The sequence below is a fragment of the Prinia subflava genome, chromosome 6 (genome assembly GCF_021018805.1).
Source record: "Prinia subflava isolate CZ2003 ecotype Zambia chromosome 6, Cam_Psub_1.2, whole genome shotgun sequence".
Lineage (NCBI taxonomy): Eukaryota > Metazoa > Chordata > Aves > Passeriformes > Cisticolidae > Prinia > Prinia subflava.
The window spans coordinates 30,839,357-30,910,310 of NC_086252.1; the positions used below are offsets into that span (position 1 = coordinate 30,839,357).

Below are 70,954 nucleotides of genomic sequence, written 5' to 3' on the forward strand. Positions count from 1 at the left end.
AAACCATTAATGACATTACATAGATATTCCTAACATCTTGTCATCCCCTTTTCACTTTAGGCAAGGAACTTAGAAGTTGCAATCAAATATCTGTACTGACAGCTCCATCATTTGCCTTATGGAAACTGGAAAACAAATAGCCCCCTCTCCCATCCTGCCACCAGCAGTGAGATTAATTTAAAGTGTAAGGCAAGACTAAAAGTTTACTCTCAATCTCTGTTCTTGTGGCCTTTCAAACATGTTTTTGGCAGCAAAAAATAATTGGCAATCTTAAAGTTTTAAAGCAACCCATGGTGCTGTACCTTCACTCTCTCAGAGGAAGCATAAGACAAAAAATAAAGAGTTAAAGTTTACTCACTTGAAACTGAGCTTCATCCTCATCTGTTCAGCTACGCATAGATTTTAATTGCATGAGAGAGGGATGTAAGAAAGAAATAATAACAGAGTCTATCTCTTCTACTGTTTCTGTCACCAAAGACATCAAAAACAAAATAAACGTGACTTGGACTACAAACAACTATGGATGAATTAATATTTTGTGCCTCCTGAATGTGCTACAGGAGATCTCTGCATTGGAAATGAACCTTGCACTCTCTGAATATGCCCGGAGCTCTCTGAGCTATCTGCAGCAACACCAGCAACCAAGCAAAGCATATTTTCTCGATTTATTTCCACTCATTTGTTTAACTTCACTGCCATCTGCTGTTAAGGAAGGGAACCTTGGCCTGCAGGCCTGGGAAACAGCTGTGATGTGCCCAGGTATGTCTTGCCAAAGCACTTCCAACCCTTACACAATTTTACTGTGTTGTAAATAACAGGAAGGAAATAACTGTTCAGAAGATGTGTCCCGTGCATCCTTACCTTATCCAAGGAAGGGTTTTATCTCTGTCACACCTTGTGAAGACTCCAGCAACACTAACCAAAGTAATGCCACCATTGTCTCTGTTTGTTTTTAATTACTAAAAGGGCTGATAATCAGTAAAGCTATAGATCAGGCAAGATATAGTCTACGTCCTCTAAAGTCCAAACAATAAAATTGCATTTTGGTCTGATCTCAATATACGTGTCACTATCAAAGCTAAGTTATAAACAATATGGCTGAAAAAATATAGCTCAGTTTTCAGATACTTAAGTAAAATGTAGACCTGGCAGTTAGAAAAATTTTATTCTGCTTTATAGATGGGGTGAATTTGATATGGAGTTCAGTGAAGAAGCATCAGAATGGAACAGCATCATGCCAGTTCCTTAGCAGAACAGCATCCCTCAGGGCAGCAAGATGTGTGTGAAATATTCTTGTCCAGCATTTGGTAACCTGTTAGCACAGGAGTGTGTTCTGGTGGGCAGAATGTAGTGACCATCAAACTCATGTCCAGATCTCCTGAAAAAAAAAAACTCAGTATGAGACAAGGAATAAAAGACTCTGAAAATGAAAGAGTTGCATAAAACACTTTGCAAAATAGTTGGGCTAGGATTCATCGTGGTCTAAGGCCAGAAATGTTGCTCTTTTTTTTTTGCTTTATGCTGTATTTCTCCATAAAATATTTTAAATACTTGTTCTGACTCTAACCCTTTCCCATGCATTTCTTTGTTTCCTCAGTTTCTCCTATGAAACAAATGGATGCCCTCCTGAGAACATCCACTTTTCTGCACAACCACCCAACATATGTGGAGGCAGATTGCATGAACTAAAATCTCCTCAGAACTGGCTCAACATTTGAAATTCTGTGTGTTGGCAAGTTCATGGAAAATTAGTGGTACTTGGTAGTTCTGACTTACTGCATGGCACAAGAGCCACTGCTGTCCTTCTCACTTTGGAACTCCCAGTTTCCTTTGTCTTCCTGAAAGCAGGCTTGGCTGTTCTGTCTCTCACAAACCAGCACAGATCTGTTTGCTCTGAGCCACTGTGAAACATGCTGCTTCACTTCATACACACTTCCAGAAATAAAGGCAGGCAAATCCTGATGTGATGTTCTGATAGAGCATATGCACTCAATTCATTCCACTTTCTATATCAAAAAATGGCAGGATTCTTTTTGGCTTTACAAAGGGAAGAGTATAGTCAATGGATTGACTAGACGACAGCCAGTTCGGGCAGCAAAGACTGACAAAAAAGAAAATGCACTGTCAGATTTTTCTTTAAATCTGCAGTAGAAAGGGAACTGGGAGACAGTTTCAGCAGAAGAGATGAAGACAGAGAAATGGCTTTAAGCTCAGTAGAACAGTAGGCAAGGTAAGAGGTTAATTATTCCTTTGGTGAAAGTTATAGTCCCTGAATTAATGGGAGCAACTTCACCTCCCCCCTAGAAGCAGTTCCTGGATTCAGTCATTTCTGCTCCCCGTGGCTCCAGTTAAGGCACTGCTCCATGCTCACTGCTCAGCTTCCCACCAGCCCCAGGCTTCCCAAAGTGGAAGGAAGTCATTTCTGCTGAGTCCATCTGTAGGAAATGAAGAGTTTGGCATGGCTTTTTAGTTTACAAAAAGTCTGAAACAGAGAAGCAACAAATCTGTACAACCGCAGAACATCACAGCCTGGAGTATGGTGAGTTGTCAGAGCAAGGCCAAGAGATGGGAAGCTGGAAGAGGTTACATTTCCTCATAGAGACAGATTTAGGAAACAGGATGTAGCTGCATGTCTGTTTCTTACAATGAATAAAACTAACACGGATTCCAAGAAGGAAGGGAGCATCAATGGGCAGCAGAACTTGCTGGAGTTTTTCACCCTTGCTTTGTGAACGAGCTGTGGCTTTAACAGCCTTTCCAAACAAACCACGCTGGACAGCGTGTGGCATACCCCAGGTGTTTGTGTACCTGTAGGAACTCTCCTAATAATTTCAAAAGTCATGGAAGTTACAAGGCATCCTTTTCCACCTTGTTTCTAGAAGGCATAGTTCCTGATAAGAGGGCACACTTTGGGGATAAGCAGTGTAACTCCAAACATTACTTCCAGCCTTTCAAAATCACAAGGATAGGAACTACTGGAGACGGTGGAGAAATTGCTAGGAGAATTCTGCAACAAAAGACTTCATTAGCCTTGTACTGTAAAAAAAATTCAACACACAGGAGTCAGCCATGCTGCTGCTTTTGAGGTGACTGATAAGAAAAATGCTGACAATCTTAAAGGTAAATCTTTCTCCTGAGTGGCCCTGCATAAAGGATGTGAAGTTGCATAATAAGGCATTGACAATTCCTACTTTTATTATGAGCCTTGCAGTATTTGATGTTTGTTTAGAGCCCAGCTCCCAGAATCAAGGGATTAGGTGAAAGTCTCTGTTTCAATTAAGAAACAATGGGTTTTCTTCATAAGATTTTTCACCCCACTGTTGTGAGATGCTGGGAGGAAGCACAACATATCACTCTCATGGTAATCATGAGATGCTCTGTGCTGACTTATTCAGACATGCTACTCAGTTTTATGATAGGTGATGTCCTGTTGATTATCTTTACACTTTGGAGATGTAATGCTATATTATTTTACTAAATAAAAGGTTAAAATAGTATTATGCGGACCAGATTCATATAATAAATTTTAAAAATATTTGGTAATTACATGAGCATTTTTTCATGAATTCCATACTTGAGTTAATTACAGTTAAGAACTTCCATGGTTTCAACATTTTTGACCTTTACTTAGTTTTTAGTAAGGATCCCTGGTGTTAAGGGGCTTTGCACAGGTTTTGAAGTGTGAGACAATCAGTCTGCACAAACCCCAGCATTAGAAAACTAGTTCTTTGCAGATTAAAATTCCAGAAAGTATTTTCTGAACTTATTATATTATTACTATTATATAATAAACTATAATAATTATATTATTATATTATTATAAACACTAACTGCTTTTATTAACTCCTACCAAAGCTGACATGAAATGGGTGCCATCAGCATTCAGAAGAAGACGCCATTCAGAAAACTCATGTATTTTATTTGTTAGCATGGTTCTATTTGTGCTGAAATGACATATGGTTTTCAAGTAATAGTTAAGATCCATCCTTTTTGCTTACCTCTGAATAGCTAGAACAGCAAAAGGTAATTCATTTTCCTTGAGAATTGCTTCTGTGGAAAAAAGAAAATCTTTGAAAAGACAGCTCAGCCAAGTTTCCTGAACACAGTAAAAAAAATACTTGGATCACACTCTGAAAAGCCTTGAACTGTCCAGTGCAATAAAACTTGGGACTGCATTTCATGGTGCCCATAAAACCTGCTGCAAAGCCTCCTAAAAAATGTCTCAGAACAATTCAGAAAATGTTTGATTCAAATTACAAGAACTCAGTGATTTAAGGGACAGAAATAAGGTCACTGTCATCTCTAATTTGTTTCCAGGACACTCACTCTTTTACTCCTTACGTATAGCTGAATAATGAATTAAAACATACTAACCCACGTCGGGGTGGCTTTGGAGAGCACAGGCTGTACTCAGGGAGTGCATTTCCTACAGGCAGCAGAACACAGCGGAGAGCCTGGAGTCACCAGAGGGTGCTCTTCTGCCATTTCTCTGTGTCTGCCTGAGTGCAAGCAAGATTTGATTGTTAAAAAGACTCCTACAGGCAGTTTTGGACTCCGCCAGGATCCCCTGCTTAGAAGCAGCCTGAAGATGGAGAGGGTAGTAATGAATGGCAGCAAAGTTTGCTTTTCAGTTAGGGTTAAGTTGCAGTCAGGCTAAAATTCCTAAAAAACATTGCTTGGTGGGATTGTTTCATTTCAAAATGCACACATGTATAAATTACTGAAGTTCAACTGGATGTCTGTCTAGATGGAACACAGCCATTTTTTTCCTGCAGGCTATTTTCCTTTTTGTTTAGCTCTATCCAAGGTTACACTTCCAATGCTCACCTTGAATCTCTACAGGTCTGTCTTTTTTTACCTCTACATCACTGATATTTTGTCTTGCTTCTCATACCATTTGTCTGTCTTTTCAATTCTCTTTCAAAAATCAACATGGAAAAAGAAAAGCAAAAAAAAAAAACCTCCTCCATCTTAGATCATCATTCTCTTGGGAGTGAGGTGTACCTGTGAGAAGTCTGCTACTGTTTCAGACTCTCTCACTCCACTGGGAAATTAACTGTTCATTTTTACAACTATTTAAAGCGAAGGATGTGTCATAGTATTATGGCATGTAAAAGGTAAAGTCTAAATGCATATCTTTTGCCTAAGAATGCCACAGTAAAAATATCTGCACCTCTCTGCCCCTTTGTAAGGATTTGTAAATCAGTAATCCAATGACCTGTAGTCTCTTATTCTTTGAACATCAAGTAAATCTTACTAGTGATTCTGTTTGGAGAGGTTTTACCTTTCTCAAATATTATAAGTTCCTGGGCATTTTGTTTTCCAACAATTCCATATCAGATTTGCTCAGTCTAAGTAAAAAAAAATGATGGAAATTATTTCTTCACTGTGTGAGAATCACAGAGCTGTATTCTGAAATTTAATATCCTGGCCCAAAACAAGGAGTCTGCAATGCACTTACAGTCCAGAGGTTCTCATTTTGTTTGTTCCTTCTCAGGTCAAGGCCCAGTGAATCAGATTTAATTAGTTGTTCCATGGATGATAAGTGAGTTCGAAAGATTCACTTCATTCTCCTGTAGATTAATTTCTTTTGAGCATAACAGCTACAGATGACCTGAGACTTTCAGAAGAGAAGATGTGCAAAGGCACAGTCCCAAACAAACCTCTCTGTGAGTGACTCTGTGTCAAGGTGTGCTGTGCCTGTCCTTGCCTGGACCTTGCAATTTGTACCCACGAAGAAACTGAGAAACTCCTCATCAGCCTGATTGTCAAAGAGGGCGCAGTATCACTCTCTGAAAATCCAGCCTCTCAAAAATTGAAATACCCAAAAAGTTTGGCTACTTGCATATCGTGACTACAGTCTTTGAGTCATGTGATCAAAATCATGACTTTGCAGAAAGAGAAGTCTGGCAAAAACTTCATATTCATCACATACTTAGTTATAATATTCCCATTACTCTCCAGGCAGACTTCTAGACCTGGAACAGATAAATTGTAGAGAGGGCCAGCTACCAATTCTGTCAATTTCTGTCATGTAGACCATGAGGGAGTTGTGATTTTTTTTCTTACTAGAATCTCAATATTTCCACTATCAGATTACCTTTTCCTCTACAAATTCGCCAGGCCATAAAGTCTTTCCTCTTCTAAGCAAGTGAGCTAAAGATGTTCATGTTCATATTAACAATCTTACAAAACAATATTAAAAATGACACGGACATAATTCTCAAGAAAAAATGTCTTCTTGTCTACCTGTATGTTTTAAACGATTAAGTGCTGAAAATAGGAAGTGTTCAGAGGAGAGACTGAACAGGACCTTGGCTGGACTGGACCTTCTAAATGTCACTCATTGGTACAACAGTGAGCATGTTTAAAGCTCCACTATTTCATGTTATATGTGAATGCTGAAAGGGCACAATACCTTGCAGAGAATATTGGCTGGTTTGATGGGATGCAATGGTCTGCTGCAGCCCCTAACACAGTGGCTACTGTAACAGGTCTGTGGCTTTTTCATTTCACAGTGCACAGTCTCACTTCCACTGACAATAACTGGGAATTTGCAATTGCCCACTGAATGGTTCTCTATGCCTACTACACCTCAGGAAAAAGATGAAGGGGAACTGAGTAACTGTAAGGAGATGGGATACAACAAAGACAACAAATTAAAAGAGTAAATGCATGCTGAGGAAGACACTTGTGCTTTAGCAAACAGTACAGCTGATTCCAGAATCCTGGATGGAAACCTTCATCACAGGAATCATTTCATTCGGGATCAGGATGGAAGTGATCTCTATGCTGGGACTGCCAGGCAACAAAATGGGTTGAAAAAAGAGCCCCCCCAAGATATGAGCAACAGAAAACAATGCAAAATCTGATACTGAGTTTGGAAGGCTTGGGCTTAGTTCCCTGTAAATGGCTTCAGCTTCTCCTGTAAGTAGGAATCCAGCTGGGAAGGTGCAGTCATGGCAGTACCGAGGTCCATGGCTTGATGCAACCTTGATCCTTTCCATTTACTCCAAGATCTGTGCACGACATTTTGTTTTATGGCATCCTTAAAAGAATGTTGCAACCTAACAAGAAGACGCTGTACAAAGGACCATTGCACAGGAAGTTATACGTACTTTATTTTATCTATCACGCAAAATGGAAATAAATCTCTTTCAGGCCTTCTCAGAATAGAGTGCGTTAGAAAATTACTTAAGTTACTTTATTTATCTAACTGCATCTGCTCTACAAACAATGGAGCCCTTGCTGTTGCTGTTACAACACCTATTTTATTCTTATTACAAGAAGAAAGAAATATGTGCTAAAAGATACAATGAGACCTTCTGCTACATTTTCAGTGGTGACTGAGTTTAATGTTGTCACAAGTCCAGGCTGGGCAGCAAAATGAATCATATGGCTATATACAAAATGAGGAAGCTTTTTAGCTCAGCTTTGTGGGTACAAGATGAATGAAATTGAAAAATTAACAGGATTGTTAAAAGCAGCCAGACCAAGAACCAGAGCTCACTTACCTTCACAGATCAAAATAAAGTAGGGAATGGGAAAAGTAAGCCTAAGGTGGATCTGTGAGAGATTTGCAACCACAAAATCTAAAGGAGGAAAGGAGGTTTTTCTTTTTTAGATGGTACCCCTCTTGGGACCCTTTTAAAAACTAATTGGTATTTAGAACATTGATTATCCAAATGTCATAGGGGACAATAGCTCTGTCCAGGTAGCTGAGTGAATTTGCATCACAATTAGGTGTTGGGAAGCAATGCTTTTGCAAAGTATTTTATTGAAGTTGAAGTGATCCAAACTGAGTTGTAATGAGCATGGATTTTTGTGTTTTCATGCCTTTTCCTTTTCTTTCGTAACTACATACCAGATGAAGGAAAATTCCAGCCTGTAAAGGAGAAAAGTGTTTCCAGTCCTTGTGGTGTCATAGACATAGAGAAAATTAAAAGAATCTGCTACATTTCTGTAAGTTCATGATTTCAAACCAGCTTTATGTTTTTGGGGCCCGGTGCATGAGTTTTAAAGTTCATAGGAGTTAATTAGCCCTTTCTCCCTCATTTGCCTTACCGTGCTTTAAAAAGCCAGAGAAAAAGTTCCATTTCCCAGGGCAGGTTAGTTCCCTCCATTATCTGATACTCAGTTATTACTTAAGCCCCTAGTTCATACTACCTTTGGCTTTTTATTTATCATGTTTCTTTATTGTGTTTCTTTGAAAAGGAATTTTATGACCATATCATGGCTCAGAAAGATTTTTTTTTAAGTTGATGTTTCCTCTCAGCAGTTACCTTACAACCTGCACTTGCTGCTGCATCTGAAGGTCACCTACATCCTTTCCTAACACTCTTCTGTTTCAACCCTTCTCTGTCCCTGTTTTTTGTGGGCTTCAGTCTTCCTCTGCATGGCAATGAAATTAGAGCCATACAGTTCTCTGTGAGGAAAAGGCTGACAAAACACAGAATGCCCGTATTGCTGTGGTGACTGCATTAGCCTCTGGGGCTGTGAAACAGTGTTCTGCAGCTCTAATTAAGATGTGGCCTGTGGTTGCACCAGTACATGGCCTGGGCTGGTTTGGCCTATTTTTGCTATTATTATTATTAGTACTATTATTATTGCTTTGATTGCTCTGTCAGGGCAGCAGTCAGAATGGACTGGCTCCTGTATGCTCTGCTGCCCTTCAAAGGATGGGAACTCTGTCCTCCTTCACCTCATTGAGATGTTTCCAGTCACAGCTGAGTGCAAGATTATTTTTTTTAATATTCTGTGTGTGGCAGAGTCTGGAAACAGAACACCTGTGATAGAGTTGAAAACACATCCCTGTCAGGTATTTCTGAGGCCATCACCAACAAGAATGCTACCCATGAAATGCTGCCATGGTTTGCCAGCCGGCTGTTCTACCCATCAAATCCCTGTGCATTGGTGTGATTTTATTCATGAATCCAACGTGTGTTGGCAACCGGCCTGGGCACAGCACCCACACCCAGCACAGCATCACTCTGCGGGGTCTGCCCGTGCTGCCAAACCCGGCATGGGGGCCAGGCTCCAGCACATCACCTTTGTTATAAATGCCAGTACAATATTCCAATGAAAGTAATAATTTGGTTTATTAACAAAAGATCGAATTACAGAATTTCAGTAAACCCACCAACAGCAGAGATACTTGACAATTTTTACCTGGGAAAATGCCAAGGGTGAACCTTGAGACACAGAACCTGGCCATCTGCTGTCTCCCCCTAGATTCACAAATTTGCCCGGTTCGGGGCTTGGTTTTTATACATTTTATTCTGCCCTTGGCAATATTTCCCCATATTTCCCTCTGTGTCCCAGCTAGCTATTCAAATCCAAGGGTGTCTCCGGCTAGGCTGAAAAGAGTTCTCTCTCTCAGTTCAGATGTTAATGTCCAGTTTCTATAGGTCTTCATGGCTGATGAATGGTCGAGATATTGTCGATGGTTCTTGCTACCGTTGCTGATGCTCGCGGAGGGAGGTGGCCCGCTGTGTTGATGGCCCTGCTGATTTCTTATCTCGATAGAGTTTCCTCCCAGCGCTGCCCATTCATCCTTTTTCTATTTCTGAACAAGAGGACCTAGGGTGGTGCTTGCCTTTTTGTTTCAACCTTATGTTACAAGACATGCTGAAACACACGTTCACATCTATCACATATACATATACAGTAATTTATAGTTTTCAATATATTTCACTAACTATAAGAACATGAATTAACATTCTACATTTTTCACAACCTTCCCACCAGGGGATGCTCAGACATGGCCCGTGACGTGCCTTGAGCCAGAGCCAGCACAGATCGTGGGGGTTTCTTGCCGTGGGACTGGAGCACAAATCCGATAAGCGGCAGCTGAGAGAATGTTTAGCCTGGAGGAGGCTCAGGGTGACATTTGCACTCTACAGCTCCCTGACAGGAGGGTGCAGCCGGGTGGGGGTCTCCTCTCCCAGGCAACCAGCGACAGGATGGGAGGACACAGTCTTAAGCGGTGCCAGGGGTGGTTTAGGTTGGGTATTAGCAAAAATTTCTTCACAGAAAGCGTGATTAGATATTGGAACGGACTGCTCGGGAAAGTGGTGGAGCTACCCTGGAAGTGTGTAAGAAGAGCCTGGAAATGGCCCTTGGGGCCATGGTCCAGTGGACATGGTGGTGTTCGATGTTGGATCTGATCTCAGAGGTCTTTTCCAACCTAATTGATTCAATGATTCTGTGACCTGTGTGCAGGAGAGAAAAAACAGAATTAAACTCCACTTAAGCTGTTAGGTCACCAAAGGAAACGGCTGGCAATGAGAAGTGTCAGCGCCCAGCCGGGCATGAGCGGCTGTGAGGCGCCTCGCAGTGACAACGCTCAGTGACTTGTCCTCCATGCTGGCGGGAGGCCTCAGGACCCCTTGCAAAAGGAAAAAAAAGAGAAAACAGCGGCGGCCGAAGGGCAGCGCCGCGAAGGGGAAGCGCCCGGGGCCCGCGGGGAGGAGCCGCGCTCTGAGGGGCCGCGGGCACGGGGGCACCCGGGGGCGCCCCCAAGGGCGCAGCCCGCGGGCGGGGCCGCGGCCGTAGCGCTCCGCGCAGCCCGTCAGTCACATGAGCCGCCGCCCTCCTTCGCCGGCACCCCTCGGCCGCGAATGGCACGGCCCGGATGCGCTTGTACGCAAGGAGGGTGCGGGCGAACCATTGAGCGGGGGCGGGGGAACCCGGCAGCCGCCGGCCGGGAACACCCCTTCGCCGGGGCGCTGCGGCGGCGGGGAGCGGACGTGACAGCGGCGCGGCCGGCGGCGGAGGGCGATGGGGGTCCCGCGGGGACAGGAGCGCCAGGCCCCGCAGGAGGTACCGGAGCCGCGTCTCTCCCTGCCCCCCGTTCCCCGGGCGCTGCCCAGGCGCGGCCGCTGTTCCTCCGGCCCCGCTGCACCGGCGTCCCCGGGATCCCCGCCTGCTCCTTCCCCTGGTTCCCGGCCCTCGCCGGGAGCGCGGGGCTCGGTGCCGCGCAGCGGACCGGGCGCGGGGGGCGCGGGGAGGCCTGCGGGGCTGCCGGCAGCGCTGTGCGGGTCACCTTCGGTGCTCCATCCCCTTCCCGTGTCCCCTCTGCCAGCCCGGCTCGGCGGGTTCCCGTGGGAGGGAGCGGAGAGGAGCAGGGTGCCCAAAGGATCGGAGGTGGGAAGGGTGTGCAGGTGGGTCCCTGCGGCCCCTCGGGGCAGACCTGCAGCCCTGTTCTCTCCGGCCTAGGGCCGAGGTGTTTGGAGCTCTGTGGCTCTAGGAAATCACGTGTATGCCTGGAGCTGTGGGGTTTCATCCTGTACGGTGGGGACAAAAGCCCTGGGACGGGCTGGCTGTGCTGTGAGGCTTCGGAGCACTGAGGCTGTCCGAACTGCCCGTCACAGCTTACTTTGGTTACTGTTGTGCTTCGAAATTGCGCTGCCCAAAAAGTGGAATTCCGTGTGTCTCCTCCCGTTTTTGTAGAAGAATTAGAGAAGCGTGTCCTGGTTTCAGCTGGGATAGAGGTTAAATTGAGGTGTGTGATTTTATGAACCCTGAAATTGAAAGAAATGTGTGAAATGGAGAATAAATTAACTGACCTATGGCAATAGGACCATCTCAGTAGTTGGAGGCAAAACGGTGGACCAGGAGTTTGAACAGCAAAAGCAGATTAAAGTATTTCAGTGAATGAAAGCATGTGGTGTTAAATCTATGTAGAAATGTATTACCTGTTTCTTTAATGTCTTTCAAATTAACAATCAAGTTGCTAATGGAAGGCAGGTTTTCTCTAATACGTGGTCTGTGTGTTAGGCTCGGAAAATGCTCATTCTTCAAATGAATGAGAAAAGCTGAATTAATATTTTGTTGTTTGTTTATCAGGTTGAAACAAGAGAAGATGAGGAACAAAACATCAAGCTGACTGAAATCTTGGAGCTGTTGGTGGCTGCTGGGTATTTTCGAGCAAGAATCAAGGGGTTATCACCCTTTGACAAGGTGAGGCCAGTACAGTATTTTTAAACTCCTCTTTTAAGTGTAAGAGGCTTATATATTTTGCCAGTTTGCCAGCAATTCTAGGTGACTTTATAAAAGACAGTGGCAACCTATGAGGCTTCCCTGTGTGAATAATTCTTCAAGTGACCTAGTTTCAGACAGACAGGACCTCCTCAGTCTTGAAAGATATTTTTGTGCAGTGAGGCTGTTTTAGACCAGACAATTGGATACAAACTAGCTGCTGTCTGCTTTTTTGTGCCTGCTATGGCCTCTGCTAGAGTTGCATACAGGGAATTTTCCTCCCTCTCCCAATAGCAGTTAGAATAGTGAGTCTTTGGGTAGTTGGAGATAGCATGGTAATTTTAAAAACAACATTGATGAGAAATGAGGAAGTAATGTCTGTGTAACAATGGAACAGTTAGCCTGATGAGATTATTTGGGGCTGTTTTTACATATCTTTAGAATGTCATATTTGTTAATCTTTCATTGTCCGAGACAGGAAGTGAGCAAAGTTCAGGTTGAAGAGAGATTTCTGAATTGCTTTAATGCTGACTCTGTGAGAAAATCCTGAACCAAAGTTTGAAAACACAGAACTACAGCGGCCTTGAAATGGATTCTTCTGTTTCCTGCTCTGTCTTTGATCATAGCACAGCCACACTTTGCAATGCAATTTTATTTTATTCTAACTCCTTGGTGTTGCTAACAGTCACTGCTCAGGAGTCTGTGCTCACAGAATAGTTTCAAGGAGACTGCCTTAGGATGGAACATTGTTGCATTTATGGGTAGGAATCACTTATGGTTACTTAAATTTTAAAGTTACCAATTCATGACAGTGCCCAACCTCACCCAAGTGAGCCGTGCTGCTGGAGGTGATCACGCTGCTAATGCAAAAGGGATATGCAGGTTATCAGTGCCAGAGGGGAGTGTGAGAGGAAAAATGTGTCAGAAGCCAAGGTTCCTAATCTGCTGTATGATGTTAGCAAGTTACTCCACATTTTAATCCCCTTTTCTCTTCTTTATCTTTGCATGCATTTAGATTATCTTGCATATGTGTATGCGAGATTGTCTTTAAATATTTATGTAAAGTTGATGAAATGGCTCAGGAGTGTAAATATGCCTGTGTCAGAATAGGGCCTGAAATAGAGATTTCTGCAGAGCTGGGGATTTCGAGTGCTGTGCTGATACTGTGTCTAACATTTTGTGTTGCATATGTCAGCAAGCAAGAAATAATAGTAGCAAAGTCGTATATAAAAAGGTAAATGTAAGACTGCAGTAATTATAATCCTTGATGAAATTTTAATATTGTGACTTTTTAGAGGTCATTTAAGATACAGTTGTATTTTATCCATTTTTTTGGTTTGGTTTTCTTTTTTCAGTCTGAGAGCTGTTTCAAAACTAATATGTAGAGCTCAGAGAGGAATTTAGATTGTCAATAACTGCTGGGTTGGTTTCTGTCTTCTTGTACATGTGTATTGTGTGCAGTATTGTATGAAGTTGGTATGGTTATGTTATCTGAGTCTGTCTTAGAGCAGAGAGGATACTGAGGATAGTGAGATTACCAAGATGTAGTTTCTAAAATAAATAAAGCCTTGAAGATGTATTTGGGTTTAGCTCTTCAGTTTAAAATGGCCCTGACCATGCTGTTTGTCCTTGGCCAGGTGGTGGGAGGCATGACCTGGTGTATCACTACCTGCAGCTTTGATATCGACGTGGATTTATTATTTCAGGAAAACTCTACTATTGGTCAAAAAATGTAAGTTGATTAAATGGCAAATGGGGGATTTTTCTTCTTAGAAAATAAAAAGTGGATGGGGAGGGGGAAGTTACCTGCTATGTTTCTAAGAAAGAGTTCTAGTTTGACTTTTCTGCTTTTGAGGACTGCCTCTTTACAAAACAGTGCACAGGTCTATAGGTTTCTCAGAACGTAGTTCCACAAATTCTAAATGCAGAAAGAAGCTTATTTTTAAAAGGCAGGGCTACTGCCTTTGGGCTGCCATGTTCTTATATTCCTACCAGGCACTGAAAGCATTTATGTGGCTCCACACTGAACTGAATCGGGAACGGATCCAAATTAAAACCTACCAAACCCAAAAAAACCCAAAAGAAAAAAAAAGAAAATGGTTTTAACATGAATGAATTCCTGGATCCATTTCTCTGTGCAGCTGCACAGATGCTTGTGCTGGCACAAGGGGATGATGCAGGGGCCAAAGCAAAGGGCAGAAGGAGACCACGCTGCTGGAAGCTGGAGTGCAACATTAGAAGGCATTCCCTGATTCCCTGTGTCTGCAGTTCTGCTGTGTAAATAACCTCTGACTCCCTTTTATGGCTCTGGGTTGGAGTTGTAGGCATCAGCAAACAGAATTTAAAGCATGTTATTGTTGCCAAAATAGTTACCCATACTGAGGAGGATGATTTCCTTCCTCAGGGTGACCCAATGAGAACATTTTGTTTGGATTCATTTCTTATGCGTGGAATTTGCTCATAAGACAGCTAATTCCTGTACCAGGGAGGTTATAGATGTTGTTTATGCTGGGAAAGGGAATACATTCTAAACTCCATCATTTTTTTTATGTGTATCTATGATGAAAGAACCATAATTAAAATTTGCAGGAAATAAGATTAGCCTGGCAAGTTACAGTGGTATGAAGAGACTTATTTACTCAGTGCAGTTAAAAAGAACATATTTCTGTGTTTTCTTGGAAGTCATAGAGCATTGGCAAGGCTTTTCAAAATAAATATTCATGGGTATTGCAATCCCATTTGGAGACACTCAAATCATCATAGATAACTAACTACATAAAGCATTGCTGAGTGCAAAGAATTAAGTAGAGACCAGGAATGAAAATGGTGTGGGTACTTTTTATCTTTGTTATCCTTAAGAACAACAGTGTAGGAAATAGTTAAGTTGTTCTCAAAACATTCTTTTTCCAGCTGACTGGATACAAAACTGGCAAAACAAAAACCAGGCTCCTCTCCCAAAACAGCAACAATGATTTATTTGTAAATCTAAAGTGTTCAGAATCATAGGAGCATAGGCTGTTTTGATGTCCATGTAATGTTTGTGTTGGTAGAGGCTCAGGGCTTCTGTGGTGGTTTCAAGATAAAGAAAAGTTAAACTGTGTTTTCTCAGTATTATTCCAAAGTGATGGTGTTACACCATTGTGATGGAGTCCTGTTATTGAATTGCTGGGCTGAAATAAAAATGGAAACATACATTACCAGAGGATCTTGCATCTATTGGATAAATAGCTTTCATTTTAAATGCATTTGCTTTGACTGTGCTTCACTTCCCTTTAGGAAGTAAAACATTTCAGGCTCTGTTCCCAGATTTGGTCACTGTCTCATATCTCTTGATGCCCTTTTGTTCTTCCAGGATCTTAATTGTCCATTTGGACAGTACTAAATATCATTGAGCTCAGTACTGCACCAGTTTTGTTTTTTTCATGGGGAAATAGCTTTGATTTTCCAAGTGAAGTTTTCATCCTCAGTAGTTACACCTGCTTTAAAAATGTACATGCCAACATTGACAGCAAAAATCCCCTTGTGCCTTAAAATTAGGTATTCAGTAGAAACAGGCTGAATTTCTTGCAGATGGATCCCTTGTGGCAGGGTAATCCTTTCACTTAACCACTTCTTACTGAGTTCTGCCATCAGATTGCTGCCAGCAAATTCAGTTTTAGTCACTTGAAAAGTATGTGAAGTGTACTGTGTATTTAGCTTTTGAGTGTAGTATGTATTTAAATTCATTACATTTCAGGAGTAACATCAAGATATATTTTGAGAGTTCTGCTAAATACAGTTTTAAGTCTTTGCATTTGATTCTGGACTTTCTTGGAGTGCACATCTCTTACTTAATGTAACTGTTCTTAAAGCTACTGTCTCTTAATGTTGGATATTCACTATAACGTGCAAAGGTGTTTGTATATCTTATATGGGTATTTTATCTGTCCAGGCATGCAGATCTTGACATTTTCTGTAACAGTTAAATGAATTTCCAATGTAGGAGCTTAATCATTGGACTAATCACCTCTTCACACGCTGATGATATAAATAGTGCCTGTAAAAGCTGTTTTGTAAATGAGTTTGATTGCTTTTCATTATATAAAGTGGAAGTGACTTGAGGGAATCTTTGAACTACTGTGTTTGCAAAAATAATCTGTGCTTTACAAAAGAAAAATTTACCATATATACATCTGTCTTTTTGTTGTTTCTCTGATAGTGCCTTGACTGAAAAAATCGTGTCAGTATTGCCAAAAATGAAGTGTCCACATCGTTTGGAACCACATCAGATCCAAGGACTGGATTTCATTCACATATTTCCTGTTGTACAGGTAATAATTTCATAGTGTATTGATACTTCGCTGAAAAAGGCCTTATGGCCTTTTTGCTTTCATAAACTTGCATAAAAAATGGAACAAAGCTTTGAATTATTGTTCAACTCTTTATTTAACTTCAGAATAAGTAAGCACAGAGAAGTAGTTTGAATTTATGTTTTCAAAGAGTTAAGTTACATTATGGATTATAGAGTTTTTAAGTACTGTTTGATCCACATTTAGAAAGTAAACAAACCAAACTCTGGATTCTTTGCAATGGAGTCGGATTGTGCCTGTTGTGAAATGCCTGCTTAAAGAACCCAAAGTTTAATCTCCTTGTGGAATGTGATAGTCTGCTTTGGCAGACTAGGAACTAGAACCAAAACCTTACAGAACAAATACCTTACAGTCTGTGTTTAAGCTTATGGAGTAAGGTACACAGATAGACCTTGAATCAGAAGGATGTGAATAGGGAAAAGCCACTGGGGTCATTTCTTTCAGCATCATTCATCCTTATTTCCTATCACTTAAAAACTGTGCTCTGACAAGTGATCCTCTTACTGTGTATTTGTTGAGCACCACTAACTCATGTGCCTCATTCTCAAGTTTATTAAGATTTCAGCTAACACTTGATGTGTTCCAGTTACATGTGGTATTTTGAGAATCCTTGGCATGCTGTTATCATTTTTTGATTTTCCTTTCATCTCCACACAGAAAGATATCTTTGACAGATAGGTCAAAGTTAAGTAAGCTTCTTTTTCATTAAATATCTCCTTACCTCATGCCTGTGAAGGAATTTAGCAAGCAAGAATTGAATCTAAATTTCAGTCTGTAAGAAGTGGGAAAAACTTCCTGGTGTTCTTTCCTGTCACCTTCTAGTTGGAGGCTCCTGAGGAAAACCACACTTAACTGCACTCCCAACAAAACATTCTGTGGTGTGTGCTACTCTTCCACAGCTTTCAGGCTGTGATGGTGCTGCTTAAGGTGGAAAGTTTGTATCTTGCTAATGGGAGTTTTTGCTTCTGAACCCTTATTTGCTACATAGAAAAAAAAAATGGCCCAGGTGAGTTTCTTGCCCTGGGCACTTGATGGCAATGAATAAATTTATTTATCAAACACTAGGCTTCTTTCATGGGAAATACTCCCATGTAAATCGTCCTTCTGTAAAAACAATAGCACTAGGCATTCTTTTCTCTCACCTGCCTTATCCCAAACCAGGATTTGGGATATTACTTCTGGAAAGCACGAATATTAACTCTAAACAGGGAGGAAATCTACTTTTGAGTTTCTCTGAGAGCAGTGACTCTCAGTATTTGTAGCTGGCCAGTACATGACAGAGCTGACCCATACTTGGTGATGAAGTCTTTTTTGATGGGCTTAGTTTTTGGTATGTAGAGGATTTTTGTTTAAAAACTGTGGCTTTCTGTCAGATCCCTGTAAAGTTTTGCCTGCTCCAGGTATGTCAGGTTCCTCATTTTATCCCAGCCAAGACAGACTTTCAAGAAAATTTGTTGGTGTCACCAGAATACTGTGTTCTGAAAAAGACCATGCAAAATATAAAATGCTGGCTACACTGTGTAGGAATTATGTATTTCAATAATGGCACTTCATTAAAAGCCCTGTTAAAATCAAGATTTCACTTGCTATCTGTAAATCTCAAATCAGTTTCCAAATAATACAAAAAGCTTGCTCTTAAGCCTGGCATTGTGTCCCATTAGCTCTTGCACTGTGCAAGAATTTAGATGGATCCTTCCCTACAGGAAGAAATTAGGCTGCGTTGGCTCACTGCCATAGACTGTAGCAGAACTTTAAAAAAAAAAATCTAACAAATATTCCATTGGGCAGAAATGTCATTGTTCTTTCTAATAAATTCTGCATATGATCAGAAGCAAAAGTATGTACACAATCTTAAGTTGAGATGTGCTTGGTAATTAATAGTCTTCATCTCATGTTGTCATCGTGTTTGCCTCACTTTCCAGGGGTTCCTGGTTATAGCACAGGAAACAGTTGCTGGTTCAAACTTGGATCCCACAATTGATCTCATCTCTTCTGTGACCTCGTGCACAGGCTGTCAACAGCCTGCAAGATTTATCTTCTCCAGCATTGTTTAAAATGTACTTCAATATTTTGTGGCTTTTTGTGTGGTCTTATAAATGTCAGAAGAAGTCTTTTTTCTTGCACAGGCATGTGGTTCTTCATGAACACTTCATAGGCTTGAAGATACATCTTTTTATGGTGGAGCTGTAGTCTTTTAAAACAGTGAGTGATCTGTAGTAAGAGAATTTCATAGAAGAAACATATGCACAGAAGAAGAAGAAATGTTTATAAAGTAGCAGATGTTTTATAAAGTAGCAAATACTGACAGATTTTGTTAGGATTAGGCCAAAGAGTTGCCATGTTTACAAATAAGTCACATGTTCTTGTTTCTGTGCTTAAAAAGGTAATTTTAGCTTTTATCATTTATTTAAAAATTAGGCAGTAGTTTGGTGCTTGCTCTATTATTCTTTTGTTTTCAGCTGATACTTTTTTTTTTTCAGTGGCTGGTGAAACGTGCAATAGAAACAAGGGAAGAAACGGGAGATTATGTCCGTTCTTACTCTATATCACAGTTTCAAAAAACTCACAGACTGCCAGAGGTAAGGTCAAGGCAGATCTTGTTTCTGTTATAATAAGTCAGATGTTCCGGTGCAGTACCAGCCTCACAGCTCTGAAATCCACACACTTTACCAGAGCTGCTTTTGCTATCACTTTATGAATGACTCCTAAAGGAATCCCCTACAAATTTGTCTGGGAAAAAATTTAAGCATTATTGTGACAAAAAATTTGTAGATTCTGGTTAACTTTTGCCTAATGATTGTCTTAGTTATTCTGCAGTATTTGGTATTTTTGTGTCATTCTAGCTGTTTAGAAACACCTAGCATGCTGTGGAGAAGCTAACATAGCTAATTGAGAATTAATGTGCTGTTAATACTCTATAATTTGGGCTTTCTTTCAGAGTGCTGAAAGGCAGCTCTTGTCTTCCTGTATCCACACCCCAAAATTTGTTCCTGAAAACTAGGTTTATAAAAAAACTTCATTCAAAAACTGAACTGTTCTTCAGCAATGATATGAAGTTTCCTTGGTAGAGGAGGGGGAATTGAATGAGCTTGGATAAGTGCCTGTAGTTCTGTTCATACATATCACAAGGCAATTCCATTTTTAACATCTGGAAGTTTTGTCCCTTAGTAACAGGATTAAAGGTAGATGTCCCTAGTATTGGGATAGACAGATTTAATTAACTTGGTGGTTTTGATTTTGATTTTTTTAAATTATTATCTTTAATGCTTAGAAACTAAAATAACAGTAGAGGAAACTTCTTTTTTCCATATCAAGTCTATCCCAGCTTCATTTCTTAATAGTATAGTAAAGACTGGAGATCCCAGTAGTGGGCTGGGATTGCTTTTGTGTCAGGTACTGCCTAGGCAGGCAGCAGCCAAAACTGTACACAGTTCTGATCACCTGTCTTCCATCTGAAGGCAGAAGCAAATACTTTCCTGTGTTACAGCAGGTCACTTGCATCTCACCAAATCATTGGGCAACTCAGAAACTGTTTGACTGCTTTGTTTCACAGAATCATTAGAATGTTTGAGATTTAGTCTCCATTCCTGGTATTTTTAATTACCTTCGCTAATGTCTTTCAGGATGATGAGTTCATGCAAAGAAAAGAGAAGGCACTGAAAACAGTTACTGATATCTTTGTAAGTATGTTAGATTTCTCTTTTTTTTATGACCAAGTGAGTGGTTTTAGTAATGAAATGGTGGTGGTTAATTCTGCTGAGCCTAATATACATGGTTAAATTACAGCATGTGTTTGTAGAATAACATTGCAATGAAAGTCTCCAGGTGATGACCAGTGTAACTCCTTTGTTAATCTGTTTGAATAATTGACCTTACTTTGGAAATTTCAATTAGCCTCTAAAGTCTTGTTCCCCATGATTTAATTGGGCTTTTTAATTATTAGCAGACTTACAATGAGTCTTTTGCTCCAGCTAGAAACACTTGCCTTTCCAGTGAGACATGTATTCTGTTTTACAAGTTAGCTCACCCACTACATAGGTATCATTGCATAATTTATGCACCAGTGTAGCCCTTTGCACTGAGAGACAATGCAAACCTGTGTGAGAAAGCAAATTCCAAATGTATGTTCTATCAAGTAGCACTTGAAACTCATTGGGCTTCTGCTTATGTTCAATTTTCAACATAATTGTCCTGATTTTTCAAGTGTGCCCTTTACCTGCACTGTCTTTAAATAGCACTAAAGATTCTGTATCCAAGTGGCTGATCTTGACCTTGTCACTGAAGTGGCAGAAACAAAATTATCATAATAGTGTTATGGGACACCAGTACCTAAAGTTTTCAGTGTAATTTTAAAAAATAAAGAGGATATTTGATTAGCAGTGATGAAGGGTTGCCTTTGGTTACTGAGAACCAGAAGTATTTACAGGGCTTAGTGTTTATATTCTATTCATTTGTACTCTGTCTTCTATTGTGCCTCACAGATCTCTAGTTTGTAGCTGCATCTTTATGGTACATAAAGTTTTCACACTTGTTCATCATTGCTTAGAGTGTCATTAGCCAAACACCTTTTCTTTAAACAGAGGAGCTCTGTCAGGATCATGTCTGCTACAGCTGGCACCTGATCTTCTTAACCAAAGATTACTTCATGAGATCTGTTAAGGCATTTAGGCATGAGTCTAGAACACACAGAATGAATTTTCAAGGCAGAATGTGCAAAGCTTTCCTATCTATCTGTAGGAACTGTAAGGAGGAGAAGGCGCCCATTAGATGAAGGTTCTTTTGCAGGTCACCTTTAAATCATTGTGCATAAGATTAGTCTGTGGTGTGAATTCATTATTGTAACTGATCTGAGGACCTCCCCTTTTTCCTCAAGGGGACAGTACCCTGAGATTCATGGTCATAGTTTAAAGGTTGGGAAAGGGAATGTTAAATATCAGTGATGGTCATTGGAATAAGGACTACTGCTACTGAAAGGAGACTGAGGTTATCTTGCAGTGGTTTTGTTCAACTACTCATCAATTACCTGATTCCAAGACTGGTATGATGCCTAAACTTCCTGTAGCACAAGTATAAAATACAATATCATCATAAAAGCTGTAATTATTTTTATGATTTATATTGCCTTCTTGTAGATGTGAAGATACATTTAGTGGTCGTAAAAAGCTTTTTCATGTGACAGTCAAAAATGCAGCAAGATTGAATAGCTGCAAGCAAATATGACAGAAATTAAGATTAAAAATGAAGTAAAAATTGTAAAGGGCGACAGACAAATTCAGGAGAAGCTTGCCAAGGAATATTGTCAATTTTCACTTGTTTGAAGTCTCCACTTTGGGATTACATCTTTGAAAAAGATGGAAAGCCATTCCAGCAGTGTTATGGTGCAGGAATTGTTTGTTGAAAATAATAGTTTGTGTGGTACAGAAAGCCAGATCAAAAAAGAAATGTTCTCCCTTTTGTTTTTAAATTGGAAGCAGCTATCAGTACAAAATACTTTTGAATCCTTGTTTCATTTCATAGATTGTTGTCCAGGTATTGGATTATACTGAGATAGCAGGAGATTAAAGTAATTTTGCAACCGAACTTCTTGAGACACTTTTGTTCCTTAAATTGTAATAAAATCTGCTTTAATTCCATTTTAAGCTGTGATCATTGAATAAATAATAATTGAATTTAATTATCTAATCAGAGATTAAAAATAGAATTAATTCACAAAGGAGGCAACATTTCTAGACATGGCATTAGCCAAATCATTTTAATAGATGTTGAGTGTGTTACTTTTTACTCTTCTTTCAAATATGACAGAGGAGATGGTTGAGACATTGTTTCATGTTAAATACTAATTTATATTTTTTTAATTAACTATTATAATTTATAATTTTATACTTAGACAAATTCTATAGCAAACAACTTAGAAATTAATTTAGTAAGGTTTTATAATGTAACTCCAAAAAGAAAAAGTGAAGGATGTTTATTTGGGTAAGTATATTGAGTTGGACAGCAAACAGTGTGTATATCACTTTAGATAATATTTCCTCATTTATTTTAGAAACCCCTTTACAAGCTCTGAACTCCTTCACTGTCTTGCAGGAGGTTTACAAGCCCCAGAGAAAATACAAACGTCAGACAGGAGCTGAGGAACTGCTGGATGAGGAATCAAAGGTTCATGCTACACTTCTGGAATATGGCAGGTGAAAGGCTTCATTTAGCTCTCTCTGGATTTTGTAGTGTGTATTACAAGCAGTACAGATAAAACTTGGGCTGTGGTAGGGTTTTTCCTATTGCTTCAGAATTGAACTGTTTCAGATTTACTCCTGTTTGGTTTCAGATTTTGTTTCCTTACCCTATAAATTCTCTGGGGACTGGCCACTCCTCATATTTGTGAACCATATTTTGTACAGTGGGAGAGCAGGTTTTGTGCTCCTTCCAGGATGGGTTTTTTTAACATACTTGTTTGTTATAAAAATGGCTTAAATACATCATCCTTCTAGGTAGTGTGTGTCAATCAATATTGATTTTTTGCAAGCAATCCACTGAAAATTTGATGAAAAAGGACCTGCAGTTGCTGTTGCTTCTTTTTCTAGTTCTCATGTGGTTCCTGCATCGGGAGGCTGAATCATGGTCAAATGTTTTGTCTTCTCACTTTCCTGCAAAATTTCATTCAGAGACAAAGTTATCCAGGCTTTCACGTTTTCATTATCTCTGAAAGTCCCTCTGGTTTACTGAGAGCTCTCCAAACACATAAAAATGAAGTTACAGAGCTTCTATTTCTAGTTTCTGTTTCCAGTTTTCTTTTCACACTTTAGTGGTAAGGACACTGTGTCTCCTGCCTGAGATCTTAATAATTAACGCGTGCAGATGACATCTGAATTCTGTTTTATGTCTTCTGGGGCTTCTTTTCCCCCAAAGCCATTGATTTTTTGATTTCTCAAAACTCATTGTTTTGAGTAGTTTCCTTTTAACAATAATATGGACTGTGGTGCAATAGCTCAGGATTAACTTTCAAATGGGAAGAGGGAATTGCTTTTTCCTTTAATGAGCTTTACCTGACAGTATTTTTTAGAAAGTCAAGATTTGCAGATCTTGAAAGGAATAGATAGATCTGACACCATTCTGTAAATATGCTCCAGTACCTGCTTATTTAGTTTACTTGAAAAATTTCAAAACTAATTTGATCCTGGCTCTTGGTGCATATCTTATGTTGAAAATTGATAAAAACTTGAGGTATTTGTGAAAGTCATAAACAACAGGATTTTTCCTTCATGTTACTATTGTTCTTTTAGGAGATACGGATTTAGCAGACAAGCAGGAAAAACAGAACAGGTAAAAAATGAACTGATTTAAAATACTCAAATTGTGGGAAGAATTGCATTGTTGAATTGTTGGTTACTGTTAAATGTTAAAAGAATACAGCAGAATAAACAGCCATAACTTCTATTGGTAACAGATCTTTAAATGGCTAACTGGAACTAAAAATCTGCATGCCATGAAAGGTGGAATTGTTTACCCTTTTTAAAGAATTTTCTTTACTCCGCTCACACATCACATTTTGTAAATATTTTTTTGTTTAGAAGTAAGAGGGTTTGGGCATTGTGTTTGTTTTGGTTTGACTTTTACCGTTAGGCAATGACATATCTTGTCTGTTTTGTGTCTTTTAACTGAGTGTTCCATAATGTGATCATTAAAGGGTTTTTCTTATTAAAATTCGACTTGGTAAGAAATATTGTAGACATTTATTGCAAAACACTTTGTTTAATGTGATAGAGTATGCCATAAATATACCATGCCATAAATAAATCATTGTCTTTCTTGAAAATTAGCATCCTTGCTGTGCTTTTGATGATTCTGGAATCTTAAAATGTCCATAAAATACAGGGTACCAGCAGTTTTGTTATTTCAGTGCAGATATTAGTTTAGCTACAAGTTTTTATTACAGACAGAGATAATGAAGATAAAGCATTAAACACGTCATGGAGCCAACAATACATTGAGTAGATTAAAGTTGCTCTTCTTCATTATCTCAGTATTCCGCATACAAATGTCACATTTAATTTTTTATAAATGGAGATCTTTCCCAGTCTAGGCATGCCTGTTTTTCCCTCAGAGTAACCACTACTCATGTTTATAGAGTTCATTTTGTTTCTTCAAAAATTCTGTTGCCTTTGGGAGATTGTATATTAGATGTTCATCCTGATTGTTGCGGGAGCTGAGTCCCAGCAAGGCAGAAGTGGACAGAGAAATGGGTCAGTGGTGCAGTAGAGTGACCTAGAAATTGAGTCTGGCTGTCCCCAGTTCTCTTTCCTTCAGTGGTACAAATTCTCCTAACTGAACCAGGCATGTCTGCACTTTTTATGTTGCATGTTTGTTACGCCAATATGAAGTTGCAAAAACAATATATGTTAAAAAAAATAAATCAGTCTTGTCCTGTGTAGTAGGCATTGTATTCTGGGTTGTGTCCTGAGGTTGGCAGCTCTCAGAAGGCTGTGGAATAAGGAATCTTTGGAACAGATAAATCCATAGGAAGCCAGAGACACAGTTGGAACACTTGTGAGAAATCAGGAAGGCTTACATTGCAGTTGGCATGATTTGGTGGGTGAGGATGTTCCAGTAGCTGAAATATGTTCATAGAAACAGAACAGCTGCATGCCAGTTTTCTCCTTGATGTCTTTCTTAACACTTTAGAATATTGGAACAAGATATAATGAAGTCTCAATTTTTCTTTCAAAGGCTGAAGATAAAAAAGCAGTGCTACCTCCAGGGCTTGCAGCAGCAGGGAAGGCTGAGCCTTGTGATGAAGATGACCTTCAGGCTGCTGAGGAGGTGAGCCCAGACACAGTAGGCATGGGAGGGACTAACCTGGGGGGAGAGCAGCCATTTTTGCTGCCCAGTTGTTCTCCAAAAAAAAAAAAGGAAAATTTCCATGGTTAGTTGAAGTGAGAGTAGCTTCCCACAGGAGAATACAGAGCTTGAAACTGATGCACAAAATTAATGCTTGTTGAAGTTTAATACCCAGAAACACTGGGGTTTTTTTTCTGGAATCTGAACATTTTCTTAAAAGGTTGATTTTTGGTTGACAGTGGGAGCTGAATAATCTGAGTGAATGTTTAGTGTTACAGGAATTTTTCCTTAAATTTGGTAACTTTAGCCACCTCTTCTTTTCACAGACTTAGTACCCCATTACATGCTTTAAAATGCACATTATATGATACTAATTATATGTATGTATTCCTGGCAGAAAAAAGCTAAACAACAGAAGTTAAATTGTTATGTATAATTCTTCATATTTTGCTCTAGCTTCGCATTAAAACTCTGATGACTGGAATGGCTGCGATGGCAAAAGAAGAGGTCAGTAGCATTAAAACCTGATACAGCTTTGTTTAAATTATGGTTGATTGTGGTAATTATTCTTAAAATCAGACTGCTGATTCAGGTCTGAAGTCTTGGAATGACTGTGTTTAAATTTGCATAAGGAGAGTGCATAAAAAAAGGTTGAATTAGGAAGAGAGTAAATTTTACAAGGCTAATTACTTCATCATTTTCCCTGAAATGATGACGACAATATAAATAAATGGTTTTGAATGGTTTCTACAAGAATTTCAGAGGAAAGACATCACTCTGCTGCTACTCAGGATGCACTATCTAACTTTATTCATCTTGTGAAGTTATTCAGATGATTACTGGGGAGAGTGCTGGAAAACTCTGTGCCTTTCAAGCTTCTTTTCAAAGCAGTTATAAATAAACAACAACATTAATCCAAGACACAGAAAATACTGGATATGTATCTTTTTAATTTGTTGTATTTAATGATATAATGGAACTTATAGTCAGTTCTTTGATTTCTGGGTGAAAGGACTGGGAATAAATTCAGTTGTTAAACATTGTTTCTGTTTATGCTGGAGTCAGAAAGAAAGGGTAATAATGATTAGTCTGAGTTGATTGACATGCTTTCTACTGAAATCCATTGTAGAATTCAGTTCTGTTTGAAAACTGGTTTTATACATGCATGCAGTTCAAAGGTGATATCTTGCACACACCTGCATGTGAATTTCAGCAAATGCAAAATTCAGTATAAAGAATAAAAAATAAGTTTCTAAAAGATGAATAAAAATTTACTAAAAGGATTTAAGTGAGAAATTTCTATCAGCAGAATTAGGTTTGGGGGATGGAATGTTTCCTGGACTTTTCTTATGATTTGAGATTTTTACTCATTGTACAAATTTCTGTTTTAAATTAGAACTTATTGGAAATTGTTGTGTAAAAGTACAGGCAGTTCCAAAACTCCAAGTGTTTTCATGATACAATTGCAGGGCAAACTGACAGCAAGCACAGTTGGCCAGATTGTTGGACTCCAGTCAGATGAGATCAAGCAAATTGTGTCTGAATATGCTGAGAAGGTGAGTGTGTTACCTGAGTGGTGTTTGATAGCTCGTTAATTTAGGCTTTAACCTGCCAACTTCATTGCCATGATTCTCTAGAAGCACACTTCTTAATATCTGCTGTGGGCAGCAGCAGAGCCAGAGTTCAGCAAAGGACTTTATAGAGACTTAAACATACCCAGGCTTTTGGTGTGATAGTGCATATCCCTTTATGAATTGCACTCAAGATTAATTTGGGGTTTAAGCACCTGTCTAAATGCCTTCATGAATGAAGAGGGGCCTGAGTTGTATCTGTTCCAACTAGAGGCCTAAATTCTTGATATGCTTTAAAATGTTCAGTGTTAAGCAGTTCTGAAATAGAAATACAGTTCTGTGAGCCTGCTCAGAGAAAAGTCTAGGCCTCCTCCACTCAGATTTCCAGGTATTTGCACTGGACTCCAGTTCTCAGTTATGCCCTGGATTTGAAGTTTGGAATCTCATCTCATCAAACCTAAACCTTTGCTGCTTTGAGAAGTCAAAGCAATTAAATGTGTGTGTTTGCTCCAGTTACTGTGTTCAGCTGTGATCATTTTTTGCAGTAATGTAAAAAGAAAATCCGGCTCTTCAAGCAATTAATGCATACAATACATCACTGTCAGATATGAGTTATAGGTCGCTCTTACTTGTCCAATAGTCTTCTCATATTTCTTCCTTTTTGTTGACACATTTGAGGTATGGAGCTTTCCCATTTTGGAGATAAACCCTATAGCTCAACAGCAGATTCTTGGCCTTTCTTTATTATGAAAGATTGGAAGAACAGAAGCCCAAGGGTCATATTTCAATGTTACATTTCTTCTGTTCTGAGAGAAGGGAGCAGGACCTTGACTATTATAGTAGAACAATGATTAATACTCTGAAAAGTAAGAACTGATTCAAGTCAAGCCAAAAATAGATCACTTTTCAAATCTATGGGATGTGATTTAAAAAAATAGAATTTCTGTGCACGTATGAATGCACCAGGAAAAGAATTAAGGATGTTATCAAAGAGTCTATCAAAGCATCAGCAATGTTTGGGTGTAATTCTTATAGTCTTAGCCCCTGGTAACTGTACATAGCCTGGGAAATACAGCAGTGCTTATTTGTTTACCAGTGTCTTAATAGAATCCACAAGCCTAGCAAAGATAGCTGAGAAGCCAAATTCTAGGTGTGATGTTGCCATGGGCCAGGATCTTTCTTACAAGAGGCATTTTTGCAGATCAATGCTTATGATTTTCTGCATTTGCCCTTCCATTCTGCTGCCGTGTTAACCTGCTGAGTGAACTGCAGGAAGGATTGTGTCGTTCCTCACCTTCTAAAAACACTGGCAGAAAATTATTAATGAGGAAATTGATTATCTTTAAACAGTCGGAGACATTAGGGATGGTTCTTTCCCATTTTCAAAAAAGCAAGCTGTAAAGTTCATTTCTTGAAATATGATCCACTTTTTTTTAATGCCAAAGCTGTACTACATGGATTTTTTACTATTTCTGCAAACATCAGTCTCAGACTGGTTTAGCCCATGTTTCTTTTGCATTTCCATTTTTCTCCATTTATATCTTATGCAAGTAACAGGCTAAATGTGCGGTGAGAAAGTTTTGGAATGCATAACATGATGAAGGAATGTGATCTGACTAAATAATGAGAGGAATAAGTAAGACTGAGTGTGTATTTGTTGAGTAGTTCAGGGTCACAGGTGTTGCTTTAGAGGCTTTTCTTCCTTTCCTAACAACAAAAGCAAAGAAAGCCTGTGAATTGTTGGGTTAAGCCATCAGAATTGGTCTTTTTTTGCTGTGGATGTAAAAGCACAACAGATCATTAAGCTGTTCTTCAATATGAATAACAGAGAAAATGGAGAGGAGGAAGACTCTTATTTTCATTTAAAATTAAGCTGCTAACCCATCTGTCTAGAGTGGAACCAGGAGCAAATATGAGTGAAGAGTATATCACACTTCTTGTAGCATTTTAGCTGAATATGCATTGTAGCAGTTGTCAACATTTGTTAATTATTCAAAAAGCACTTAGTATTGAAGTCTTTGACAGGCTATAAATTAGCACTTGAGGTACTTGAAAATTAACTGGTTTTCTAATGAAATATTGGAAAATGGATTAGGTAGGAAAAAGAATTCTGAGTGCCTGAAGCAAATTGCCAAAACAGATGGATTTAAGTATTAAAGTGAAGACTTTCAAAAGGTACTATTAATTTTTAGGCAAATAATTCCTTAGAGATCAAGCTGTCACTGGTTTTAAATGATTCTTTTGTCTACTACAAATATACAAATTCTATTATAAATGTTATTTTAGATAAAGAATGTTTCTGTCAGCTTTGCTTTCACAATTCAGAGAGAGGAGGAGACTGGATCCATGTTGCTGTCCCTGTTATGCATTTATGAGACCCTCTTGGCAATGCATACTGGATTGAATAGTTCTCAAAGGCTGCTGTCAGCAATACACGTGCACACACAAAAACCCAGAGTGGTAAATGCATCTACCACACTGAGTATGGCATTGTCATTCAGCATGAAGATGCAGCCAAGCCCCTGTTTCAGAATGCTCTATTCAAGGCTTCTGAAAATTCTGGAGCTACTTATTGGGGTGTGGAACATCTCTGATTCAACAAGTTCAGTGAATACCATGGCTTAAGGTGTTTTTTAGTATGCTTGTATTTTTTCCATTGAAGAACTCTACCAGGTTTAACCATAATGCTGATGCAAAAAGATTTGGCTGTCTTCTTGTACACAGTGGTATTTTCCAGCTGTCCCAGGGCACCTGACTTTTTTAGCTTATTTTGCTTGTAAATTTTGGAATATAATTCAGTTGTTCAGCTGCTTCCTTATGCTGGTGTGAGGTAAATCAGTAAGTCATTCTTTTGGAGAGCGAGACACAGTTCTTGATAAGGAATATCATAGCTGTGTCTCACTTTGGTATTTCCTGAGCTTCTGAAGAAGCAGAAAGCAATGTTGTGAGCTCCAAAAGACTGTTACTATTTTTTCAGCAATCTGAGCTTTCTGCTGAGGAGCGACCAGAAAGGCTTGGAGCTGCCCAGCAACACAGAAGGAAGGTGGCATCTCTCAACAAGCAGATTTTGCAAAAAACCAAACTCCTTGAAGAGGTAAGTATTGTGTGTGTAGTAAAGAAGAAAACATTGATAAAAGTGGTTGATCACAAAGTTTTTGCCATCCAGGAAATACCTGCAAGCTATCTTCTGCACCAGCAATTTGTCATGCTGAACACTGATTTCTCTCAAAGTCTTGCTTGCCTTGCCCTTGGATTGTGAGAACAGGTTGTGTTTTTGGGGGCAATTAGCTCAGCCTTAATTTTGGGGAGGACCATGCTTTTGCCATTTTAAAAGTTGAAGGCCCTTTAATTCTGTGTAGCTTGTTTTCAGTACATGGCAATCTCAGTGCTGTTTTTATATGGGGAAAAAATGTACTGACAGCTGTAAGCCAAATATAATCCCTTTATCACTTTACTGAAGTAAAAATTTCCTGGCTGAATTTTATTTACTACTTGCCAAAGGCAGCGTTTGAAATCAGTGACAGTCAAGAACCCCGCCTTTTAAAAAGTGTTTATGGAGTTCTGGCTTCAATACTGCAGTAAATTTTGGCAAGATTTCTTAAAACTAACAATTCAGGTCGGTTTTCATGAGATTCAGACTGAAGACTTAAATCTTTTCAGTTAGTTAGAATAGAGTTTATTGGTGAATTATTGCTGAAAAATTATGAAAAAAAAAGAAAAATATTTCTTTTTATAAATTTGGCTGTGGAAAGGGAAGAGTGGGACATTAAGTCACAGCTCTGTGTTGTGGACAGCAAACTAAAGCAGCATGAAAGGAAGTGGAACTGAGCTACGTGTGCAATTTTGTTTGATCACTTGTGCTCCACTTTTGCAAACCACATCCTATTTTTGTTACTATTTGCAATGTTATCTTAAATCATAAGGAGTTTAAAGAAGGACATTCTTCTAAAATTAGCCTCTGTAAATGAATTGACTAGTGAAATACCTAATATTTTATTATAATACATATGTTGCTAACTGCCTTATTAGACTTTCCATAGTTACATAGAAGAAAACCATAAAGCATCTTGGTTATTTGGTGTGGGAATGTCTGTGGTTTGGTGCCATGGTGCTTCTGTGCAAGTCTTGAATTGCCCTGACTTATTTGGAGAAGTATAAAATGGGACTCATTCTTAGCCTGATGTGAAACTAGGCCAGTACACCCAGGCTGGAAAAGTTTGAGCAATTTAATAGAGATTCTGTCCTATAAGTCACCATTCTGTTGGCCTCTGTTTTGTAAAAGCTGGTTTTTATTCTGGGACTTTACACACCTAAAAGATCAGGTGGTAAATGTTTGCTGTTAGTAATTAAATATTCAATCGGAATTCTTGCAATCAGATGCACGAGTAGTTGACAAGACAAGACAGTGTTTGTTATGCTTGGCCTGCTGTTTGACAGACAACCATTATGAACAGCTCAAATATTCTCTGTTCTCCATTACAGGTGTAATTAGTGAATATAGAATCCGACTCTTTTTTTTTCTCTTTCATAACAGTTGCAAGCTAAATGTGCTGATCTGCAGGCAAAATGTACTGAAGCAAAAAAGACATTAACAGAGGTAATCTTGGGGTTTTTTCTGTGCTGTTTGTAGCTGAAACTTTTTTGAAAAATTCTCTGTGTGAAGGGATGTGTTAAACAGTGAAGGTGTTTGCCAGCTTAACTCACTGATGTCATGGTGTGGCAAAGTCAATTCATTATTAATCAATTTATTATTAATTGTAACCCTTAGGTTAAGAGTTACAGTGAAAAGCTGGACAAGGAATTGGCAGCCTTAGAAACAATAGAATCCCAAGCAGATTCTAGGTAAGTTTCTTCCTTTGTTACCTTTGAAATTCTAAAAAAATATGGTTTTAATATTATTCATTCAATGTTTCTTGCTTTGTCAACTTAAACAAATAACTAAAATTTTAGAATTAAATAATTGTCTAGCTTGCTTTCCTCACACAGGGAAATATTACAATAGGATTCAGTCAAAATGAAAAGTATCAGTCTATAGTTCAAAATAATTGTAAGTGTTTAAAGCAGAAGAATCCTAGACATGTCTGACAAGTACATGAGACCTTCTTGATTTATTTTGTTTATATTTGAAGCCTTCATCTCACATAAATTGAAAAGAAGTCTCTCAAAACTTTCACAGTAATGAGGTTAAAGCATAGCAAAGCCATCAGAATACTCAGTGTAACACTCCATTTTTATTTTGACCTTGGTATATCAGAGCTGATATTTGGGGTTTTAATTTACCCAGGTTTTATTGCAAATTTATTTAGAACTAAGCTTGTTTTAATATATGTTAATTCTCCATCTATTTAAATTAGAAACTAAAAATCTAACCTAGTTTACTGGATTTTCAAATTTAGCATATTACAGAGTCTGCGAGCACTGGTGGCCATGAATGAAAACCTAAAGAGCCAGGAGCAAGAGTTCAAAGCACATTGTAGGGTAAGTTCCAGTGTCTCCTAGAAGGATTCATTTAAAACTTGGTAAATAAGCACTTTACTGGTGGATTGTTGTGCTGTGTGTCCCTGCCTGTCATCTGTCCCGCACCCTCAGCCTCCAGGTCCCGCTGACTCCAGGTTTATATTTGAATACCAGCACCCCTGGAGCAGGGAGGAGTGAGGAAGGATCTGAGTTGGTGTTCTAAGGGCTAGACTGAGTACAGAACCCTTTTTTCTGCATGTACTCCTTTGGAAAGCTCTAAAGGATGGTTCTGGAAACTTCTGTGCAAGGAATTTTAGGTTCATTCATTTCTCCAAATGCCATACATCGCTTTTCCATGTCACACTGCTGTAATGCTGCTTTGCTTCTTCAGTTTCATTTTCCATGTCACTCATTAGCTGTCTTAGCTGGATCTGTATATTTGCAAGTAAGAAATAAATCTGTTCCCATGTTTGATAAAAGCAGACAGTTTAATGTAATGAATATTAATGGATGCCTTACCCTTAAGCAAGGAATGCTGTTTAGTCTTCCAAATTTAAATATTAGGTGTGTATTCACCTCTGAAATTTTGTTAGAAGTGTGTGTTGTCAAGATCCTACTCTCCCCTCTTCAAGGGAAGAGGTCTCAGCTAAAAAAAATCAACTTTTGTTTGTTTTAAAGGAAGAAATGGAGAGACTACAACAAGATATTGAGAATTTGAAAGCTGAAGCAGTGGAAAATGGGGAGGAACAGGTAATAGAAAAGTCTAAGTTCTTATTTTCAATTTGCATTTTGAAATGTTTGTTCAAGTCTTTCTGACTTTGGGACATTCTTGTAAGCATTAAAGTATCTGCTGGAATATCTAGAAAGCTCTGTAGAGCCACAATTCAGGCTAATAATCCTGGAAATACAGGACTCTGAAAACAACAACAGCATTATCTGTTATTTTTGCAGAATCCACTGGGCTCTGCTCAGAGATGCTTTTGTGCCTTTTACTTCTTTCTTTGTACTACCAGAGAAGAATCTCTGGGTGTTGTGCTAAGAGCTGTGCATATCTCTGCCAGAAACAGGTCTTCCTGAGAAAGAATGTCTATTTGGTTGTTTTTTTCTTGGAAGTGGGGTTATGTGAAGGATGGAAGCACGAGCTTTCAGTGGCTCGGTGCACTGCATGCAGTGAGCAGCTGTCAGAAGTTAGGTTTTAACACAAGTGCATCCAGACTGATGGCAATGAATAATGAATGAACAGGAAAGGAAAAGCTTCAATGACTTTATTTTCAGTGGGTAAACACTTGATGCCTTCGTGTCTCTGGAACAAGGCAGATTACAACTTCCATGATGCTGCTGCCCTCCTCAACACAGCATGAAAAAATTAAAGTGCAAACCAAAATCTTAAATTTTTTAGTAAGGAAAAGTTACCTTGAAGTCCACACTGCAGGAAGTCTAGAACACATTTGTCAGAGGGTTTATGTTCTGTTCAGGTGCCTTGTTTATTCTTAACCCCACCACTGAATCAAAGTATAAACACTCAGTCAACGGGTACTGACAATCTTTGGATTTGTATCTACTTAAAAGTGTGACTCTTGTAAAGCGGTGAAAGAACTATTGATAACTCTTAAAAACTAAAATATCAAAAGTTAAAAGCTATCTAATTGCCCTTGTTTAGAGTAAATGATGTCAGGCTTTTAATATAGATAGTGAATTATTATTTAAAAAAAACCCCAGACAACAAATGGTGGCGTTGTTGTGGGAGTCAAAGATAGGCAAAACCAGAGGACAAACCCAATCTGCCGTTTTTGCACTGCAGCTCTCATATGCTACTGTCATACACAATTGTTTTGGGTTCTCAACTTCCAGGAGCCAAATAAGATTATAGAACAGCAGTACGAAGCTGAGAAAGAGAAACTTCAAAAGCTCCGCCTGCTACTGGTGAGTTACTCTTTGTGTTCTTAGTTGTACAAAATTGATGATGTTTGTCTTGTCTTGTAACTTCTAATACTTCGTTTTGTTGTTCTAATTTTAACAAGTGTTTCTGTCACAAATCAATTGCAAAAAAATATTGATCCTCCGCCAGTGCTTTTTGTTTTTAAAATCAATTATTTAATAACAAAGTATTGCTGGGGGGGCTTCATCCATTTTAAGAAGAGAACAAGAAGAGGTTTTGTTTTCTCCCCTCCTAACTTTCTATTCAGGCACGAAGAAACAGAGAAATAGCCATTTTACAACGCAAGATTGATGAAGTACCCAGCCGAGCTGAGCTCACACAGTATCAGAAGAGATTTATTGAACTTTACAGTCAGGGTATGTATATCAAACAGGACCATCATGCTGAAGGCTAAAGCCCTGAAAGGAGGGCAGTTGCATTTTAAGCATATGGCATGTAACAACAGCACCTACTAGTTTGGTGGTACGTTAAAGGTTTTTGGTATTCATGTTACACATCATATTTTTGAGGTTTTATAAGCTGGGCTTTAAGAGTTTTCCTGAGGGTGAATCTCAGTTGACAAGATCTCTGGAATAAATTTTGTCTGCAGCAGGTTCTGTCATTTAGGTTAATGACCAGTATGTTCTGAAAGTCCTTAATTCACCATTTACAAATGAGGTTGCTGTAATTTTGAATCGTGTTTAATTAATTTGCCTTACCATTAGATTGCTTTTGTTGTTTCCACTGATGTGACATAACTGGTTCTGAACCCAACTATGTCAAGAACTACAAAGTAAAAATAGTCTCTTGAGGGGATTGGTTTCTTTCATTTTTTTATAAACACAATCCTGCAATATTTTGGTGGAAACAGAATACAAATTGTCTTTAGCTTTTAGTGTCAGAAATTACAAAATTGGAAAGGTGCAAATGGAATAAAATTTCAAAGCTGTTGTTAAACTGATAACAGACCAGTATGCTTACTGGTGTATATTTAACTAGCTTGTGTGTTAGCATAAAAAAAAAAAACCTAGCTAATGATTCAGAGGTATTCTGCATTTATTAAATATATGTGTGAACCAAGCTCTGGAAGGGTGAGCAGTTCCAGCCTGGTTATCTGAGGGAGATCCAAATCCCTTGCCCTGGTGAGGCATTTCCAGTGGCACAGCCCTGTGCTGTCTTCCATGTGTGTTATCTAACTCAATACATGGAATAAATGTGAGTACAAGTCCAGTACTTCTTACCCCTCTTTGCTGTGCCACGCAGTTTATTTAATCAAGTCCAGCTATAAAGAACTCTGTTGTTTGTCCTGAAATTTTCTGCACATTCTCTGTCATGTCTAATTCAAAGTCTCTGGTCAGAGCTACCTGCTGAAAAGATGGAGCTTCCTTTTTATCTGAAGTACAGAGAGACCAGGATCAAAGAGACTTGTGCAGCTTTGGGTGTAGATTTAAGATGCTTTGAATTTTATGGGACTTTGTTTTCTAAAGTACAAAGTGTGAGTAGTATCTCAGGATAACACACTGCTCAGTCATGGTTGGGAACCTGTGTGGTACAGGCTAAGCTTCTAGAAAAATGAGCTGGAAATCTCTAGCCAGTTTTTCTGTGAATTGTGATATTTTTAGAAGTACTTAGAGGTTTTTCATTTAGCCAGATTCAGGTGAACCTTTCGTTGCTGAAACGTAGTTTTTTTGAACTTGGATTCAGAGGGTGTTAGACAAGACAATCTTCAGCACTAACTTCAAACCTTTGTGGTTTTGTGATTTTTTTTTTTTTTTTTTTTTTTGCACCAGAATCCTTTTTGGTTACAATATTCAGTGCTTTGGTTTTGACCTAACTCAACCTCCTCCACTGAAAATGTTTCAGAGTATTCTATTTTACCCTGCATGAGTTCTGGTGTGTGGCCATAAGGCTCTATAAGTTGGCACAACTTTCCAACACAGTTGAAATCTTAAAAGGTTTTCTGAGTTGTTATGTGGAATCCACTCAAGAAAGACTTGTGACTACCAAAGCTGCTGGAAGAACAGGAGTGGCATGAAGGAAATGGTTTGGGAAAGGCCTCTTTTGTTTGGCAGCAGTTCTGCAAATCCCAGGCTAATGTGCCTGATTTCACTGAGGTTTACTGTTTTTAACCCATACATCTTTTCCAGGTTCTGGTTTCTAGCCAGAATGACTTTTGCTGCCTGTTGAACCCTTTCCTTGGGAGTCACAAATATATTGGATTTCCTTAGGCATTGAAGAACTAAAGACTAGAGGAACACTCAGCAGATTTGAGTATCATCTTGCAGGCCCAAGGGAAGGCATGTCTGAGCCTTGCCTTCCCAGCTGAGCTCTGACCAACATCTGCTGAAACCACCTAAACCAGAAAGTATTACTTAATTCTATCACCACACATAGGTTATAAGAAGATAAAAAGACTTTTAAGCAGCAAAAGCTTTGTTGGGCATCTTGCACATGTGTAGCTTGTACTCTTTAGTCTAATGCATTTTTTTTCCACACAGATTATCTGCTTTTTCCTGTCCCTGCTGAGCCTGTGCCCCTCCAACACCACAGGCAGAGCCCCTGTGAGCAGCACAGCTGCCTGGGTGTGTCAGGGGAAGGAAGCATGAACAGGCAGCTGAAGGTGCCAACATGTGTTGGCAGAAAGGGCTGTCAGCAGTTGGGGCTTAATTTAGACACTGAGCTGTGTTGTTCTTGTAAGAGATGATAGCTGGAAACCCTGCTGAGAGAAACTCTGGAAGGATGTTCCCTCTGCGTGTACATTAGCGAGTGTGTTCCATTATTGATAGTGGAAAATATGTTATATAAAGCCTAGGGAGTATTTTTACAGATTCCATTTTACCTCACATGCTTTTATTATTCTACCCCTTTTTTTTTTTGTTTGCAGTCTCAGCAACTCATAAAGAAACGAAACAGTTTTTTACTCTTTATAATACACTGGATGATAAGAAAGTATATTTGGAAAAGGAGGTAAGAAAATGTTACTTCTATTTTCTAAGTATTCAGTCTTTGGGAAAGGAAATAAAAAGTTTTTGCTTGGCTCTCACCATATTCACTCCTGTCAGAGCAGAGTTACTGGTCTTTGTAAACAAAAATGGAACAACTGATTCCTAAGAATATTTGTAATTTTGGAGGGGAAATGGTCTGTGTTGTAAAAGAATTGCTGTTAGTACAGCACGTTTAAACCACTCACTGTGCTCTCAAAACATGAGTAGCATTTGATCAGCAAACATCACTGTCTTGCTATCATAGCACAAATTACCCTTTTTTCTCTTTTTAGTCAATGCCTTTTATTATGAACCCAGGCCACGCTCAGCAGCTTTGGAGAGCAAATATAAGCTGCTGTGAGCAACATCAGATTTATTTTTCAGGGTCTGAGCTGCCTACACTTAATTTGCTGGTGATTTTACTGAGTCAGAAGAGTAGTTTTCATGAAAGAATGCTTTTTTTCCCCTCCTCTTTCCAATCTATGCAGAGTTCACTTCTTTCTTGGGCATAACTGAGTGATTTCAGTCTTCTTTTTTTGCAATGACAAGTGTCTGATTTCAGTAAAGATGGAGAAATAGGAGGAAACAAGAAGAGATAAAAATTACGACTTTTAAAATACACAATGTTTTGATACCTCAGGTTTCTCTGTTTATTCTAATAAAATAAGAACAGATTAGTGTGTTTTGGATTATTTAGATGTATTTCTTTAGTTTGTAAGACAAAGAATGGTCAAATTTCTGACTATGTAAAGACACTTTTCAGTGTCCTTTCACATCCTGTTTTGGAGATAATGAGCAACCATTTCCCTCCCTTAAGCAGCTGATTCTAATCCACATGAGGTAGTTTTCATTTTTTTCCATTCAGAAAAGTTTAAAAATGCATGAAGTAGAAGCTATACTACTTAACATTACTTTAACTCCTCCCCTCCATTAGCATTTAATACAGATTTTTTGTTTGTTTGTTTGTTTGTTTAGGGGTTTTGTTTTATTTTTGGTTTGGTTTGTTTGAAGGCAAACCTGAAAATTTAAAAATTAGGGAGAGACAGGTTTTGAAATGGGGACATAAAAAGCAGATTATAGAGAATACAGAAACAGGGATTCTTAAGCACCTTGGCTGCTTGGGAGCCTGTTCAGAATTTGTTGGAATTTTCCAAGGGAAGGTCAGGAATGCCTGCAGATTCTGCCATGCCTGCTTATTGCTGTCTCATTCAGGTGGAAGATTTTAGATTTAGGAGAGATGAGTTCAGCTTTCTGTGGCAGTGGGGCAGGTGATTCTGTTTGCAGCCCTTGGGTTTGATTAGTGCAGGGCTCTTCAAATACTCATCAAAAGGAGAAACTGCTTGGAAGGCTTAACCACAGGAGACTTGCAAGATGTATTCAAAGCTGAGAGAAAGGATCACATTAATTGCCAGTTGTTGAATTTTAATGCTCTCAGCAATATGTAAAAAAAATGGGAAAAAACCCAAAGGCAGTCACATAGGATGTGTTCCATATAGTTTTATTGGTTGGGGGAATTTATACAAGCAGCAAAATATTCCTGGGATGCTGTTACAAATGTCTATTTTTGTCTTCATGCAGTGCAATGTTACTGTCTTGTAAGGGCAGCCACACCTCTGAAATGCCATTCTGTACTTTTTATGAGTTCACCTTTAACACATAAGCAAAGTGAGCAATGATGCTTGGCTTGGCCTGTAAACCTCATCTGCACAATGAAAGCAGTGCAGGGATTCACCTGCTGCTCCTGCACTGCTGGGAGAGTCTTCAGAGCCTTGTGTGGAAGTAATTCTTCAGAATCTGTTGAGTGGTTCCCATCTCAAAGGCACAAGTGTTTTTTTCCTGTTCATTTGTGATGTGCTTGTGTACAGTCACTGTCAAACACTGGCCCAGCATCTGCAGGGTGCTTTTATGTCAAATTTCAGCACATGATGAACACATGTACAGACCATTTTACTTATTGCTTTAGTTTGGGAAGGCATTGTGCTGGAAAACTTTCAGTGGAATAATTGAGTGCCAGTACAATTAAAAATCTCAGTTGTGGTCCAACACTTATGTTTCTGTCATTCCACCAGTGGGAGAGATTTTACTAAAAGGATTGTGATTTATCTTCTGAAAGAAAACTCATGATTTTTGCACATCTGTCTGCTTTTGAGGGCATTATCTATATAGTAACTTTTTTAAAACTAAAATTCATCTTACTGTCTGTGAAAACTCATACTAGAAAAGATAAATGTGTATTTTCTTCATTTTTTTCCCAACTCACAGGTCAACTTACTGAATTCTATCCATGACAACTTCCACCAGTAAGTTATGGTTCTTTATCTCTTAAGAGTTGCAAAGAGTGGTAGAGTTGGTTGGACAAATGGGAATGGGTATCAGTTATAGAGACTAAAAATTTCTTACAAGATTTTATAGTCATAAACTGATTTATAGAATAGTTTACTAACTCTGTTTATGCCAGTTTGGGAAATCACAGACTTGGAATTATGTAACTTTTATAGCCAACATATGTTTTTAATATGCGACTCTTCAGATGTGGAAATTCAGTCATAATTTTCCTAGAATTAATTTAAATCTTTTCCTCATTTTTGTGGAGTTGTGGTTATTACATTATGTACAAAACATTAGACTGGGACAGATTTCAGACATGTTTATTATAAACTACCTCTGTATTTGAAGATTTTGATATAGTGTGGAGTCTAGGTAAAATTGTGGTTGCCTTAGAAGTTCACGGTCAAATACCAGTCTGTGAATCAGCCAGTGTTTATTTTTCTCTAATGATTTTAAGGTCTGAAATGACTTCTAGGCTTTCCCTGTTACAATGTGAAATTATTTTGTACATTTGCTGTTCTCCTAGACCTCTATTCACCTTCTTACTATTCACAACAGAGGCTTTTCTTAAATTTTGTTTTTATGTAGTTATTGGCAGTTGATTTCTGTACAGCACATGAGAGTAAGGAACAGACCTGAGCTGACAGGGAGAACACGTGTGCTGGCTCTGAGCTCTGTGCGCATCTCTCTGGTAGCTCACAGCAGCCGAAGAGCTGCACTCTCAGTGGTAGCAGTGACTGAAAGGATGAATTTTACACAGAGCACTAAGCAATGAGAACTCTGGACACAGGCAGATGTGCAAGGCAGCTGGGACACGGTGTCCCACATCCCTGTCAGGTGTTCCCTGTTCTTTCCAGAGCCATGGCATCGTCCGGATCTCGGGAGCAGTTTCTGCGGCAGATGGAGCAGATTGTAGAAGGCATCAAACAGAATCGAATGAAGGTCTGACTGCTCTCACCTTCTTTGCTAGAACCTGGGAATTAGCTCAGCAAAACCTCTTGGATAATAATTGTGCATAGAAAGATCCATTACATGAGGTGCAAATTAGGCAAGCAACTAACAAGTATTATTTTTTTTCACATCCGTCAGAAACTTCTCACCATTAAATGTCAATGAACAGAGTATGACAGAGGTGTTAAAACACCTCTGTCCTGACAGGAATCTTAAACCCCTCAACTTCATTACTGGCAGTGTAGTGATTTAAATGCCTGGGACAGCTGAATGCCACTGAAATCAGTGAGAACTCTTCCATGTGGATTGTGTGGGTGCAGTCAGACCTGCAGCTCGGGCACAGTTTCTCAGACTGTGGGAGCTGACTGAAGCTGATTTCTGCTGCTGAAGAGGGTCAGCAGCACCTCAGAGTCCCAACTATCATGTGCCCTTGTCCCAGATGTACCTGCAGTGCCACTGGTACTGAGACTTCAGCATTAGGCTTTTAATTTTAATAGAGCTGACCCTAAATGTTCATTGCACTTCAAGCATGAGCTGGGGGTATCATTTATGAAGTTTCTGTCTCCCCTTGTGTGTTCCTTATGCAGTATGTCCATGTGTATCCATACATATGATCTCTTACCCTTCCTGCATGCCAACAGATGGAAAAGAAGAAGCAAGAAAACAAAATGAGAAGAGACCAGTTGAACGATGAGTACTTAGAGCTTCTAGAGAAACAGAGGCTTTACTTCAAAACAGTGAAAGAATTTAAAGAGGTAAGAACATTTTTGCTATGTTCAACTGTCACATGTGTTCAGTGACCCATTTTGATGTGGCTTGTGCATTAATATATGCACAAGATTTCCTGACATGAGGCTCATCAGACCATGTTCATGGTGTATCTTGGTCACTTTCTCCATGTGAACCTTGGACTCTGAATTTGATTCTGGGAGTTCTTTCACTGCTAGACTGGCACCTCTCCATGTTACAGGGAGAGGTTATCAAGCAAGCAGTGTTTAGGTTTTCAGGTGGAATCTCTTGAAGATCTGTGAGCAGTTAGGCATTGGAGCAAAGAGGGGTGTGGAAATGTGTGTGAATGAGGAAATGCAGGGTCTTGGTCGTTAATCTTCAGGAACCAGCCTTGTTGCCTAATGACTGTGAAAGCACTGTATAACACTTCATTGATTTAGCCTTTCCCAAGCTTTTAATCATCACAGGCTTTTGTTACTTGCTGTCTCCAAGAGAATGAATGAATGAAAAGGAATGCTGCAGGCAAAATTGTCATTTGGCTTCCTATGTTCGAGGAAAAACATCTTTGTGCAATTATTCCTGCTTTGTTCTGAGACAGTTCCTTCCTGTTTCAGACAGTGTACTCTGGCAGAATGCCAGGGGCTCTCAGCTGCTTGTCTGACATACAGAATTTTACATCCTACTTGCAGAATTTAGGTAAAACTTATTATTAGGGGTTTTTTACGTATTTTTCCTCCATTGCCATGTGAGGGAATTTCTGCTCAACTCTGCTACCCTTAAAAATAAAAGAAGTCGTGGTTGTGGTACTGAACACAGGAGTAAATATATTTCCTGACCAAGAATTGTTCCCTGAGCACTGACTCTTTTGCAAACTGTCCTGCAAAGTTCTAGGTCACCTACAAGTAATCTCTATTTCAGATTTATTCTATTTATAAGTAAAAAGCTGAAATTGCTTTAGCTACATCTAACAACTTCAGATGGGTGGTCAAGCAGCATTCCTTCTGGCTTGCATGTCATAAAGTTTTTTGGAATAACATTATGGATGAATCAGAATTATCTTCAACTCCTCACTCACTCCAGGCTGCTTTGGATTTTGGAGATATTTCAAAATGAAAGAAAGGGTTTGGTTCTGTTGGTGTGGTGATGCAGGTAGCAGAGTTAAGAGCAATTCCTCCTCACGCGTTTGCTCTGTTAACAGGAATGCCGTAAGAATGAGATGCTGCTGTCCAAGCTGAAAGCCAGTTCTTCCTGAGGAACTCCAGCTGGGGAAATTTCTACAAGATTGTTCAGTCCATTGAATCTCTTTTGTAAGGTGACACTTATAACTGCAATGTAGATGTACATATATAGATATATATAAAAAATATATATACACACAGCTGTAAAAGTCTGGTTTTTCCAGTATGTGTTCAGTTTACATTCCCTCATCACACGGCTGTATTATTCATTATTGCCTTCACTACACAGTAAAGAGTTAACACAGTACAGCAAAATAGAAATACTGTCTAATTTTATTTATTTGGGTTGTTGTTTTTTGGGGTTTTTTTTCCTACAGTAAGGACAGTGGGAATGTTTTTCATTTGGTTTTTACACTGAATTAGGTGAAAATTCTGGAATAAGCTTACATGTACTGTGTAGTATGTCCACCACCACAGAGGATGAGCACTGCAGAATGCAGTAGTTTGTTAATTTTGGCCCAAAAAAACCCCACAAAATAAGATTCTTCAAACTCGCTTTACCAGCTAGTAACTTTACATTATTTTAGTTTACACACTAGCCATAGATAGGATTCCAAAGGATAACAATTAATTTCTAATGGCTAAAGAAATGAAAACTTACCTTGGATAATTCCTGATGTAAAATTATAGATCTATATTTTTATAAAGTCTAGCTGTTGTATAAATTTCTTTGAAATTTCATTTTTATATAGAGAGAGTGTGCTTGTTAAATTAATAGCTCCAGGAAAAAACACCTTAATACTAGGATCACCACATTATCCCTGCCTGGGATGAAAATCAGAGTCTGTCACCTGTAATATAGGAAGATAAAGATTGAAACATTCTGCTCTAATGAACTGATGCTCACCTTTGAAGACAACAACCTACTTACCCTGCTGAAGATTTGCTCTTGAAAGTTCAGAAGCTTTGTGGGACACTTTCTGAGACATTTTTGTATCTGTATATACAGTATTTTATAATTCAAACAGTTGCTTTTTGTACTTAAAACCAGGATTTTGGACTGACTTCTTAATGTACATGACATCTTCAGGAGAAGAAAACCCATGTTCCTTTTTCCCACTGACACTGATGACAGTGCTGTTCAATTACTTTCTATGGCAGCCAATATAAAATAAAGAATGTTTGGAACCAGTGACATTCTGCTATCGTGTTTTTGAGGTGCAGCTTGTCTTAGAAGCTCTCCCAGGCTCTTGAATTACAAATGCATTAAAAGGTGAGTGGTGTCCATAGTCAAATGGGTCACTATTTCTTGTTTTTGTGATAACCTGTTCCTTTAGCATAAACAGAAAGAAAACCTTCCCACTGAGCCCGCTGGAACCTTGCTCCCCCACACTGGCTAGTGAGGGAATAGATCTGGGCTGCTCCTCTTGCATCTGTTCAAAAAGTCAGTCTGCCCAGGACTAGCAAAATAACAAAGGCACAATCAGATTCCAAGTCCCTTCGAAGAAGGAAAAATTTAAATTCAGCATTCCTTTCAAGAAGGAAACCTGCATCGAGTGCCACTTGCAGACCTTCTGTAGTCAGCTTTGATATGAGGAGGCATTATTTGTCTACAAACTTTGCCCTCTGTAGAAACTGTAAGGCTCTTCCTAGTGTGTAAATTGGGTAACTCAACTTTGGCACCAAGGAGAATTCAGATTGTGCTGTTTGTGTACCATGCAACTCTAAAAAAATAACTTGAATGGGCATTTCAATTTGGGATTTATCATTTTAATCACAATTGCTGTTTAGCATCAAGCAAAAGTTCCTAGGTAAGGTAAATACTGAACTTGCATGTAGAATAAATGATGTGATTATTTGTTCAGTGTTAATGTTAAAATTTATGGTTACCTGCTACAAACACAGTAACCTGGAAACTTCCACAAGGAATATGAAATTGTGAGATCTTTGCTCTTCTAGGAGCTTGTGATTTTGACTAGGATAAAAACCTGAGGCTTGTGAAGATGCAGTTGTTGCTCAGGAAGGATAAATCAGAGTCCAGATCATAACTGACTGTCTGCTGTAGATGGAGCCCAGGGCAGATGGCTGCTGCCTCTGCTGTGAGGCCTGTGTGAAAAGGAGAAGGAGGGAGGCTGCTGAGGGGTGTCAGAGCAGTTCCATCAGCTGTTCCTTGTTTCTGCCACAGGCTTTGTGTGTTGGGTGCCATTTCTCCTCATACCTAGGGAGGAACCAACAGCAAGGAGAATCTGCCTTAATTCTCCATCTCAGTTGGGTGTAGGAATTGAGACTTTCTCAGAATTTTTCTTCAATATTGCTGGGTTTTCTTGTTGAAAGAGTCTTGCCCTGAATTCATTTGGTGTTACCAGGCTTGTAAAGTAACATTTACAGGACTTGCAGCAAAACTTAATTTCCTTATTAGGGTTATTAGCATTCTCTGCTCACAGTCATCTTCCAAAGCCCTTCCATTTCTGCCCATTCTGGGCTCCCACAGCAGAGCTGCTGCAGGATTCTCAGAGCCTTGCTGCAGGATGCAACAATTCCCTTCTGGTGAGCAATAGGCTCCACTAAGTTTTTCTAGGAGCAAATTCAGTATCAGGAAATAAAGTTTAAAACTAGCAGTCCACTGCGTACAAGCAGAGATGATTGGTGTACTCCAAATTGGCAGCTTCTATTGGGGAAATAAATGACCATAACATCTACGCTGTGCCAGATGATGTCCCTTTAGAATACCTGATTTTTATTTTTTTTCTTTTTGGATAGTCAGGATCCTGTGTCATTTATCTCAGTTCATATGGGAGCATCCAGCACATTAGGCAACAACCACCGATAACATATTTTGTTTGCTCCCCAGTAAGCTGTGATTAAAACTCAGAATTTTAAATCCCAAATATGTGCTGCTGCTCTTCTAAATGCAGTCTGCATTTAGAGGCAGTGTGGGAAGTCGATTTAGTTAAGAGCTTTCTAAAGCCATGGTAATGAAATGAAAGCTCTGCTTGCCTCTGGGTGCGGAGGGAGGCCGGCTGTGCTGGCTGTGTGTGTCACTGCTGCTGGCACAGACGCTTGGGTGGGCAGAGCACTGGCTGCTCATCTTCAGAACTTCTCACTGCAGAATTCCAGAGGCCCAGCCTTGCCTCCTAAGGGAGCTAAATTCATCCTTGAGGAGGAGGAGGGCTGTGTCAGTGCCCTGCTGCAGCTCTCCCGCTTGCTGAAGGCACTCCCTGCAGGTCAGTGTCTGCAGCCATGCCCTGCACGAGTGCAGGAACTGCACAGGGGCCTGGCAGCTCTGTGGTGTTCTCACAAGTTCCAGAGGCCAAGCCATGGCAGAAGGTGCCTTCACAGCCTGTGCTGCCTCAGGGAAGGGTTCTGGAACTGGAACTGGAGCTGGGTTGCTGCTCCAGTCAGTTGGAATGTGCAGCTGGAATCACTGCAGCTCCTGCAGCCAGGCTGGGATGGGCTGAGGCACCAGGGCTGGCACTGGATTTGTGTGATAGCAATCACTTGGCTTACCAGGCTGAGCGAGTGCAGGCACTACATTTGTCCAAAACGTGATTATCAGAAATGTCACGAGTGCCACATGCAGAAGATTTATATGCTTTTCAACACCAGCTCAAGATGACCTCTGCATTTCCTCCTTCCATGTCGTCTATTGGGATTTGGTGACACTCATACATGAAAAAATTCAATTGACTTGAAAAATTTGTCAGTGGTTCTGAATGAGGCTGCAGGTTTTAGTAACATTCAGTCTCTTAATATGTGCCTTCCTTCTGGTTTGATCAAGCCTCCAAACACTGGTTTGAATGGTAGCTATTCCATATGCAGGCAAGTCGAGAGTCACAAGGGAAAGTTATTTAAATTGGCATTTAAGTCTGAGTCACAATCTAACAACTCTTTACAATTCTAGGTTATTAAAACTTCTGAATTGCCACTGAAATTGAGAGAAGCATCCTCTGCAGGAATGCAAGGCTCACAGGTGGCTGCAGGCACAGCAGGTCACACTGGAGTGTCACAGCACTGCAGGTGTGAGGAACAGCACTGCCTGAGCTCACCATACACTGTGCTCCTGAGAGGCAGCCAAGCTCCCTTAAGCCTCCTGGGACTCTGTGCCAGTAAAAAGCTGCAAAAATGCTAGAAATACTCAGAGATGCTGTCAGCTCTCCCACTCAGCAGGGGAGGAAGTGAAACCCACCAGAGAAACAAATATGGAGCAAATTGGACTTGGCAGTACCCAAGGAAATAGATTGTTTATGTATATATTATAAAAATATATATATTTTCAGGTTAGGAGTGTTTGTCAGATCTTGAGAAAACACTTTAAGGCTTGGGTTTGAATCCCTTTTGGTTTTGGGGAGTCATTTAGACCTGTTGATGGCATCAATACCTTTGTTACAGCTGACAAATTGTGGACTTCACCCAGACACGGTGCAGGCACTCACCTACCAGTGCCAAGCAGCCACATGTTGCAGCCAGCACACCTGGTGTGACTGAACATCCTGTCTGGTGTTTGTAACACAGATGCCTGCTCAGTTTTATGGTAGCATGAAATAACCATTCACGTGGAGGTGTTGGTGTCTATCTTGAGCTCACCTGGGTTTCAGGAAACAGGGAGAGCCTGAGCCTGGCAGAGTGAGAGAGGACAACACAGGTGAAAAATCCTCACTAGACCCTCCTGTGGAAGCAGTGAGAACACGTTCTCAGGGGCTCTGAATAAATTTGTACTTGCCTCTTAAGCTTCACTTCATCCCAGGGACACAGCTGATCCCTGTTTGGCCAAGCCTGCCCACCAAGCCCTGCTGCTTGCAGAGCACACAACCCCTCAATCCTGGCAAGGTCTATTTCTGAGCTGCTTGGTCATCCACTTGAATTTCACATCTCCTCAAGGACTGATGGACTGCAGCATGTTTATTCCCTTCCAGATCAATCTCAAAGCCCTTCAGCAGCATCCTGCCCGTGTCACAAACGTGTCAGCATTGCTCAGTTCGCAGCTCCCACCGTGCCTTTGCTGAGGAGAGCTGCAGCAGGGCCCGGGGCTGGCTCAGCCCGCTGGGTGTGACACACACACAGCTCCCAGCCTGGGATCTGAAGAGCAGACGGGAGGCATTCCCTGCTTCCACCTTCTTTGCCAAATCCTGGAGTAGCACATGTGTTTCTAAGGGGGAACTGTAAACTCTCAGCAGGTTTATATCCAGACATCTTCCATCTTCTTTTTCACTGCTCCTAAATCCCCTTAAGTAGCTCTTCTGCGTGAAAACTGTACATCTCACAGGCACGTTTCCCTCAAGACAACTCTCTATTATGAAATAATAATTTTCTCCTCTGTGTCCCCTTTTATCTTTGCTTTACAAAAAGGTTCTTGAAGGCATTGTTGTAATTTTTGTTAAATGCTGTATAAATGAGAGGATTAAAGAAAGAATTTGAGTAGCCAAGCCAAAGAAAGATGCTTTTCCAGACGGGCGGGATGTTGCAGGAACAGAGGGGACTTATTAATTCTGTGATGAAGAAAGGGATCCAGCACAGTACAAAAACTCCAATTAAGATGCCAACCATCAGAGCTGCCTTTTTCTCTTTCTGTTCTCTCCATGTTTCTCCATCTGTCTGGAAAGTGATAGCTGCACGACGAGCTGTAAACACCATCTGTGGTTCCTGCGAAGCTTCCTTCACCTCAAACAAAAGCAAACACAGTTTCTTACCAAGACAGTTTCCTTGAGTGAAGTATTACTTTTAAATGACAGCACAACATCTGTTCACCTACCACAAAAGGCCTCAACTCCATTCCTTCCATGCTAAAAGAAAGCAAATGCCCCAGAGTGCCAAAGTTGCCAGGCTTCTCATTACACTGGAAAAGCTGCCAAGTGGAACTGACAAACAGAGCTAAATAAAGAGTACCTGGTGCCATGTGTATTGTGGGATTCTTTTCCAGTTTATTTTGTTGTAAGTCTTCATTCCTAGGGGGAAATCAGGTTGTTAAGGCAGGCTAAGAAAGGCCTGTGTCTGCTGCCTGTCCCTGCACCAGACTCATGCTGTTACATGGCCTTTAAACCCGCCCTTGGACTAGATGATCTCCAGAGGTGCCTTCCAAGTCCAGCCATTCTGTGATTCTGCACTTTCTCAAAAAGTACTCCATTGCCAGAAAAACATCATTTCAATTGGCCTTCACTTCAAACTCTGGCTTCAGCAGGAGTTACACAAGAGAGGAAAAAATTTCAGCTGCTCCAGGCTATGGACAGTGCTTCTGGTCTCCTCTCACTAAGGGCCAGACATTGATCTCTGCAGTGAGTACAGCACAGTGCTCTGGGGCAAACAGCTTCTGGGCAGAGTTATTTGTGTGCTTTGAGTCTGACCAGGTGAAGACACTTCCTAGTGATTTTAATCTGAAGACTGAAGTGATATTAAAGTTCTTCTAGGTGCTACAGTATGAAGAGAGTGCAATAAAAGCAACAGTTTAAGGCTGTAAAATTTGCCTGAGTGATGATTCACAGGCACTGCAAGACTTGGACAGCACTCCAAATACGGGTCATTGTTAAACTAGCTACATATTCCACATGCATGTGCTACCTTTGTAATAGATGGAGGGCCTCTACTCAGGATGAGCACAGCAATTCAGACAAGGAAGCTGTGGCAGTGGCTGAACAATCACTCTTGAGGATGGATATCCCTGTCTGCACCCTCAGACACCAGACAGGGCTGCAGAACGCAAGAGCAGCAGATTATGGGTGCAGGCAAATAATGGAGGAAAATGAAAATCACATCTGTTCTGACAATTAAAATGGGACACCCCTCATGTAGCAAGGATCACACCATTTGTCAGCAGAAGGACTTGCTCTGCACGTCCTTAATCACACTCTGCAAAAAGGGATGAATGCATGACACGAGGACAAATCTGTGACAAGCAACCATGAAAGATTATGTCTTAGCCCTGAGGAATAGTTACGTAAGTGCCTCCTGGGAACAGCCATACAAAGGACATTGTCATAAGCATCAGGCACAGTTTGGTACTGTATTTAACCTTCAGCTCTTGCTCAAAAGATGGAGCTTGCTGTGTGCCATCATCAAATCACAGCTTTCTCGCTACTTCTGACTGCAGAATTTACTAGCAGTGACCCTTTCATCACTTAGTTACATATTGTAAGAAAAAGTTATTTCATTTCCTTTTCTAGAAGATACCTCAGTCCTCAGGTTTTTTCCACAATGAAGCCTGCACTTACAGCCTGGTCAAGCTCCTGCTGAAGTCTGAGGAGTCTTTACAAATTTCACTGCTTGTTAGGTCAGGCCTCTGAATACAAAACAGCAAGTGAAAATAGATCGTGGTACATTTTGCAAATTACTAAAAGCAGCTCTAACTGTACCAAATCTGCAATCCCCGAGGCTTTGCATGACTCCAGTTTCCAATGTAAGTCACAAGAGCTGACCTTATCCCTGTACCACACAGAACAAAGGACAAGCATGGAACCTTTATCCCCATTTGGGGCTTGCTGATGAGCACCAGCAGGCAGGCTGTGCCAGCAGCAGAGGTGGTCACAGACTGTAAACTAGAGCAGTCCGTGCAGATGCCTTGGGTGATGCTGGAGCCATCTCTGCAGTGCTCTCACTCTGTGCCTAGCAGCACACGCTGCCTCAGGCACAGATATCCTTCCATCTGCCCAGGCACTGCTCCAGGAGCTGCGAGTCAGGAGCGCTGGGGAAATAGCTGCTATGAAAGGACTGCTGCTCTGAGGCCAGGATTTGGTTCTGAACTCATGAAATCAGCTATTTCCAGGACAATGGGCTGTGAGAAGTGCACTGATGACTGCTGTTCTGTGACAATAATAAAGAGAGTAAATGAAGGAAATGAGCTCAAGTACAAATCCTTCTACAGTCACAAAGGAGTTTGGTTTCAGTTCCAGAATTTATTCTTCTGTACATTGATCAGCAATTACAGTTCAATGCCCCTTCTCTTGTTTGTCTGTCCCCAGTAAATTACTGCTTTTAAATGGCTACATGTTCCCAGAGCTGTATGTTCCCAATTCCTGTGTTCCTAAAATGTCATAGAAAACACGCTACCAAGCTTCTGACAAAACCTTTTGATTTAAAATGTTCCTTATAGCTTTAACAATTGTTATTACTGGTCCCTCGTGGCAGGTGCTCTATGTGTGTTTGTCCTGCACCTGCAGGGTCTGCAATCACAAAACAACAGTAAAGATGATAAACATCAGTCAAATCTGGCTTAGTACAACAAATTCAGAGCTTTGCCTACCAGAGTGTGGTTTGCAAAGGTCATTACTGCCTCAGTACAGCCCTGGCACACTTCAAACAACAACACAAGAAACTAAATGCACAACAAAGGATCAAAACACAGAAATGTCTACACTCTCTTGGATGCTCCACCAACACGACAAGCAGTTCATTTGACAGGGACAAGAACACCCACTTTCTCTCACAGATTTTCTTCTGCTGAAAGCAGGACTAACTCTGTATTTCTCCCAAGAAATCACTACCCACTCCATTTCCTTCCTGCCTCACTCTTTTACAGACATTTCTGGCAACTCTTCTGGGCAGTTGAATTTTGTTTCCTGACAGAGGCAGAAATAAGAAATACAAGCCCCATGACCCCTTCAGAAAAGAAGAAGCTGTTTTTTCTCCCACGTTGTCCTGACTGGTTAAGTGAGTTGGAGAAGCTCAATGGGCCAAGATGCAGAAAAACACAGCACCTCTGGAGCTCTGGGGCCTGATGTCATCCAAAGTGGGAAGGACTCTCACAAAACTCTAAGGTTTGGATCATGCCTAATGTTTTTATATACTAAGTACTTTACGATGGGGGAAGGAAAAAAAACCAAAACAACAAAAAACCCCCAACAGAACCTCCACTAATCATCAACAGAAATGGATTTTTAACTCCTCATATGAAAACTTAAACCTGATTTTGCAATTGCTACATGTAAGTAATGCAGACATTCAGATCCCATCATCCTTGGTTTTGCTGGGCCATCCTATGCTACAAGGGATTTCATTGATTTAAAAGGGCACTATCCAGCAGTATCTGCTGATTTTCAAGCAGTCTCATTTATTTCAATTGGACTGTTTAGAAAGAGAATTATTGCCTGCTGTCAACAAGGTGTGACAGAGCATAGCTCTCTGTCAGTGATGGTATGTCACTAGATTTTTAATGAGGGTCACCCACGTCAGTTGTTGCCTGCAGCATTTTTAGGGAGTTTCATAACTGGCAAACAATTATAAAAGCACCAGCTTAATTTAGGATCCTAATTCGGCAATTATTTCATTTCAAAGGAAAGCAAAAAACCAAGCTGTCATTAAAACCTGAAGCATCTCAGATGTTTCATGTCCATCTCCCTCACCCAATTTTTTTCTAGGGTTTTGAAAAGTATTTCTCAAAAACACAAGCAAAATTTTAACCAAAGAATGACTCAAAATAATTATTCTGTAACTATTCTGTTCTGCAGCTCTGTAAGGGTGTAGGAACATAAGGTATATATGCCAATGCCCAGTTTCAAAGAAATGTCCGTTCTCTGTGATAGAAACCCAAACCATTATATACATATATATATATATATATATATATATATATATATATATACACACACATACTTATAAACACAGGGGCAACCTGCAAAGCACTTTGGTGCCTGACTCTGTTGGCTGACAAACATGAAGGTACCACCCTCACTGCTCCCCTTTGTGCATTGTTTTTTCCGAGACAACCCTACTGGCACCTGAGTTCCATGAACTCAGAGCTTTTCTGTCCTTGGACGTGCCAGAATTCACCAGCTGGTTGTTCCTCAGGCCGTGAGCTGCAGCCCTGCCGTGCAGTTCCAATCCAGCACGGCCTGACAGCTCGTTCCTGAGTGCAACACTGACGGCTCTCCCAGCAGGGATCACTGCTGTTACTGCTCACCTCCAGACTGGGATGCACTGATAGCCTTTGGCTTCATCTGCCAAAAAAGCCCTGCTAATATTCCTCAGATCCACTGGTGCAGGGCACCTGGAGTGAGAACTGACATAGATGAAGAGGGGAATTCATAGCCAGAGTCACAGTGACAGAAGGAAAATGTTGCCAGGGTAAGCATGACAGGTGAGCATTCTCTGTGAAGGAAGAGATGGAACAAAGTAGAGAGAGGAGAGACATTAAGGGAGAAAGAAAGGGAAAATTAGAATGAGCTGATGGGCAAACCATGAGAAGCAGAATAGAATTTGCCCCATCAGAGAGGACAGAGCTGATGCTGACAGCCCTGCATGTGGAGAAGCAAAGCTTGGCAATGTTACCTTTGTGTTTGCATGTTACAAAAACCAAGCTGGTTTTGCCAAAGAACAGTAGTGATGTGTGTGAAGATTCCCCTCCAGAATTCACAGGGGAACTGCTACTCTTCCTGTGGATATGATGGATCCTACTATTGCAAGCTTAAAAAGGATCAGGATAACACTCGGTGAGTAAATCTGAGCATCTTAATTTAGAAAGAAAACACGAAATGCATCCTGAACGCCAGCTCGCTTGATGCATGAGTTCATTTAATGTACACATGTGCAGCATCACCTCTTACTTCAGGCAGAGAGTAAAGTTTGCATCTGAATCACAGAAGTCTTTTAATTTAAGTCAGCAAAAGGAGCTGCTGGGACAATGGAGGAAGTTGTCACTACACACCAATTGCAGATTCCAGAATCCCCATTAAGGAGAAGTTAATATGTCAATCACACCAATGTAAGAAAGACCTACTAAGGCAGACCTACGAATATAAGAAAGAAGACCTACTCAAGATGCTCAAAGGCTTGAGCATCTGCTGGTATTGCAATAGCCCCTCCAGAATGGGTGTTTAGCTCACTCTGGCAGAGCAGCCTAAAGCAGCCCCCACAGGCTGCATCAGCAAAAAGCACTTACCTGGCAGCCATGCTGGGCCCACACAGGGCCGCTTGCAGACAAAACTATGATAATTTGCAGCCAGACTCTGTCTTGCTAAAACTGTCAAGTGATGTGTGTCTCCACTGGCTTGAGCAGCAATGCCTCAGCTCGTTTTGCTTTCAGGAATTTTAGATTCCAAACAACTAGTCCTGTATGTGTGTATTTAAAAGACAGAGCATGCAAAACCACTACAAATAATCAGCTGGCTTTTGTGCTTGAAGAGATCATACATTAATTCCAAGCAATTACACTTAAAACAATTTGAAAGAAATTTAGTGCAAACTAGGGGCTGAAGATCATAGGAAAAAAATGCCACTAGAGGACACATCTCAACTTTTCTAACTGCTTCTTTCTTTCTGCTTTTTCAGAGAAGATACCTTCATAAATCAATATATGTTCAAGACATTATGATCCAAATCTACGAGTCTAATCACACATAATTGCCAGTGCTGTTATCTCTTGCAAGAATCTGGGGACAAACCTACAGACTCTTACCTGTCACCATAATAATGAGCTTCCTTGACCCCAAATCACAGACAGGATTTTGCAGGGGAATGAGGCTCTGCAGGATTAGCCCCAGTGGAACAGAAATGTTCTCTGTAGGTATCTCTAACATCCATACAGCTCATCTTTGGCTATCAGGAGGGGACTGGGCTTAGGAAGTGCAACATGCAGTAACAAAAACATAAAGACTGGTAGGAATGAGAGCAAGAGTATGTGACAGAAAGCAGGGAAAGTTTACAGAGGGCACAGCCAAGCACGGTGGAATGGGTGACAGCAGCATCATGCAGAGAGCCTGAATTATGGAGCACAAGGAGCCAACCCCAACCTTTCTGAAGGGACACAGCTTCTCTGTCAGCAAGGTGTATCCCCAAAATGAATGAGACCCCCAAATGGCTAGGGCACTGCAAGATTACTATCTTTGGGATAAGGAGAACATGGTTTTGAAACCAGCAGGTATTTTTAAACCAGAAACGATTGGTCATTGCTTCAACACTATGCAGTGAGCAGTATTCAAGGTAAAATAGCCCAAGCACATCAATACATACATATATATATACATACATACATACATATATGTATATATATATATAGTGCATGGTGCGTAATTTGCTTACCAGAATCTATTCAGACACACAAAGTCTGTGCTAGTAGGTAAATGTGCATTTATCTTGGTACAGGACCTGGGGATCTTTTTTATGTCTTTTTTTACCCCACCAACGCTATAAAAAACAAAGAGGAAGAAACCCCCAAGGAACGGCAAATTCAGACCTAAGAGACAATTTTCAAAAGTCTCTCCCGATTGGCAGCGAACACACCTGTCCCTTAACTCTTATATAACACACTAAGAAAAAAAATGAGAATAAAGCTCTTCTCCAGGACCTGCGTTTTTTGGCTGGCTAGTTGCTGCTCAGGTCCAGCCTGTGCCAAAGTTAGACTCACACGGGAGCCCCAGGGCACCTTCGCACCATGGCAGGGGCGAGGAGCCGGCGAGCAGCAGGACCGCAGTGCCTGGGGGAGCACCAGGGGCTCCCTCCCCTGGCCCAGCCTTACCTGGGCAGCCTCGGGCAGGGGCACCACGGCGTTCCTCCTGCGGCCCCCCATGTGGAACTTGGACGCCTTGTAGATCTTCCAGTAGACGAAGAGCACCACGCAGAGGGGCAGGTAGAACGCCCCGCCCGTGGACACGATGGTGTAGGACGGGTCCTGGCTGAGCTGGCAGCGCTCCTGCTCGGGGCTGTAGGTCTCGCCCCAGCCCAGCAGCGGGGCCAGGGAGATGGCGGCGGAGAGCAGCCAGGTGAGAGCGATCATGACATTGGAGATGCGGCGGCGGGCCAGCAGCGTGTACTGCAGCTGCCGGGTGACGGACCAGTAGCGGTCCAGGGCGATGGCAGTCACGTTCCAGATGCTGGCCGTGCAGCACAGCACGTCGAAGCACACCCACACGAGGCACAGCTCCCGGCCCAGCCGCCAGCGCCGCCCGGCCGACAGCTCCTTCACCAGGCTCAGCGGCATCACCAGGGCCGCCACCAGCACGTCCGACACCGCCGTGGAGGCCACCAGGTTGTGCGGCACCCGGTGGAAGGCCTTCACTCGCAGGATGGTGGCCAGCACCAGCAGGTTCCAGAGGAAGGTGGCCACGGTCAGGAGCACCAGCAGGGTGAGGATGAGGACGGTGAAGACGGAGAAGGGCTCCCGGCTCCTCCACGCGCTGCCACCCGCCAAGGAGGAGGAGGCGTTGGTGTCCATGTTGGCGGACGAGGTGTTGGCGCCCATGCTGGGCTGGCACTGGCCCCGTGGGGAGCAGGGGCTCAGGGTCTCTGCCATGCCCGGGACCAGGGCTCGACCCCTCACCGCTGCCCCTTCCCGGGCCGCCGGCACCGTCCCCAGCCCCGCTGCCGGCGAGCGGGAGCCGCACACCGCTCAGCGGCCGCCCGCCATGTGCCGCCGCCGCGGCGCTGCCCGCGGCTCCCGCCCGCCGCTCCGCACGCCCATCCCGCCCGGCTGGGGAAGGGACGGAGGTGGAGAAGGGAGGGAGACGCGGCGAGGCTCCGGCACGGGCAGCGAGGGCGGGCGGGCGGCACCGCCGCTGCCGCCCCGCCCCAGCGGCCGCCTCGGGGGCGGCGGCGCGGCCGGTCCGTGTGGGGCGGCGGGAGGCGGCGCCTCCCCGGCTGCCGCCGCGGCCCCATGAGGGGAGATACCCGCTGCTCACGGGATTCTGAACTGCCGGCGCTGGAAGGGACCTCTGGGGATCGTCCCGTCCCACCGCCCTGCCCAGGCAGGGTCACCTCGGGCAGGTGTCACAGGAACGCGTCCAGGAGGGTTTGCAATGTCTCCGGAGAGGGAGGCTGCACGCCCTCCCTGGGCAGCTTTTAGTGCGCTGCCACCCTCCGTGTAAAGTTCTTCCTCATGCTGAGATTAAACTTCTTGTGTTTTAGTTTATGACCATTACTCCTTGCCCTGTCCCTGGGCAGGAGTCTGAAAGGAGTCTGGCACCATCCTCTTAACAAATGCCTTTGAGATCTTAATGTGCATTAATGAGATCCCCTCTCAGTCTCCTTCACACCAAACAGGCCCAGCTCCCGCAGTCTCTCCTCATAAGAGATGCTCCAGACCCCTCATCACCTTTGTGGCCTCTGCTGGACCCTCCCCAGTAGCTCCTTGCCTTTCTTGTACAGAGGAGCCAGATTTGGACACAGTGCCCTGATGTGGCCTCAGCAGGGCCGAGGGGACAGCAATAGTCTGTGTCCCACAGACCCAGGTGGTGACGAGGCTCTGCCTTCTCCCTGTGGAGCCCATGAGGCTACGGGACACCCTCTTCATCCACAGCCCCTTCCTGCCATGTTCCCTCAGTGCTCCCACCAACCATTCCATTGTTCTTAAAATAAGCAAATATGTGACCGAGGGCTTGGAGACGGACAGCAGAATGAACAGTGGGAATGCCATCTTTCCATCTGGATGTTTGGTGCTTTGTGGTGCTTTTGAGAAATCTGAGGGATACAAAACACAAAAGGCTGGAAAACAGCAATCTCTTGTAAGTCTAAATAGTTTACTTTGCATCTGTTCTCACTTTTCCCTGTTGACCTGAGAATTGATGAGTAAAGGATTTGTGACAGAGGTGAGGAATTGCAAAACGTATTTCCTAATCCTCATTACTTTACCAAACATCACTTCAGGACTCTCTTGAACTGAATCTTTTTGGACTCAGTCTTGTTATAATACTTCTGTCATTCCCAAAGTTCTTAACTTGGCTTAACCCTCCCTGCATCCTTGTAATCCCTGTCCAAGCTCTCCTTTTCTCAGCTGTGCTGAGGAGGTGCCTGTTCTCCCCAGGGAGCAGCTGCCCAGGCCAGCTTTGTTACAGCCCCATTTCCAAGCACTTCCAAGGACACCACACAGCTTAGGAACAGCTCTGGAGGGTGATGATTCATCCAGATATAACAGAACTCAAACCCATTTTGTGGAGCGATGCTGTATTTTTATACCGAATATATAAAATTTAATGTTACATTTTCCAGAAGTTTGTTTTTATCCGTTAGAGGCAGATTATTTTTAGAGCATTATAAAGGGACTACACTGAACTTGACTCATTACTTATTTTCCATTTTTTGTTTTAGATTCAAAAGTGCTACAAAAAGTTCTAGCAGATGCAGTTTTATTCCATCTGCTTTAATAGAAAATCATTCACTTTTCTAAAGCACAGAAAAGTCAGTTATATAAACCTGCAATTAATTTGAGAAATATATAGAAAATTTCAACTCAAGACAAAAAACAAATCTTCCAAAGTCCTTTGACAGCTGGTTCCATACTTTTACGATTGAAAATGTGATGGAGAATCTAGATGTCACATAGATGGCAGCTAGTATTGATTTCATTAATAATAAAAACATTCTTAGGAGATTGCAATCACTCACAGAGGAGCTCAGAAAGCCCTGGGTGTCTCAACAGGTTTAGATGACAGTAAGAATAGAGAGAAGTTTGGAAGTTTTGTAGCTGTTATACAAGATTTTGCAGAGCCTACAGTTTTCCTTTTTTTTTTTTTCTTCCTTTAAATTCTGACCAACTGGGTATAAAATAGTAGATGGTTATGTTTTTCAGTGTTGCAGCTTACAAAAGCATCTGGGAAGATGGACTGCTCTTGAAGGGTATGCTAAGGGTTTTGGGGTTTTTTTTTGAAAAGTGAATGCAGTTCTTAAGCTGGATGACACCGATATAGCAAAGTGAATGTGTTTCCAGACAGGACCCTGATTTTCCATTTGTCTTCCCTTCTTCTTATGGCATCTTTCCTCTACCTCTCCTCCCAGCTCCATATCAAAAGTTTATTGTGGTGGCTAAGAGGAGAAAAAGAATGTAATCTCTTCCCCACGTGGCTGTGCAATAAAGAGATTTGACAGAAGCAACATCATGATATTTATGACTTTGATGGAAGCCAGCAGATTTTTTAGCAGCTGAGAGCATTCCAGTTCAAGAGGCTGGATTCTTATTGTCAGGGCTCAACATCTATAAATCTAAAAGCATCAGACAAACAAAAGCCTCACTAAGTGTTGCATGAATTTTCCTGTCAGCCAAAATCCAGAGAAAATCAAGCTAATAGAGCAAAAGCCAGGGGCAGTGATAGACTTTATTCTGTATGCTTAGCCCCTTGATTATAGACTTCTTTCAGCATTACTTTAATTTGAAAAAAAACCAAACCCGACCACCAACCCACCTTCCAGGGCTTATAACTGGCTCTTTTCTGCTGTTTTCAGGGATCTGTAAAATCCCTTCTAAGTCTTGGGCACTTGAAGTGACTGCACAACGATCTCCTAAGCAGGGCAGTGGAAAAACTAAAACAAAAAGTCACAGACCTGTGCAGTATCCTGTCAGCACCATGTCTTCCTTCATAGTGGGACCTCTACTAAAATGTCATTTTTTAAAATCATATAGCCCTTTTCACCCTTCCTGTGAGCTGGCTTTCTCTGAGCCTCAAGTCACTGGCTTGAAAGCAAATCATCAGAGCTTTGGTAGCTTACTTAAATTGAGTCATCAAGTCATACATCAAACAAAAAGGCTGATTACTGCCAAAATATAAACATACTTCTTATTTACAGCAGGCCTCAGTAGATAATATCTTACCCAGTTCTCAACTATTCTTGCTCTACAGTGTCAATAAAGGTGCCTTCTCCCTGTGACATTCACCCTGAAAAATTTGATGGTAACACTTTCTGACCAGCGTTGTGCTTGTCTCTAACCCGGCAGTTTATGACACAGAAAACTCAGCTCATGACAAGATTTTTCATGATTATGAGCAGTAACTCGGTGGCAGAGTGCTCCTTTATGGGCCTGTTCCAAGAACTGTCAAAAACATCTTCCAGTTCAAGCAGGACAGTTTTGATCACCCCCTTAAGCGGTTTAAAGAGTCCAATTTCTTTGTCAAGGTTCTCAGAGGAAGAAGGCAATTTCTCAAGGCACACGATATTAGTGCCCAAGCGATTGGTCACTGTTATGAGACAAGCCTTGAGGGCCTGATGGCTGAGGTCTATTAACTGCTCACAAGATTGATAACAGGGGAAGCTGCAAAGGAACCCTCAGATCTCCAGTTTGACAATCTTTTGCATTTCTTGCAATACCACGGTGGAATAGATGCTGCCCAATGCACAGATATTTCATCAGAAACTATTTGTCATTTACGATGTCATAAACAAAGCAAAAGGTAATTGCATCTGCACAAGGCAGGAAGCTTTTAATTCACACTTAGCTCATGAATTTCTCTTCTTCTTAATCAGGAAATTAGAGCTGACTTTGTAGCTACTACTGGCAGGGTGGAGCCATTCCACATCTATGTTTAAGTAACAGTGTAAACTTTTTTTTTCTTGAGTGTAAGCTACTATTACTCTTAGAACAATACCATCCAGTCATTCCATCTCCTACAGAAGTTTGTTTCAAAGATTTCTTTTTATTAGAAAATTAGGAAAATACAACTCAGGTATCCCAGGAAGGAGCTGTGCAGGCTCTTTGTCAGTTTTCCATCAGAGTTTAGAAGTGGCAGAATTTTGATGCACTTTTAAGCCCAACCACTTCTGGCCATGAGCACGTGGTCAGACAGGGGGTCACAGACTCCATATCCCAACCCTTTTCCTGTTCCAAACCAACACTCCACACTACTGCAGCCACTGCTCGTGCCCACATAACCACACTCTGATCTTCACAGTGGTTTACTGCAGCTTTGCTTCCACCTCTTTCCCAGTAATTAATTTTGCAGTTCATTTAATGAGTCCCTCAGCGTTCCTTTTGCTTTAATAGAAGTTAATTCCCATGCAGTAACTGCACAGCTGGCAGGTATAAACAGAAGCCTTAAACTGTATGATGATGTAGATCTCAGAGAGAACTCCTTAGATGTGCTATTAATAGACATGAAAATTACTTTGACATCTATAAGTTTATAAGAAAACCCAGAATGAAAGATCAGAACTCAATGAGACAGGCATCATATTTAGCACTGCTGATGCTGAGGAGATTTTGCTACTTCATTGCAAGATTAGAAGCACAAGACATTCCAATTCTAGTAACAAAATTATTTTCACATTAAAAATCTTCAAAGCCCATAGAGTCTAAAGTTAGCCATTTCATAAGAGGGAAAACCAACAATGCTCAGTTCTGAATGCTGGGAGCTCTAGAAACAGAATGGTCCTATTATTTATCCCCATCTGCTTTCCCCAAGGATGAAAAGAAAGTCCACTGATCTTTTTTTTTTAAATACTTCAATACATGCATGAGTTTTAAATCTGACATGCTACCTCAGAAGACCTAAGAAATAACAGTCCAATTTATGCTGAATAATTACTTATGCTTTTGTATTTGTAGCTGCTCCTGGGTTACATTTTAAATGTAAATTAAAAGCTGTTTTACTGTAATTGTACATGGCCCACATATCTGGATTTTGTGACATCTTAGTCTCTCCTTGACATATGACCACTTTTTAAACACTTCCCACCACCACGGTGGCCTCATAAAAACAGTTACCTACTGCTACAATGGCAGAGAGATGGAAATAATATATGTAATACAATTACTCTTTTACCCAGCTTGTGTATTATTCTTGTACTGACATTTTTTTCCTGTCTGCAATGTGTATTCCACCCTCTTCCATTTCAGTTTTTTTTATATTCCTCCTTCAAAATACCCTTCTAGTATATTTATACCCCATTTCACTTTTTCATTATTGACTGTCTCCACCCCCCCAGTCCTGTGGCTATCTTTGACTTTGCTCATGGCTGATCTGATGTACAAAGATGTGAAAGCAATTCACTTTTGTAATTTACACAATACAACTGCAGAACTTCTCACTGCATCAGGGTTATGAACCATCTTAAAAAACACTGCCTGGGCTGAGTGCTTTAATTTATGTAATCTGCTTTCATTAATTCTGTACAGAGTACACTAGATGTCACCAGATTAATAAATTCAGATTTAAACTGAACATGAAGGAAAACCAAACATTTCACTATAGTGTTACCATTATATCACATTAAACCAGTATTAATCATGTCTCAGAATTGATGTAAGAGATTTGTTTTATTTTGGACACTACTTGTTATACAGATACCATGTCTGAAATTTTTCACAAGCTCATACAGCCTTAATTATTCATCCATGGTTCAGTTCTAAAGAAATCTTCCTATATTCTTCAGCATATTTGATGGCCAAAGCAGAGTTCTGTAGCATTAAAATCCCTTGCAGTGATTCCTTTTTATCTCACAATGTCCTTATGTTGTCCACTCTCACAATTTTCAGAGGTATGCACAGAAAGAAAGGTAAATGTAAAGCAAATTCTTCTATAAAACCTAGAAGTATACTTACTTTCTTTAATAAAAATCTCTGTAGTATTAAGGTAATTTAAATGATCTTCTTCCTTAAAACTAATATGGTAAAATTTGCTGGCCATATTCTCTTTTAGCCTCAGTTCTGAAGAGTCTCCCTGAAGTGAAAAATAAAAGTATTCCCAGAAAAGAAAAAATCCTTAGAGACCTAAAAATGGGGAAGGAGCTGTTTAAATTGGAATAACTGCCAGATGGTTTTGATCAAGGTAGGCTCCTCCAAGGCCCCGAGGCATTTTAATGACCACAATTAACGAGAAAACTGCCGATTGTCAGATTTCCTGCTGATGTGTTTGAAGATTTTCGCTTTGTGGACGCTCTTTGCTTTCTGGTAGCCAAATCCCCCACCTCCACCTCTTTTCTGTAGTCTTCTGCCATGGTTGCTGTTCACATCTGAAATTTTATTGGTTAAAGAACTTTGAAAAGGAATCATTTGAAATACTGCGTTTTGGGTTTACTAAGGGTTATTGATGTGAGAAAAAATAGTTACACAAAAGGCTGAGCTCCCTAATTACAGAGAAAGCCAGAACTTTGTGCCTCTAAATGCTCCTCCAGCTGTCCAATTAAACTGTCCTATGTACTACTGCTTCAAATTCCACCCACTGTCAGGTTTGACAGTAATTTAGATACATAATTCTTCTAGTTCCTGCTCTTGCCCCCTCTGTGCCAATGTTCCATGACTATGCAACTTAAGCAAGTACATTCCAATGAAAATAATTTTGCATGGAGGGGAACAATACTTTGGAACATGGGTGCATTCCAGAATCTGCCTGATAGCAACTGAAACCTGTACAGAATGAACATGTGCTAAAAGAGATGTTTATAGGCATTTTTGCAGTTGTATTATTTGCAATATTTACATTTTCTTTGATAAAGTACTGTTGGAGCATGAGGCATTTTTATGATTATTAGCAGAAAAACTCCGACCCCAACAACAAAACCGCAGAACTTGAGGTACCAGAGGAACTCTGCAAGTTGGATTGAACATTTATAATGCAGAAATTCGGCTTTGAAACACTGCAGTAAAAGGATACTCAGGTCAACAAATGGAGGAACTTTAAAACCAAAGGAAAGGCAGACTTTGGGAAGATCCAAATTATTGACATCATAGATCTGCTTCAGAGAATGGGAGTCGTAAGCTCTGATGTAAGCTTTGTAAGCCTCCTGGGCTGACTTGTGAAGGAAGTAGTTCTTCTCTATCAGTTTTTCCAGCTGGTGAGGGAAAAAGAAAACCATAAGAGACATAAACAATTATAGCTGTTCAAAGTCTATACATTATATTCTGACATTTTTTACTGTGTGAGTTGCAGTGACATTCGCTCCTCACTTCATCAAAACTGCCCTGTGACATCAAAGTGCCCATACAGGTGTAAAATGCTTTTATAAACAGAGGGACAAAAAAGCCTGAAGCTGAGTTACAGTACAAACAAAGCCTCAGCAATATGAAAATTCACAGAAATATTAAACTGGGTTGTCCCAAATAAGTTAATCAAGGACAATAGAGCTGCAGCCACACCATGAAACCATATGTATGAGAATTCCCAGCCTGCCATCTGAACTGTGTGATTCCTTGCAATTCCGGGCACACTCTGATCTATTCTGGTGCCAATGCATTGTGCAATCAGCAGCATTAAATCTAAACCAAAAATGCTGGTACACCAGGGTAGACTAAGACCTTGTATTTGATGTGGGCTAATTTCCCAATACTCATGAGATCCCAGTGTCTCATTTGATGTTTAATGTACATTAATTCAGCATTCTAAAAATAAGCCACGTTAGGTATCACTTCTTCCTGATTATGCTTAATTAGGAACATCTCTCTGTAAGGACTGTCTTCACTGCTTCCTGTACTTGCAATTTTAAATTCAAGTTACTGCAAAGAAGCTTTACAGAACTCTTATGAAAAGAACAGTTCACATAAATAATCAACAATTAGCATTCACATCCTCACAATTCCACTCAGCTCAGTGTTCCTTGGGTATTTTTGTAGCACAGGAGCACAAAAGAAGTTTAGCTGATGCAGGGCTTTATTAACACCAGCTAATTAAAAATGGACATGGGCTTATATACTAACATTCCTAAACAAGCACACATATTTTTGAGTTGCAGTCATTATAGACAGCAACATCCTCCATGCAAATTACAATAAAGATATTCAAAGTAGTTGAAGTATAAAAGCATGTCATACCTGAGACTGGATGTCTGAGATTTTTGACCAAGAAAATTCAAATTCACTTAGTGGCACCTTAAAAACAAAAGAAATGAAGTATCAAAATTATTTACACTGTGTAAATGTAGTGATTGTGTTTAAGGCCAAGGACAAATAGAAAACGACCTGCTGGATAACAGATTTTTTAATGCCACAGCTGTATCTCTAAAGTGCCTTTACATCAATATGATAGTATTATCACTTTCTTTAAACCAGAGTAATAGAGACACTCAGTATGACACCATTTTTTACCACTTCTGCTTTAGAAGTTAAATCACTTCAGTTAAAAGTCACAAAACAAGTCCATAAGAAGAGCAACCAAGAAACTCTGTGCAGCTCTATTAATGTGATTACCTTTAAAAGAAGACTGTGCTTCCTTTGGAATTAAACAAAATGAAACTGATCTTTGAAAAAACAAAACAAAACAAACTAAACCAATAGGTTTTGCCTTTAAAAACTGGATGTACAGTGAAAAAACCAAATGTAGACAGAAGTTTACCCTGGCTTGTTTCAGATAACGAAGGAAGCCCAGTTCTTCTGGTCGTAAAATGAGCAGAGCATGTCCTCTACCATTTATTCCTCTGGCAGTCCTACCAACACGATGGATATATTCCTTTTGGAAGGAATAACAAGCAACAAGGTCAGGCAGTCTTAATAATCAACAAAAAATACACCAAAGTTAACTTCAATGTAATGTAATGCATCATTCACCATTTGGTAAGACTTTTTCTTGGCACTGACACATGGATAAGGGAAAACAAATACTGAAGGTGCAAAGAAACATCAGGCTGAGACAGAGCCCTTGACTAAAGCATTTTATCTTTTACTGAAGAAAATAATCTTAGTCTGCACTAACAGAATATTGAACCTTGATTTTGGAGGTTTTTGAATTTCCCTTATTTACAGTAGACTTTTGAAGAATGTTATCTTTAAACCAAAAACAAACTTCAACTGGAAAAGCTCAGAGATGCATATGTAAACTCACACTCCTCTTGAGAAATGTTTGGTTGTTTAGCTGATCAGAATTTAATTCCACAGCAAAAAACGTATTTTAAAATGCAATTCTTGAGAAGGCAACAAAGGTCTTGACTAGGAGTAGCATTTCCTAGGAGCTGCTGAAAGGCAGTGAAAGAAACCAGCAGCTGGATATGACCATGGCTGAATCCTGCCCTCTGTCAAGCAGCAGTTTCAGCTCTTCTCTGCAACCAAGTCTGTAGTCAGAATTTGATTTCTTGCTGTTGTCTATTTCTTTAACTTACCTTTGGATCATCTGGAGGGTCATACTGGACAATCCAGTCAACCTCAGGAATGTCCAATCCTCTGGCAGCCACATCAGTGCACAGCAGTATTCCAGACTCTGCATTACAGAACTGGAAAAATGTTGTAGTACGTTTGGTCTGTTTCTGCTTGCCCTGAAAGGAAACAAACACACTGGGGATGAAATATCCACTAAAAAAATAATTTGAGACATCTTTCCAAATCGTGGTCTTGTACAGACCAGGCAGGACCATTTTGCAGTGAAGAAACAAAAAAAATAAACGGCACAGGGTTACAAGAAGTAGCATCCCTCAGAGGTTACAATGTATCTCCCAAAACATTAAAAATTGCATAAACATGCTTCTCATGAGCACAATCTACATGTTTCAAGTTCAGAAAAAGAACATTTGCAAGTCTAGCTTTATTTTAGACAGATTAAGATTAAAAAAGCAAACAACCAAACAAAACCCATACTTGTCACAGTTCTATCGAAGAATAGCAAGAAATTTCCCCGAAAACAAAATAGAAAAGAACAGTTGTGGCTAGTTAGCTGTGGTTAGTTAACCTGTGTTAATTAACAGGTAACTGTTTCACAGACTTTCAGTGAATTCTTTGTTCTAAACCATGCATTTTGTGGTTTTGACCAAAAATTTACAATACTCATCCAAATGGTAAGAATTGGCACAGTAAATCTAAACATCATCCTGGCCTTAGGAAAAGCATGGAACACTTCAGGCATCAGACTTTGGATCTCTATGACAAAAAATTCGCTCCACATATTGAATTTTAGTCCTTGTGAAAGGTAAATTCTTGGAAGAAAACAGAAATGTTGCTACATAAAGAGCATAAATTAATATCAGTGTTCAGCGCTGGTTCAAAAAACAGCAAGTCTGATTACTGAAGTGTTATTGCATAATCTCTGCTTTATCAGCTTCCTCTATAGACTAATAATCAAGACCATCATCCGTTTTGTGAGAAGGCTGTTGATTAGAAACTGGACTGAAACAAACCAGGCAAATGTAAAGCCAGTGTAACTTACAGGTGTTATCAGAATAATTCAAAATAAATCAATGAATAAGACACTTACGTGAATGGCCAAAACAGGCAGGTCAATGTAGTTGAGTAATTCATAGTGGTACTTCACTGACATACATGAAGAAAAAAATACCATCAGTTTCTTCTTCCGGTTCTTCTTGAGGAATGTGAAGAGCAAAAGGAATCTTTTTTCAGATGGACACACCACATAACCCTGAAAAAATTTTAAACATTGTTAAATAAAAGTAGTAAGGAGCAAACTTGTGTTTTAGTAACGCAATTACATCAGGGAAGGGTTACTTTGTGAAAAAAACCTCACCAAATAGTTCAACAGTGAAATACACCTGAAGCATCCCAAGTAAAATAATCACAAGGCTTGGTGTGTTCAGAGATCTCAACCCTCCCACAAATGTTTGTCTTACCTGTTCCAAACCATCTACTGTTGCTGTCTCCTTGTTATCATCAACCCCAACATACAGGGGCTCTTTCTTCAGAGAGATCTTTGCCAGATCTTCGACCTTTCTGGTTTGCGTGGCAGAGAAAAGCATCGTCTGTCTGCGCTCTGGAAAATATTTGAAAGACAGCCTCACTTTTAAAAGAAGAATTCAAATGGTGAGTCCATAAAATCTCTAACTGCAAACTTCCCTGGGCAAATCTCCCAATTAAATTCCAATCCAAACATACTGCTATTGACAAACAAAGACGTGTAGCTGTATTATTCAGTGTACACCATTTTTATTTCAGCTGTCCCCACCCCCCAAATCCTAACCACTACCAAAACACAGTGTTTTCTGTAAAAATGTAATAATCATTTGCCATCCAATTTAGACACAAAACAACTTAAACAGATATTATCCTTCTAAGTTAATTGCCATGAATAGTACAGTATTTTTGTTTAAAAAACCAATTCAAAATGTGTTTAATGCATCAATTACAAGGAATAGCTAAATGACAAAACAGAAAAGAAAAACTTAAGGCAAATACTAAAACCTGTTCAAGATACTGGTCTTGGTGGTATCAAAAAAGATTGAACTGCCAGTCAAGAGACCTTTTTCTTTGTATTTAAACCTTCTTAGGAAATAATGAATGGCAGGAAATAAACAGGCAGAGGAAGATGAATGAGAAAATGGAGACATTAAACTAAAAGGATTTTATATGAACAGAATTATATCTCAGAAAAGCATTTGAAAACTCTGTTCTTCAGATAAATGATGCTGAACAAGTAAAATATACTGGCTAGCAGAAAAAAAGGACAGAGTAAGAAAACCACCATGAAGTTCATTTACAGAACTATAAAAATTAATGACTTCTCTTATAATAATTGAGAGAAAAAGAAGACATAATGTTAGTCAAGTGATTTCCACAAAAAAGAGATTTTTTTTTCTTACTTGGTAAAAGTTTTATGATCTGTTTCATTTCTTCTTCAAATCCAACCTCCAAGATTCGATCTGCCTCATCAATTACCAAACACTGCAAGTTCTTGTACATGAAACCTGGAGTGTTCTAGAAGATTAACAAGCCAACAGTCAGTCAGGGAAAGGAGTTTTATAATGTTTTAATAACCAGATTAGACATCAATATTTTATCCACCTGCATGTGATCCAGCAGTCTTCCTGGTGTTGCTACAATGATGTTGATTCCATTTCCAAGCTTCTGTGCCTCTGCTGATCTGTTACTGCCCCCCATTATCAGACCATAGGTGTGAACATGATGATTCATAAGTTCTTTAAGAACTCCGTAGGTTTGCATAGCCAGCTCTCGAGTAGGAGAAAGAATAATAACACCCGTTCCTAAAAAATACATCAGTCAGACAGACATCAGTTCCACCTCATCCAAGCCCCTAAATGACTGCTTTACAGTAAAATTCTTCCTCTCAGCTGTGAGAGGAAGAGCCTTACCATTCCTAGGCATGAATTTCAGCTTGTAGATGAGCTCTACAGCAGGAATGAGAAACGCAAGTGTTTTTCCACTGCCTGTTTTTGCAGCTGCTAAAATATCCCTGTAAGCAGCAATGTTAGAAAAAGAAATTAGAAGACCAGAGGAGTTGGTACTAGGAGCTTGCTGGCAGAGGCAGCAATCAGCCAGTGCAAGGCTGGACTCAATGATCACGGAGGTCTTTTCCAACCTTAACAATTCCATTACTTGATTTTATGATTCCCATTTGTTGCTTGCCAGCAAAATTTACAAAAGGCCTGGGGTCATTAGAGTGACTAAAAAGCCCTATTTCTTACCTGCCTTCCAGAAGAGGCTTAATACTTTTATGTTGAATTTCAGTCATGTGTGTAAACCCCATGTCGTTTATGCCTTTCAGTGTGTTCTCACTGACAGAACCAGCCAGGGAAGCAAACGAATTGTCTTCAAAAGCGCCTGAAGGGAGGGATAAAATGAAAAGTATTTAAACTTACTTCTTCTATTTCCTCTGCCATCTGAGATTAACCAGTTCAAATTGACCTATACGAAAAAAATCAAAGGACTTCTTATTGCATTCTATCACAAAATCCAAAGACACTGGCAAAATACTCTGTATTAATGAGCTCATGAGAAAACTATGCAGTTTTCTTCATAAGAAATGCATTCTTCATAAGAGTGGAGATGAATGCACTGCTTCTTCTGTCAGATTTACTAGTTCTACATCTCCAGCTTGCTCTTCATCGACTTCTTCCTTCACAGATGAGCATGTGTGTATATATGTTTAAAAAACACTTTCACTAGTAATTGTAGGACCAGCAGGTGTTTATAGAATGCACAATTCCAGGAACAGAAGGTGGGTGAGAGCTGTACAGCTGCCAGTGTCACATCGTGTATTCAAACACCCGACTCACAAAGCTCATTGGAAACTGCAACTTGCTCTGGAAGGAAAGTGTTAGACCTCGGGATTTTGCCCCTTCATGAAAAAGAGAACACAAGATACCTGTTACACCTAGTGGCAAATTGGGCACTTCATCCTCCTCCTCCTCCTCCTCCACTTCTTTCTCTCCAGAGTCCTGCTTATCTCCATCTTCTACCTCTGCAGATTCATCTTCTTCAGTTTTTGCTTTCTTGGTTTCTGTACCTGGAGTGTTATTTTACAGAAGACAAGTCAGAAATACAAAGGACATGGTTATCATGAAAAGTTGTTCCACAGACTGGATTTCCTTCAGTCAGTTAACCATGTACAAAGATTTTCCGTGGGGTGGAAGGGGGCTGGAGGAGACACAAGGTTTCTATGGAATTTTCTGAGGCACAGAGGAAAAAATCCCTGAGTTTCTTCCACAGAGCCCACTTTGCATAGTGAAACAATGTAGCTTGATTTTATCATATGACATCTTGTGTTGAAGCAAAATAAATTGTCCTTAAACCAGTTACAAAATTCTTTGCCATCTGCAGTGCAGACATCAAATTTCCCATACAGTTTGTGCTCAGGATATGTGAAAGTTGCATGTTAGGTACCTGAATGTTCAGAGATGAAAGCACCTCTTCACTGGCATAAACATGATGTGTGTCCCAAAAATCAAATACATTTTGGAAGCTTCTATTCCTCATGTATGTCTATATATGTATCTATAAATCTATACAAATAAAAACATATGCAAACCTAGCATTATTTGTGTGGTGCTTTTTTGTATTTTTTGTAGTTTTCCAGTATACTTTAGTTTCATAATATATAAATGTTGCCAAAGGCTGGACATATTGCTAAAATAATTTTGGCTGCACAGCCAAGTGCAGAGAGCACTCGTCTACCAGAGTCCTGAAATACAGCAAGTAAAACATCCAATCAACGTTACAAAGCAGAATCCTGCGGAACAAATAAATTGGCTACTTTTATGAATTAAGAATTCAAATGTCGCAGCTGGAATGAAATGTGTAAAGCTTTAGACCTCAGGGACTTTAAAACGCAACCCTGACCGGCACATGGCATTTCAAACTTTCCCTGACGCGGCGGGAACCCTAAGGAGGCGCTTGTGGGCTCTCCCAGACTAACTCAGCCCTGAGAGACACTCTGTCTATGCTAAGAACACGCACCATCTCCTCCATTGGCCGCCGCTTTTCTCTTTTTCTTCTTCTTTTTCTTCTTTTCCCCGCTGCGGGGTCCGGCTGCATCCGCAGGCTCCGCGCCCTCCTCGGCCGCTGCACTCACCTCTGGCACCGCCGCCTCCTCCACCTCGTCTTCCTCCGGAGGTCCCTGGGAAGCCGCCTCGCTCGGCGAGGGTACTGCACGGCGGAGACAGAGGCAGAGATAGGAGAAGAGAGAGGGGAGAGAACACAAAGTTAGTCACGGTTCCGCCGGCGCTCAGCGGGGAGAGGCTCCGCGGCGCCGCCCGCCCGTACCTGCCCCCTGGGCCTCTCGCAGCTTCAAGTTGCGCTGCCGCAGCTTCAGGTTGCGCTTGTGGATCTTCCTGCGGAGCAGCCGCATGGGCAGGTTGCTGGCAGCAGCCGGGACCGACATCGCGGCGGCGGAGCGGAAACACCGCGCTCCCGGCACACGTGGGGAGGCCGCGGCCGGACCCGCCGGAACCGCCCGCGGGGCCTCACGGGCACCGGGCAGCGCCCTCTGGGGGCCCGGCGGAGGCAGCGCCGCGCGGGGCCCGGCCGCGATCCCTGCCCCGAGCCCTATTCCAGTCCCGATCCCAGTCCCGATCCCTGCCCCGGTCCCGGTCCCGGTCCCGATCCCGGCCCCGATCCCCGCTCCGCTCCCGGCCCCGCGCCTCAGCCGCCGCGGCGGAACACGCCCCGCGTTTCCCCGTGGAGCGGCCTCGCCGTGTCCCACACAGCCCTCGCAGCCTCACAACACCCGGCTGCCCGGTGGTGCTGCCTCCACCCATGGTACATGTATGTGTTCAACGGGAGAGAGAGACAGAGTTAAAGGATCAGGTTGGAAAAGGACTCTGAGATCATCGAGTCAACCTACAACCAAAACCACCATGTCGATTACACCGTGGCACTGAGTGCCAT

General features: G+C 40.8%; 3 protein-coding genes across 3 annotated transcripts; 1 reads left to right on the plus strand and 2 right to left on the minus strand.

Moving 5' to 3' along the window:
• The first annotated feature begins 10,664 nt into the window (after nt 1–10,664).
• On the plus strand, nt 10,665–42,524 carry CCDC93 (coiled-coil domain containing 93). Its single transcript, XM_063400936.1, has 23 exons — nt 10,665–10,821; nt 11,848–11,961; nt 13,617–13,711; nt 16,178–16,289; nt 18,809–18,907; nt 19,952–20,008; nt 22,416–22,516; nt 23,609–23,648; nt 25,053–25,145; nt 25,620–25,670; nt 26,633–26,719; nt 29,712–29,828; nt 31,269–31,331; nt 31,503–31,576; nt 32,131–32,212; nt 32,870–32,941; nt 34,043–34,114; nt 34,378–34,486; nt 36,994–37,076; nt 39,356–39,393; nt 40,279–40,363; nt 41,014–41,127; nt 42,300–42,524. Exons 1-23 carry the CDS (start codon nt 10,780–10,782, stop codon nt 42,351–42,353), a joined length of 1,854 nt encoding a protein of 617 aa, XP_063257006.1. The 5' UTR covers nt 10,665–10,779; the 3' UTR covers nt 42,354–42,524.
• Nucleotides 42,525–42,674: 150 nt separating this feature from the next.
• On the minus strand, nt 42,675–55,607 carry LOC134552343 (5-hydroxytryptamine receptor 5A-like). Its single transcript, XM_063400937.1, has 2 exons — nt 54,719–55,607; nt 42,675–47,937 (listed from the first exon to the last, which is right to left on the minus strand). The coding sequence occupies exons 1-2, from the start codon at nt 55,490–55,492 to the stop codon at nt 47,605–47,607; spliced, it is 1,107 nt and encodes a 368-aa protein (XP_063257007.1). The 5' UTR covers nt 55,493–55,607; the 3' UTR covers nt 42,675–47,604.
• Nucleotides 55,608–59,580: 3,973 nt separating this feature from the next.
• DDX18 (DEAD-box helicase 18) lies at nt 59,581–70,533 on the minus strand. The gene is made up of 14 exons (XM_063400938.1): nt 70,331–70,533; nt 70,025–70,213; nt 68,934–69,074; nt 68,254–68,389; nt 67,921–68,021; nt 67,613–67,812; nt 67,411–67,525; nt 66,445–66,584; nt 66,075–66,236; nt 64,990–65,142; nt 64,230–64,343; nt 63,710–63,766; nt 62,556–62,733; nt 59,581–61,914 (listed from the first exon to the last, which is right to left on the minus strand). Exons 1-14 carry the CDS (start codon nt 70,446–70,448, stop codon nt 61,772–61,774), a joined length of 1,947 nt encoding a protein of 648 aa, XP_063257008.1. The 5' UTR covers nt 70,449–70,533; the 3' UTR covers nt 59,581–61,771.
• Nucleotides 70,534–70,954: the final 421 nt, after the last annotated feature.

Bases quoted from the DNA above. Each gene is read 5' to 3' on its own strand.
- CCDC93 (XM_063400936.1), top strand. From the start codon at position 10,780: ATGGGGGTCCCGCGGGGACAGGAGCGCCAGGCCCCGCAGGAG. The intron at 13,712-16,177 runs GTAAGTTGATTA...TTTCTCTGATAG, and splicing joins TCTACTATTGGTCAAAAAAT to TGCCTTGACTGAAAAAATCG. The intron at 41,128-42,299 runs GTAAGAACATTT...CTCTGTTAACAG, and splicing joins CAGTGAAAGAATTTAAAGAG to GAATGCCGTAAGAATGAGAT.
- LOC134552343 (XM_063400937.1), bottom strand. From the start codon at position 55,492: ATGGCAGAGACCCTGAGCCCCTGCTCCCCACGGGGCCAGTGCCAGCCC. The intron at 47,938-54,718 runs GTAAGGCTGGGC...CTTTTGTTTGAG, and splicing joins CCCTGCCCGAGGCTGCCCAG to GTGAAGGAAGCTTCGCAGGA.
- DDX18 (XM_063400938.1), bottom strand. From the start codon at position 70,448: ATGTCGGTCCCGGCTGCTGCCAGCAACCTGCCCATGCGGCTGCTCCGC. The intron at 68,022-68,253 runs GTAAGAAATAGG...TGCTGCTTACAG, and splicing joins AAGCCTCTTCTGGAAGGCAG to GGATATTTTAGCAGCTGCAA. The intron at 63,767-64,229 runs GTAAACTTCTGT...TTTGTTTTTAAG, and splicing joins GTTATCTGAAACAAGCCAGG to GTGCCACTAAGTGAATTTGA.